This window comes from Eurosta solidaginis, chromosome 5, assembly GCF_040869045.1.
Source record: "Eurosta solidaginis isolate ZX-2024a chromosome 5, ASM4086904v1, whole genome shotgun sequence".
Lineage (NCBI taxonomy): Eukaryota > Metazoa > Arthropoda > Insecta > Diptera > Tephritidae > Eurosta > Eurosta solidaginis.
The window spans coordinates 245,242,065-245,314,153 of record NC_090323.1 but is presented as its reverse complement, the minus strand read 5'-3'; the positions used below and the strand labels follow the sequence as shown (position 1 = coordinate 245,314,153).

At 36.9% G+C, this 72,089-nt stretch overlaps 1 protein-coding gene across 1 annotated transcript; it reads left to right on the top strand.

The window, feature by feature from the left end:
• The first annotated feature begins 12,116 nt into the window (after positions 1–12,116).
• Positions 12,117–42,559, top strand: LOC137253036 (dual specificity protein phosphatase 18). Its single transcript, XM_067789298.1, has 2 exons — positions 12,117–12,670; positions 41,414–42,559. Exons 1-2 carry the CDS (start codon positions 12,417–12,419, stop codon positions 42,024–42,026), a joined length of 867 nt encoding a protein of 288 aa, XP_067645399.1. The 5' UTR covers positions 12,117–12,416; the 3' UTR covers positions 42,027–42,559.
• Positions 42,560–72,089: the final 29,530 nt, after the last annotated feature.

Below are 72,089 nucleotides of genomic sequence, written 5' to 3'. Positions count from 1 at the left end.
ACGACTGATAGGAAGTTCTCTCTTTTGAGATAACTGGTTTTTTATGCGGCCAAGGGCTGTCATTTCCAGAGATTGTCTTTTATATTTTTTTTCTGGCACATGACTTTCGCTAAATACTGTACCTTCCCTGCAGAAAATCACATCAATTCTCAACTAGCACAGAGTAATCCCATTAAGAAACGTTCCGAGCCGTCTTTAGTCGATTCGTTGCAGGGTACACATATACAGCTCAGACTTAACCGCTCATGGTGCTCATGGTGGCTGGCAGCTGTCCCGCTCTGTATGCGATTAGTACCAGTTCGGAGGTAGCCAATAAACTTGTAGTGCGTATTTGCCGCTTTGTGTGACTGTCTCGTTGCAAGGTACATATACATAAGTAAACAAAATATTAAGTCCTAAAAAATTTGTGTTCGTATGTTTTGGGCGCATTGCCAACCCAAACCAACAACAAACATTTGTATCGAAATTAATTGGCAAATTTTTGGAATTCCCATGTAAAATGGGGGAATCTGCGAGGTATCGTATATACCACCTGTAGAAATGAGTTGGAGCTACAAGAGGAGGAAAGTAGGGAAAATGCATTAAGTGCTGAAAGGTAGATTTGTATGTACGAGTGCGTGTTATTGTAATATTGTAAAACATAGACTTGATTTCATATTTATAAATTTGTATTTCCATTTGTGTCGGACGAGTGAGCGGTCGTTGAAATGGAAATGTGTATATTAGAGGGTATAAGAAAAAGGTTCGAATGCCTTTACCACATTTCTTTATTTAAATTAATATTTTTTTTGTTATAATTCAAGGAAAAAATTTTGAAACTGGAACTTTGAAAGCCAATAACAAAATAGTCTTACCAAAATTTCGAATTTTTTATTTTGAGTTTTCAGAATTTTTATTTTTTGAAGCCCAACAAATTTTAGTCATACAAAGTAAAGGTCTCATAAAATAAACATAAATTTTCGGAAAACATTTGTTTCCGAAGTATGTTTTTGATTTTTGTCCATACAATGGGCGCATAGCTTTATTTTTTATATGAAAGAAAATGTGTCAAAATCATTTTTAATTTGCTGAATGAACGTTCACTGCTTGCGGTTTGATACTGAGATAGTCAAGAGTATTTGAAGCACCACTCGCAAGTTTGGAAACTAGGGCTTGGGCTACCCGCATATTCGAATATCCGGATATCTGTTGACACGGATAAAATCCGGACGGCATGGATATCCGGTTAATGTTCGTTTGTTAAACTATCCGGATTTATGAATATCCGGTTAATAACCGTATTTTTGAATATCCAGTGAAAGCAACAAATTGATGTACCATATACATATGTTTATTTAATATTAATAACAAAAAAAAAAAAAAAATTGTTGATGTTTGTTAAATTGTAGCTTTTTAATTTTTGATGTTAATTTAATTATTTACAAACATATTTTGTGAAAAATTATTCGATGTTTGCTTCATTTAATTCTGATCTGCAGATATTCAACTTTTATATTCCAGTATCCGGATAGCCGCATTTTTTGCTTAGCTAACCGGTTATTCGGATATCCGCTTTATCCGGATAGTTGAAAAACCCGGATGCAGTTCACAGCCCTATTGGAAACACATTCTCCATACCAGATTATAAAAGTAAGTAATTCTAACGGAGTTTTAGGTTCAATTTCATTTCTGCTGTGATGTAATATTTTGCAGTCACACATTTCGATAAAAAGTTCTGTTCCATCGAAATCTGTATTATAAAATTCACCCAAATACTTACAATGTCTTTCTAGGTCGTTATTATATTTGTTTAATAAATTTCCAATGCCTAAGAGAAATCGAAATCTAAAATTAAGGTCATTTAGTCGTATAAATATTGTACGTATTTCTTGTTGGAGACGATAGAGAACACTTTTCATAACGCTAAAAATTTCACAATATGCGGAAAGACCAACATCTCTAGCCGATTCTCCGTGCATTTTGCGGCGCCTTCTTACACGTTTTACTATGCATATCAATATCCCATTTATCACAAAGAGACTTCGCTTTTTCTATTGCTTCTTCACAGAAAGTGTCTCGAATTTCGGATAGTTCAGTCGCTAATGATTTAAGATTATGATAAGCTTCACTAAAATTCATCCCAGGATATTGTAATTTGAGCTGCACGCGTTCAATCCTCCTTAAGATTTCATACCAGAAATGAACTAGTGTTATGAAACTAAAATTTAGTATATTTTGCAGCAGAACTGTAGCTTCGCTTCTGGTGTCACTTGTGGTGTTAGTGTCCTCAACTAATTGTTCTAAGAGATTTTTCCCAGAAATCAATACATTCCAGAAATCAGTTATAATAAAAATACAAATCATCCAGAAAGTTCTGTTTTGCGTATTTGGCGTCCCCTATCAGTAGCATCTGGGGCAAGATGCCCCCGGCCCCTCCTTCACTACGCCACTGCGTGGTAAACATATGCATTGCATTCACTTATGTAAATTGAAAGGCACCTACATCCGAACTAGTTTTGCAATCACGAAATTTTGAGATTTGTAATAAGAAAACCTAAGATTTTGATATTTTTGGGGATCTCCAACTTCTTTTCGGAAGTATGGCTATTACGCTTAGAATTTTTCACTACCAGTCTTCTCCTTTCCCTTTACACAAGTGAAATAACAGTATTTTATTGTTGAAATAACAGTATGAAGCGTTGAGGGTTCTGAGACCAAGCAGATCTTCGCAATAATAGGCAGCAGGCGTGTCAACCAGAAACCGCGACGTGACAAAAGAGATACAAACTCACGAGATATCGGACTATACTCATGAGATGAGCTTCTCCCCTTTTTGAGTTCTGTTATTATTTTTTTGCTATGAGGTAACAATAAAAACGGAACGAGCCCGACCATAACTAGTCGAATATTTGACAAATTCGCAACAATTTGCTTACAAAATGTAAATTACTTTACAAAATCAAATACCCGAATGAATTTTAGTTTCGAGACAGCAAATTCAGACATTTTATGCATTAGTTCATTGAAAGCACACTTTCATAGCGGAAATCATCAGTTTATGTGGTGAAAAGTTTTCGGAGTGTGTCATTCACTCAAAAATTGCAGCTATGCACATGAAAGTATTTAGCGCCAATGTTGTCATTTATAATTTTTCTTAAATGATAGTCACAGCATTAATGCATGTAAATGGAGCATATAACAGGCATTTGAAAAAAAATTGGCAGCTGCCTGTCTTGTTAGTTTTTGCTACATACATACATACATATATGAGTTGAAATACATAAGTTTGTGGAAGATAAAACTAGAAAATAGACAAATGTATTCGGCCTGCTTAGAGAGTACTTACATTATGGAGGGAACACTTCAAAATGGAGACAGCGGGCTACAGCGCAGGATTGATGAACCCGATCCAGCCACCGAGGAAATTAATGTCCCCCCACATGATTATAATGAAATCAGAATACCATCAACCAAATTAAACAATAAAAAGGCTGCAGGTGCTGATGGATTACGTGCGGAGCTATTCAAATACGGCGATGAGGAGAAGGTAGGTCGCATGCGTCAGCTTCTATGTAAAATATGCTCGGACGAGTACATGTCTGACGATTGGAAACTTAGTGTTAATTGCTAAGTTTACAAGGAGGGGGTATGTTGCAAACTTTCCCAGCTTTCGTTATTGATATTAGAGAAGAATTACAAAGTTTACAAACGGCGATGATTGATGAAAGTAGATGCTTTCTGAATATCGCATATAAGGTCCTATCAAACGTATTTTATGAAAGATGAAAGTCCACCATGAATTGGATTATCGGACCTTATCAGTGTGGCCTCATACTTGGGAAATCTTCCATTGGCCAGATTTGCACAATGCACCAATTCTTGGAAAAACCTACGAAAAAGGAATCGGCACACATCACCTCTTCGCAGATTTTAAAGCCGCTTTCGATAGCACGAAAAGGAGCTAGCTATATGCCGATATGTCTGAATTTGGTTTCCCTACCAAACTTTTACAGCTATGCAAAATGAAGTTGAGCAACACCATCAGCTCGGTAAGATTTGGGAAAGACCTCTCCGATATAATCGGCGTGAACACCCGTGCCGAAACTCCAAACTGAAAAAAGCGGAAAATATGGGTTTGATTGTGGATGAGGACAAAACGAAGTACCTGCTGTCATCAAGCAAAGAGTCAGCGCATTTGCGCCCTGGCAACCACGCCACTGTTGGCAGCCATAGTTTCGAAATAGTAAAAGACTTCGTTTATTTGGGAACCACCATTAACACAAACAACAACATCAGCTTTAAAATCCAGCGGAGAATCACTCTTGCCAATGTATGCTACTTTGGACTAGTAGGCAATTAAAAAGTGAAGCCCTCACTCGGCAAAAGAAAATCATGCTCTGTAAGTCACTTGCCGTATCCGTACTGATATATGTAGCAGAAGTATGGGCCATGACAACATCAGATGAAGCGGCTGTGAGAGTTTTCGATACAAAAATTCTTCGAAAGATTTACGGACCTCTAAGCGTTGGCGACGGCGAGTGCGAAATAGGATTTTAATGATGAGGCTGTACGAGCTTTACGCAGACATCAACATAGTCCAGCGAACCAAGGCCATGCTATGCGAATGAAATATGATGTTTAGGTTAAGATTGTATTGTTTTTTTTGGCACCCGTCTATGGAGGCAGAGGAAAAGGTCAACACCCACTCCGCTATAAGGACCAGGTGGAAAACGATTTGAACTCCCTTAATGACACCAATTGGGGCGAGTTAACTCAACAAAGAAGCGAGTGGCGCGCTTTGTTAGACGCCCACACCTCGTTTAAACGGCTTAGCGTTAATTAGGTACGTAAATAATATTTATTAAACAATAATAATCCGCCTTCATTTGAAAAAAGGAACTCTCCTCTCAACGATTTAGTTGATCATTTAAACGTATATTCACCCTGTCATAAGTGATATATCTCACAAAAATCCAATTGCCAATCGAGAAATTTGATTTGCATTTTATGATCACACTTTTTTCAATTTCCCCAAATACCGAGTGATGTGGTGTTGGCCCACTTATCACTATTGCCATTCTAAAATGCATGGCAAAATCTAAAATTACTTTGTAGTCCATTTTTAAAATGTGTTCAATTTGTTTACAGTGTGGTAGAATCTGTACTGTTCTATTTAAAATTTTTCTCTTTGTACGGATGTATTTAATCAAAGGAACGAGCATCTCGATCAAAGCAATTAGGAGACCTTCGAACACTGACAATGACATAATGAAGCACAAATAAAAATACTTGTTAATAAAAGCGTACTAGGGCGCCCCTAATCTTTTGAGGCAAATCGGGTTTTATTCTGCACCTTGGGTTATATATAAATCGGTGCACTGTCGAACAAAAAACTCAATTATTCAGTATAGTAAAATGTTCTTTATTGACAACACTACTATGGCCGTGATACTTCACAGCTTTTTTACTCACGTACTTCACTGTCATACTCTCAGTTCGTTTCGTTTACCCGATTCTCCCAAAGTCCAGACCTTTCATTAACAGCTGTCCAGAACACTAGCTTGCTCTTTTCTCGTTTCTGTATCTCATATCTAATTATTTATTTCTCGTTTCTCTCTATTATGTTTATGTGTGTGTATATGCCTGTGTCAGACCTTCTGCGCTTTTAGCTGTTGTGTAATAACGTCTAAGCTCTTATGCGATCTCACTGTTGCGTTCTATGAATATGTATGTATGTATGTAATATGTGCTCTTTACTGCTGTGTAGATCAGGCATCGGCATTTAGTGGCACAATTGTGCACACTCAATTCACACGTATTCTTATTCTCTTTAGTTTAGTAGTCACTGCGCATTTGGCGCAGCAACATCGATTGTGTGCGACCGTTTGTTAATTTTTTAGATGCGCATACGCGAAAAATGTTTAATGTTGACCAACCCTTTTGCGCAAATACAATGTATTTAATTGTGTAAACGTTTCCCTTCCCATTGTGCGCATTAAAAATATAATAAGAAACGATCTTGTCCTGTTACTTGCTATTAAGATAATGAACTAAGCAAACCGATGCATCAAGCGATGTGCGCGATTATCGCGCTCTTACTAACACATCTGCATTTCCAATTTGCCGATGACTGGTGTAGATGTAGGTAGGTGTAGCTGTTTTCTCTTGCAGCGGCATACTGACGCATTGAAACTGCTAATATTCACCACAATATGCTCTGCTCTTGCTCTGAACATGAATAGAGCGAAGAATTAGTAGAATAAGAACTTCGAACAATATGCTCTTTAGCGATAGCGAAAATTTAATTGGTTTGTGATCAGTTGGGCGTGTCCGTGGTCATTTCGTGGTCATTTATAATTCGGTGACCTGCCGTGGTAATTACGGGGTCAGTTGTAAGTCACTCCTCGAAGATTTAAGGAACTATCTGGCGTTTTACTCGAGGTCTTCGGGGATCACTAAGTGGCCTATTTGGAGTCGTTTCGACATAGCTTTAGAGACTTTCCAACCACTTCGGGTCAATATGTGGTCTCTCCGTAACGATTTGAAGACTATGATTTCGCGTTACTTTCTTACCATTTGAGAATCATTTGGAAATCATTTTGAGGTTTATTATCGCAAATTTCAGGATGACCTTGGGGTCTATTTCGGTATCCTTCACATCAATTCCGGATACTTACGAGGTTGTTCTACTAAAATTTTAGGATTGTAGCTTTCAAATTTTCAAAGATATTACGCTCTATGTAATTTTACTTCTGTATAAAGTTAATGTGGCCATCTACAGATTTTCATATTTTTTAGATCGGTCCCTCTTTAAATAGGAAAGAGTAATACGTAACCTAAACATTATAGTTTGAAATGTCCTCAAGATATCGCTACCGAAATCTCGTAAACAGCCTTTCGAATAAAAATGCTGTGACAGGCCGACTTTTAAATATTTGTATGTAGATTACTCCTACGTAGACAAAGGCAAATTCGAAGATAATAGCTTTATCTGATACTGAAATATCGAAGATTTTTGTATATATGGGAAATAATTGAAATATTCAAAGTAGTCGTGGTTACAAATCTTAATCAAATTATCCCCGCAACCCCTTCCTAAATCTATACCAAACTAACCGCGAAATGACAAGGAAAAAATCACCAAAGCCAACTGAAATTACATAAATCGACTCCGAAATGACTACGGAACAACTCCGAATAAGTCTTACTGAAAGCCCACAAATTACGCCGAAATTGCCACATTACCATTTTCAATTGTGCCTGCTTATTCTTCGGCTCGACGTCCACCGCGGCGAGGTCCTCAACGGTGTAATTAGGAATCATATATAAATGCACCTGTTTCCTTACCATGACTGCAGCTCGCACCCTTCCATCAGATTTCGCATAGTAAACGCCAAGTTCGCGCGCACTGAGCGCAGAAAGCTTTCCTCCCAATGACACCCATGGCTTCTGGATTAGTACCACGTCAAACGAACCCTCCTTGGGGGTTGGGCGGAGTTCGCTCGACGCAATTATATTGTGTTGGAGGTTTACCTGTAAGACTCGCAGCACTGTAGGGCTATTTTCCCCCTTCCAACACCTTCGCCGTGACGTCTAGGATCTCTACTTTCGCTTTAGGTTTGAGACTTTCGAAGTCATCTTCAGCCTCTGACGCTTCTTTCAAATTACCTTTGTTATCCTCGAGATATCTTATCCCGAGGCTTGGGTGCTGCATTGGGTCTTCCTCTATATGACTTGAGACTTTCGAAGTCCTCTTCAGCCTCTGACGCTTCTTTCAAATTACCTTTGTTATCCTCGAGATATCTTTTCCCGAGGCTTGGGTGCTGCATTGGGTCTTCCTCTATATGACTTGCAGCAAAATTTGGCTGTTTGTCTTCCTCTAACACCTTTGTGATGACGTCCGCTTCCTCCAGCTGGCCATTTGCTCTAAGGTTTTCGAAGTCATTTTCGCCCACTTCTAGCTTGTTAAGATTGTTATCCTTGGGACTTCTTTTCCTGAGTCGCTTATAAGTTTTTCCCGTACTCTTTCGTCTGTGTGTTTATTTGGATGATATAGAACTGACCCTCCTCCGAAGGGCGAGATGCAGTAAGTACCTTCCAATGCTGTGTCCGTCTATTCGGCTTCTGACTCTGCAGAAGTAATAGCATATCTTCCGGTTTCATCACACACGGAATCCATACTTTAACTTTTGGTATCGTACGGATCTGTGCTTTATCAACCACATCACTTCACAACCACTTCCTCCATTCACCGCAAACTCGCGATGTTGTCGCACGCTTTCATCTTCACACCATTGAACCGTTTGCGATGGTATGCTTTTTCAAAACTGAGCTCATTGACTCTCCACTACTCTCACTGCCGGAGTCCGACGCACCGCTTTATGCGTTTTTGTCTTCCTTGGCTTGCGACTCAGTCCTTCCTTCCTCATCTTCCTTATGGAAATAAAATATTGAGTCGTTCATCTTGGGCGTACGACCGCCTGCCCGACAAGGCGGGCTCAGCGGTCCAGTACTATATGTGAGTAAAGAGCCGTCCGCCACAGCAGCGCCCCTTACTGCGGTAAGGCTATCAATACTTCCTGAGGTGTTCCGTTATTGGGAAGGCTTGATTATAGTACAGCTGAATATATCCACTGGCTGCAAATCGTCCAGTAGGCCACGTTCCACATTCCTATATACCGACATCCCGCCGCCCCTTATGAGGCGAAACGCCGCCGATACCAGCCACTCAGCCTCATAGTTGGGCGCTATTGAGTGCGGCTAAGCCTCCACACCAACGACAAGGTACCTAAACAAAGCTGCAACAAATTTCGTAGAAATCATACCCAGAGCAAAATTGCGAGACCAGGGCGCAGGAAAACCCGAAGGCCCTTAAAAACGAGATATATTGTACGCCACCCTGAAGTTATGTGAAAACGGTCGCGGACTGGGACGGTTACAAACTGGTTGGATCTTAGTTTACGGACACACGGTTGCTGGGATGGTAACAATGCCTTTGACATTTTCCATCCCAAACCGCAAAAAAAAAAAATGCCTAAACGCTGACTGTCACGAGTTCCACATTACTGAATGAGTACCTATGTGTTTCAAAAACGTTTCCTAAATACCAAAGTTAAGAGTCATGCATGTTTTCATATCTATGTATGTCATAGAATTTTTAAAAAAATTTCCAAAAATGCTTTTTTAGTTTTATTCAATTATTATATTCAAACAAATTTTGATTAACTCAACTCTTTCAGTATAAAAGTATAAAATGTATGGATGCATTAAAATTTTAAAATGCAAATTTTAATAAACTTATACACGGCGGTCGCCGTTGTGTGATGGTAGCGTGCTCCGCCTACCACACCGAAGATCCTGGGTTCACACCCGGGCAAAGCGACATCAAAGTTGCATTTGCGGTTATTGGCAAGCACTCCGAGACTTCTGCCATGAAAAGCGCTCAGTGAAATCTCATCCGCCTTGCCGATCCCGTTCGGAGTCGGCATAAAACAAGTAGGTCCCGTCCCGCCAATTTGTAGGAAAAATTAAAACGAGCACGACGCAAATTGGAAAAGAAGCTCGGCCTAAAATCTCTTCGGAGGTTATCGTGCCTTACATTTATATTTATTTTATTTATCATACATTGTATGCAATAACGTAAAGATTGCAGTTTTTTGAAAAATACATAGCTAACTGAAACATTTTTGGCACTAAAAATTTCAAAAGAACAAGTCAAAAATTAGAACACACCTGAAAAAGCACTCAATAAGTATCAAATATGTGAAAATTTCTACATTTGAACATTATGAACAAAAGCATGTTAAAAAAGCAAATAAAAAACTTTGTAAATAGTGCATACATATGTACGTATGTATAAAAGAAAAGAAAACACAATGCAAATGAAACAAGTAAGACGGGACCGTCTTCGGCACAGCCTTATCATGAATGGGGCTGAACAATAATCTTATCCCATTCGTAATCTCCAAATAAACGGATGTATAAGATAAGAAATATATAGTGAACAGATGTACATATCTAAACGTTTTTTAAGATAAATATAAAATAAAAAAAGGCAAAAAACCCCCTTATCTGAAAGATCGGTTGTATGGGATATAACTATATATAGCTCCGATCAAAGTGATTTTTTCAAGATATCTTCTATGATATATTAGAATATATATCACCGAGTTTCACGTTTATACTTTCTAAATTTCTGCAGGAATAACCAAAATCGTCTTATCTGAACGGTTGTATGGGAGATATATGTTATAGTGGTCCGATCCTACCGGATCCGACAAGTGTCTAATATAATACAAAAATACATCCTTGTGCCAAATTTCATTGAGATATGTCAAAATTTGAGGGACTAGTTTGCGTTCAAACAGACAGACGGACGGACAGACGGACATGGCTATATCAACTCTGTTCGACGCCCTGATCAATTCGGTATACTTAATGGTGAGTCTATCTTCTATATTTCTCAACGTTACAAACATCGAACCTAAGTTAATATACCATTTCATGTTCATGAAAGGTATAAAAAGAAGATATCAAAACAAGTGTAAATGAAAACATATTTATGAAAGAATTTCCACCATTCGGTTATGTAGCAGACCTGCTTGTGGGTGGTTGTTGGCTGGTGCGACATATGGTGAATTTAAATTCTTAAACACACACACACGCATGCACAACCACTTGAATGCTATTGACCGAAAATAAAACGACGTAGTTTTGCCACCTTTAAATACCAATGCTGTTGATTCACGCCATAGTGAGGCGTAGTGACATGCGGTTCCTAATTAATCCGGGTGTTTATGCAGGTTAATATTGTAAACATCGCCGTGTGCAAATTTCGTTATGTTTCTTTATTAAAAAATAGTGCGTAGAAATATATGTCTGTTGAGTTAATCAAATACTTACCTTACTGGCGCTTAATCGTTTAAACGGCTATGGCCGTCCAATAAGGCGCGCCTGTCGCTTCTTAGTTGGATTAACTGGCTACGATTGCTCACACCAAGAGGATTTAAATCATTTCCCACCTATTCCTTCCGGCGAAGTAGGCGCCGTCTTCCTTAATTCTTTGAGCTTAATCAGTTTTGATATGTATAGACTCTGATGGACTATCATTGATCCCTATTTTTGGATATCATTTATTTCGAAGAAGGAAATATATAATTAATAGAATATAATTATGATTCATTAACGAAAACTGATACATTAATGGCACTTTGAAAATGGTTTGATTATAATTCAACCTTATAAATGCCTTATAAAGTGTGTAAACGTATAAATTTGTCTAGTGCGTAAACGAACTGTCAAATTTTGTATGAAAAGTCATTTACACAATTTGTATACATTTACGCGCACATTTCATGGTCTAAACGCGTTAAACTCAAAGGTATGCAACCTTGCAAACATAACAGCTGTCATTTTCATCAGAAATTCTAACATCAGCAAGCTATTTACAAGAATATCTTAGTAAAGACGTTTTAGTTTTGATTTTTCACTTTATCTGTCAGTTTCTAATTTGTATGATAATCACAAGTTTTTTTGTTTTTTTTTTGGCAATAACACAGCTGATCGACAATTAAGTTTATCGAGAATAATACTAGTTGGGTTCATATAACAGCATTGTAAATGGATATAATATTACACTTTATAAATTTATATGATCTAATGAGTCCCCCTAAAGATTGTTAAGATTTGTAAGATTTTCGGGGCCGCAAGAAAAAACTCAAAAGCCTTTGAATATATTATGTTACAATTTGTGACGTGGCGGTTTTTCGAAATGCCACAATCGCAAGAACCTGTAAATTGCAGTTAATCTCAGAAAAACTCTTTGGTTTCAAAACCCCGATTCACCGAACCCGGTTCCTTTTTTGTATGCATCACCTCTGGCCGCTGATGTTGTTGGGGATGTAAAACATTGCTAATAGAGGTGGAATACTCACATACATACTTACATTGCTGGTGTGACGATTGTGTTATGACTCGTCGTTTCGTCTATTCACCTTTGTTGCCAATATTAGCAAACCACAAGATTTCACCACAATCATTGGCCATATCGTACTATCATATATTTTGTTTGATATGTGAATGAATGCGAGTATTTGAGGTAAAAAAGTTGTTTTCGTTAAGCTTTGTGGAGTCGTCTGTTCAGTCAACTGCCAAGCATAGACAGCGAAGGAAGTGCAATTTGTTAAAAAAAATTATCAATTTTGTTTCCAAATCCAAAATATTGCGCCAAAAAGCGTAAATTACAAATTAAAAAAAAAAAAAACTCAAAAAAGCTATAAAAAATTTGTTGGTTAATGCAGGAAAAGTACAGACAGTTTCGCATGTGACAATTAATTAAAACTTTTTTAAAAAAGATTGAAAGCACCCATTTCAAACGACAAGAGCATTGTGTTACGACAATTCTTTACAGCAGTAACAAAACGAAAACTTAACTAACAATGCAAGTATTGCATGAGCAAAATTTAACGGTAACATTGCCAAAAGCGGAGCATGGAAAGTTAAAAGTCATCGAAGAAATCCAAAGCTTGCTAAAGTCAGCTAACATTGGAATCGCCGACGCATGTGACGATGGCAATAAAGAAAATGTTGATGATTCACAAAAAGGCAGTAAAAGCAGAAATACTTCGAAACTTGATGACAAGAGAAATAACGACAAGAAGTTAATTGTGGATAGCGAGGGGATAACGGGAAGGTAATTTTAAAAAATTTGTATTAACATGTTTGAAGTTCTAAGTTAAGATTTACATATTTTGACCACACCTGAAAGTTTTTTTCAAAAGCGTCCTGTAAATTAATTCAATTGAGTAACATTCTATCTCAACACATGTTCCACCAGAACCCTAACACAACATGAGCATAATGCACTCTCAGCTGAGATACGGTAGTATGAATCAAGGTTAGGTTAGGTTTAACTGGCCGGTCAACATTGACTGAATGTGTCCATAGTGTTACCAGAATATGTTTGACGACCAAACGGAACCAGGACTTATGTCATAGATAAACTCCGTCCACTTGGCAAATACTAGAAGTTTTGTAGGACCTAGCTTAATGGCTGGTAACTAGAGCATTGACATGACGAGCTTAGGACAAGAACACAGAACGTGTTCTACAATTTCTTCCTGCAGCTCGCACCCCTTGCATCTGCTTTTACTGACGAAGCCTAACATATACCTCAATCGGATTAGGGGAATAAGAATATACCCGCGGCAGTTTTGCTTGCTGTAAAAGGCGACTAAAATACCCAAATAATTCAAGGGGTTGTGAAGCGCAACCCCTTCAAAGGATTGCCAGAGCAATTTTTAGATTCTCCAAACCAATTGTCAACCTCACATACCCGTGCCAAATCCTGTTTTTTCTTTATCAGCCGAGGCTCTGTCGACCCCAAGAATATCCAAGAAGTTTCAATTTGGTTATATTAAATCGTTCGCGAGATGGTCGGGCTTGCACTTTATTGGTGCTTGTTACCGGAACGTACCGAATCTACCATCAGCACCGATAAAACTCCCCAAAATTTTCGGTGTATGTTTTTATAACTTATAAGCATTGGACACCAAAAAGTTGTGTCCAATTAATATATCCCTCTTAGTCTTAGTCTTCCCTCTTAGGAGTCTTCCCTCTTTGGAGTTATAAGCAACTTTATGAATCTAACTTCATAGGACTAGCACATGATCTTAGAAACTTAGAGATGACGCAGAAAGTTAGATGGGCTCCTTCTACCTAGACTTAAGATCTTACCATTAATTAGCCTTTCGAATATAAATACTTTAGAGTAATTCAAGCAGAAACATTCAAAAGCACTTATCGCGAGACCTATCTTACGGAACAACGCCTCTCTGATTAGACCAATTATCAGGGATGCAGTTTGGTGAAACCAAGTCTCAATCAATAGCGTAAGAAATCGGCATTCCAAATTTCAAACAAAGATCACTGTGCACGGGAGAGTTTTCTCTAAATTGTTTGGTAACCCTTTGGGTAAAATCCTGTATGTTACGTTCCTTTCGGTTGTTATACTTGAAGAGACATTTAAGGCAATCTTCAGAACAAAAAGGAACGGTCGGTGGATGGAAACGAAGAACCTAGATGGATATTGCTGGGGGCTGCGATATAGACATCCGAGCCTGGCTTCTGGAATCTTTATTGATGGCTCAAAAAAAGGGTGAAATACTTTACTATTCTTCAGGAGGATGTGTTTCAGATTTCCAGGCAGAGGCATTCAAAATCTTCAAGGCCATGGAGTGTATGTGAAAGAATAAATAAGGAAGCAGGAGTATATTTTTCTATAATGATGAGCTGTATGAGGGATATGAAGATATTTCATCGATTATAGGCCGAGAGGCTTCGCTTTTTAGGTCATGTTATACAAATGAATGAAAACACTCCGTCCAAGAAAGTATTCCACTCGATACCACAGCAGCAGAGAAATGGGTAGACATTCATTGAGCTTGGAAAGGCAGGTGGATGAAAATTGACCTTCTTTGGGGCTCCTAATTGGCGTCAGTTATAGCGAAACATATATTGCCGGCACTACTTCTTACGAAACGGCCAAAATCGCCTAGGCGGCTAATCATGATGATGATGATAGCCAACATACAATAAATTTGTTGGTAAGTTCCCGAACTACTCGAAATTGGTTTGACACTGAAAGTTGCTGGATAATCTAGAAAAATACGCTTACTTCACTCTGGCTGCCGGTAGTGCCTTGGATTGAAAAGGCTGACCATTTGTACAGGATGCGCTCTGAGCAAGTACTCTGTACATACAACCAGCTATAGCACTCTCACCTTCGGCCATCTGGGCCACGGTTGGGAATATTTTGGAAAGTCGAGACTGGTAAGCATCGAAAGGCAAAACTAAAGCTACCATCTCTCTGATAAGGTCTGGCATTGTGCCCATACTCAATGAATATAGGGGATTGCAAAAAGCTTGTGGAGTTGCTTAGACAAAAAAATATGACAACCCAACTACCCTTCCTGCTTTAAGAAGAATGAAGCGGCTGACCATTATTTCTGTTGGTGGCCCTTTCCCGTATATAGATCCGATACGTCCCCTTAACAATTACCATTAAGGTACCTCGGTGACGATTTGATATGGCTACATTGAATCTCCCAGGAAATCTTTACGAACATCCGACATGAATTTGCCGACAGGGTATTATCTTGTATATTGTTGTAGCTTGTCAGCTTGAGGGTTCTCACACCTACATGCTGACAAACTGCGGAACTGCCCCAATATGAGAAAGACTTTGTAGTTAAGCTCCGGCAAATTCGCAGTTAAGGTAAAATGGCGCCATTTATTAAAGGCGCGACAGTTGAAACAAACAAAAAAGCGGTAGTCATTTACTGATCGATATCACGCAAGCTAAATGTATTACATTTAGATGTATTCGGCGTGTGTGTAAAAAGGTTTAAGTCGAAAATTCAAAAATAACAGTTACTAATCTTGTGCTATCAAAGCCGGTAGGTATATAAAAGTTTAATCTATAAATTAACTAGTGAATGCACTAACAATTAGTCTTGTTCAATGCTGATTTTAAATAAATTAAACTTTCAGTTATTTTAAATTTAAAAGTATGAAATCTGAAGGCATGACTTTAGTCAATTGAAAAAATCTCTTAGATGTGTGCAACCAAGCACGATACTAATTAAGCGCCATGTGATTTTAATTATTGCAATTAAGAGCTCATAGTTGATTTGTACATTGAGATGTTTGTATATCAAGCCAAATTTACGTATATTTCTGTGTGAGAAAATTGATGAAGATAATAAAGTGAAATACAGCAGAAAATTTAGATATGTATGTATGCCAGTTTTGTACACTTGTGCGTACGTTTGTGATTGGAGGCATCTAATCCAAATTAAAAACACAAAAAAATCATTACACTAGCCGCACCCGTGCGCATTTTGCGCAATAAAATACAAGTCTCGTATCAAAAATCAACAGGAATCAGCTATTCTATCAATCAATCATCTATCATCACTCTTCCATCCGCCTTTTTCGCTTCATCTGTCTCCATCTTCGTCTCATTCTATCTCTTTCTCAATCTCTTTCTCATTCTCTTTTTCTCTTCTCTCAATTTCTTCTCATTTTTCTGCATCCCCTATTGCCTGTCCCAGGGGGTGGTATGTATTTTATTTCAGTCCCATTCCCAGTCCCACTCCTAGTCTCAGTCCCAGTCCTAGTCCTAATCCCAGTCCCAGTCCCTCTCTGGATAATATATTACTCTGTACTAAAGCACTCATCAACAGCTTTCATTTGATATCCATATTGTATAAGCACTGTCTAGGCATTCACTGACCCACGTTTTGGCCTATATCTCGAGACCCTAGTCACACAGGTGTATGAAAATTACCCTATACTAAAGCACTCATCAACAGCTTTGTTATCCATATTCAAAAAAATACATTATAGGGGTACTCGGGTCCACGTTTCGGCCTATATTTCGAGACCCTGTACGTCGATCGCAACCAAACCAAATGTAGTAACCACCGCGTGAGGTTTACACAACTTGTGTGAAAGTTTGAAGAAAATCGACCGACGCATCTCTTCAAACACCGGCGACCAACTAACATACATTTAGCCTTTCTTTCTATATATATAGATTTTTATTTTTCACACTTCACTATAATATTAAAACGAAATGCAGATTTTCGTTGCTTGTGAAATTCGGCTTAAAAATTGCACATGGAACAACTAAAGACTCTCCTGAATTAAAAAAAAATGTCATAGTACCTCTAAATCGCGGGCCCCCTCAGAAACCCCGGGCCCGGGGCTAATCCTCTCCCCCACTTTCTCGGCGGGCCTGGTGATGTGCTATACTTGATATCATTCGCTATAATATTCTTTATTGATAAGCACGTTGTTTAATTAAACACCAACAATTTCTCGGAAGTACATATATCCACACCATCTCAAAATGTGAGTGCCGGTGCGTATACGCAACATTTTATTATTACGTATAAACAAATAAAAAAATTGCAATAAATTAATATTGCGACTATAAACTGAGATAACCTATCCTATATATAAAGTTAGATCGAACTACATACGAGGTGCAAAACAAATTCAAAATCGGTTCAGTAGTTTAGGAGTCCATCGCGGTTAAACATAGCGACACGTGATTTTTATATATTAAGATTATCATCAAAAAATTATATAATTTTATTTCAGTAAAATTTGGTTTCAGTCGCGAAAATATCTTCAGCGCCTCAACTTACAAAATATCAATTCAAGCAAAAAAAAAAAAAAAACAACATTGAGCCGATGAAAACTAGTCCCGCGATTGTAAATCATGGTGCACATGTTAAAATAGTTAAGTTAAAATGTAAGGTTGAACTACCTTTAAGTTTACAGAAATAGCTACTAAGAGATTCCGAAAACTACATATCTGGAAATGATCGCAAAATAAATACCGAAATCATTCCAACAGTACTTATATGGTCCCGAAAACAATCCCGAAGCAGTTTTGAAATGGTTCTAAAATGATTTTGAATAAAATCTTGACACAGTCCAGAAATAACCTAATAAAAATCACGAAATTATCCTGGAAAGGCTTCAATAGAAATTGTTTTAAAAATTATCCTAAAAAATCTCGAAATTATCACAGAATACATATACTCCTATAAGGATACCGCAACTTTCCCGGAATCATCACGAAAATAAGCCAAAATAAGTCCGAAACGGTCATGAAGATTCCGAAATAGTTCCAACAAAACTACACCGAAATAATCCGGAAATGATTAGAACCCCCCACGCCGTTCCATAAAGAATACCCAAATTGTTTGGGAATGACACAGTAAAAGTCTCTTATCTGACTGCAATCGGGATCATATTTTATTTGACTGTTAATTTCTATGTTGAAGGCTTGAGATTGAACGTTCAATACATTGTTGTAAATTAGGACCTTACCCTAATCTTTAAAATTATAAAATCGTCCAGGACTGGAAAGTTTTAAGTAATAATAAGTTAGAAATTATTACGGTTTTAAAAAATGCATTCGTCCAATTCTCATATGCGTTAAACGATAGGCACGTCATTTCTCGATTAATATAGAGGTGGAAATTCATGAATTGAAAACCAGGCGTGAGTACAAAGTACTCGTGAAATTAACTAGATCTAGCCCAGGTGTTGATAAAAAATTGATGACTCTTCGATAACTTATCTACAACCTCTCGACAAATTTTCGATAACGCACTAATAACAAATCGGTAACAACCCGTTAGCATATCGATGACTTTTCCACAAAAAGTGATAACTGCTTGATAACATATCGATAATCGCCGGTTCGAATCGAGCTCAAGGCCTTACAATAATTATTTTGTCATTATTAATATTATGAAAAATTTTTCTTTAAATGAATTTTTTTTTATTAATTAATTAATTTTTTTTTATTAGATAAGATAATAATATTATTAGATAAGAAGAAAGAAAAAATTTAGACAACTGCCCTAGCTCATTGTATAGATCCATTTCATGAACTGCTAAATTTCTTCATTGGCAACGTTTAGGTGTCGCTGTTATAACGATTCAGATATCACTCTGGCTGTTTTTTGTCTTCAATATTTCTACTTCCATCCTATTTCTTGCCAATTGATGTGAACGATGTGAACATTGTACTTGTTTGTTCGACTCGAACTTGCTATCTTACAAATCAGTAGGCCGATAGGTATAAACACAAACATTGTGAATATCGATAATATTTCGATAACTGTTAAAAAATTGATAATTTATCGATAGGAAATCTATTATTTTTAGTTAGCAAACTTTCAACATCTCGGTAAATTTCGATAACAAATCGATACATTTTCAATAAAAATTCAATAACACGCCGAAAACAAATCAGTAGCACTGCAACATCTGCTGCAGAAACAATAATAATGATAAAATAACTATTTTTAGGCCTTGAGCTCGATTCGAGCCCGCAATCTTACAAATCAGTAGGCCGATAGAAACAAAAAAATTTTTCATGCCGATAGTATTTCGATAACTGTAAAAAAAATCGATAACTTTTCGATAAAATATATATTTTTAGTTAGAAAACTTATAACAACTTGGTAAATTTCGATAACAAATCTATAAATTACGTTAACAAATCGATATATTTTCGATAAAAATTCAACAACACGCCGAAAAAAATCAGTAACATCAGCTTCTAGATTAGAAAAAAAAACGATAACTTCTGGACAAATTACAGATAACATTTCCATAAAAGATAGGTATTTCCTCGATAGCAAACAAATAACTCGTAGAAAAAAATCGTAATTCATTAATAACTTTTGTTATCGATAGCAAATGCATAGCACTTCGATTGATAACTCTTCAATACCTCGTCGATTACACGCCTATAACAAATATTTCCTCTCCTATCCGCACTTTCCCTTCACTTTCCTTTTCTTTTGTTCCTTTCCTTTCCCTACTTTCATTCCTTTAATTTCCTTTCCTTTTCTATCTTTTCTTTTCCCCTACATTCCATTCATATCCCTTTATTGTATTTCCTTTAATTTCCACTCCAAAGGCACTCCTTGCCTTGCCTTGCCATAATTTGCTGTCTGATTTCTCTCATATCCACTCCATTAAGTACAATGATTCCAAATTATGCTAGAATGTATTGACTGCACCTAAGCTACATTCTGTTTTCCCCTATGTTACACCAATTCCAAAAACTACGCTTGCTCCTACACTTTCCTAACGTTTACATTTTGGATTCCTCCACACCGTGAGAAAAGATGTTTATACATACATCAAAGACTGAGATTTTAGATTTGTTTCTCTATAACATAGTATCTGAGTATATTTCAATGCTATAGAAATATGTGGTATACTTCGCAGACCCAGAAATAAACAAATCTTTTAAGCTGCCAAATCACCATAGCGTTTTTCAGGCAGAAGCAGTCGAAACAATAGAGGAAAATAGCTTAAACTGCAGCAGCTTCAAGCAACAATTAAAGTTATAGCCCAACATCTAAAAGTGTGTTAGAGTGTAAGCAATCCTTGGAAAGAATAGATATAGAGAAAAATATATATCAACTTGTCATCGACCTAGCAAGACTAAGACCAAAGCTATTGGAAGTGTCATATGTAGCTATCAGATCTAGAACCAGCAAGTATCATAGGTCCTAAAAAGCGTCTAGTATTTGCCTGGAGGACAGAGATATTTTCTAACATAGGACCCGATATTTGAATATACACAAAATTTATTTACACGGCCTTCTGCTGCATTTGTATGCACTTTCAATTTTTACTTGCACCAGTTTTACGAATAGCGCAAATTACTAAATCTATTTTTAGTATTTTAATTTGTTGTTGTTTTTATCTAAATAAACGCATTCCTCACGGCTCACTGAGTTGTTGATGCAGCTGTACACTTTATGACTCTTAGGATTTGAGCTGAAAAATCACCACCGACATTTATGACAACATCAATTACCTACTACGAGTAAATGTATGTATGTATGGCTTTGTAGTGATGGAAAAAGTGTGTCGTTAAATGTGAACAGCACTTTAAGAACGTCTAAATTTTTTAAAATTTTCCTGCAAAAAATCGTGCGATTTATCCCCAAAGAGATTGGTCCCCGAGAGAGAGGGAAAGACTCACTCTTTTGTCTACATTTAGGCATAATTTATCACATTTAGTCCTTTCGGGTACAGTTGGGATTAGTCAGTTTGAAATCAATGTAGCCCATTTTAGGAAATATTTAAGAAAAAAACGGCAATGCAAAAATAAAATAAAAAAGACTACAGATGAGGCGAATTATTTAAGAAAAATGCGGAGCACTATACCGAACGTAAATTATGTACTAGGACTTAACGATTAAGCCGGAGTTAGGGTTAAATTTTCGGAGAATATCTTTTATTCCTTTTTGAAAAGCGGGCAAACAACTTACATCAAATAGATTTGGTGGTTTGGCAAACCTTTCGATTGTGTTAATAAATAAAAAAAGGTTATGCTACGCTTCACATTGTGTGATGACTAGTGCCTGGGACCTACCTAATTATTTTCTATTTTTCAGTATTATTATTACTTCATGTAAGTATTGTTCTCAATAAAACCGTTTGACCTAAACATTTTTCTTTAATTATTTTATTTTCAAGTTTGTAGTCTTTGTTTAGTTGCCTATTATTTCTCATTCTATTTAGTTCATTTATTTACTTCTTATTAGAAGGACTCTTTCCTGAAAATTTGTTACAAGCTAAGTCCTCAATACATAATCCTTCCAAAGACTTTACTCGACTCTGCGCCACGTATGCTTGTCCCTCCTCCAACTCCAAAATATTTTGATGTCACTTCTACCGGACTGTTTGTAATATTTGTTCCAAATATGAGCCAAATCGGAGATCATAGGTCGCTTTCTATTCATGTGTGTATTATGTGTTCCAAATATGAACCAAATCGGACCACAGATACGATTTTTTAAATATCTCGATCCTTGCGCCACCTAGCGGCGATTTTTTCACAGGCTATTTTCTATTCATGTATATATTATGTGTTCCAAATATGAGCCAAATTGGACCACAAATACGGTTATTTGTGAATATCTCGATCCGTGCGCCACCTAGCGGCGCTTTTTCGTAGGTCGCCTTCTATTCATCTATGTATTACGTGTTCCAAATGTGAGCCAAATCGGACATTATAGGCCGATTTCTATTAATGTATGTATTATGTGTTCCAAATATGGACCAATTCGGACCACAAATACGACTTTATTTGAATATCTCAACCCTTTGGCCACCTATCGGCGGTTCTTTTAACAGACCGATCTCTATACATGTATGCATTATATGTTCCAAATATGAGCCAAATCGCACATCATAGGTCGCTTTCTATTCATGTCTGTATTATGTGTTCCAACTATGAACCAAATCGGACATCATAGGTTGCTTTCTATTCATGTATGTATTATGTGTTCCAAATATGGACCAAATCGGACCACAAGTACGATTTTTGTGAATATCTCGATCCTTGCGCCACCTAGCGGCGATTTTTTTTACAGGTCGATTTCCATTCTTGCATGTATTATGTGTTCCAAATATGAGCCAAATCGGACCCCAAATGCAAATTTTGCCAATATCTCGATCCATGCGCCACCTAGCGGCGATTTTTTTTACAGGTCGATTTCTATTCTTGAATGTATTATGTGTTGCAAATATGAGCCAAATCGGACCACAAATGCGAATTTTGCGAATATCTCGATCCTTGCGCCACCTAGCGGCGATTTTTTTACAGAACGTTTTCTATTCATGTATGTATTATGTGTTCCAAATATGAGCCAAATCGGACCACAAATACGATTTTTTTGAATATCTCGATCCATGCGCTACTTATCGGAATTTTTTCCTTATTATTATTGCATTGTCATTGGGTTCTGAACTATATTCCAAGTTTCACGCTTGTAGCTTATCGGTAAGTTACTTAAATTTTAATTACAAAATTCGTTTACAACGGCCATGCGGCAGGCTGGCCGGCCTGTCACGTCAAGCTAAATAAAACCGTTTAATAAATGTAAGGCGCGATAGCCTCCGAAGAGAATTTAGGCCGAGCTTCTTTTCCAATTTGCTTCGTACTCCTTTTAATTTTTCCTTCAAATTGGCGGGACGGTACCTACTTGTTTTGTGCCGACTCCGAACGGAATTTGCAAGGCAGATGAGTTTTCACTGAGAGCTTTTCCTGGCAGGAATACACCCGAAGTGCTTGCCAAACACTGTCTTACCTGTTTCTAAAATTTTTATGTTTCTTTGTCCGGGGCGTGAACTCAGGATCTTCGGTGTTGTAGGCGGAGCACGCTACCATCATACCACCGGCGGCCGCCGATTGTGTTTCTACCATGAAAGATGCGACTGGTCCCTATTTGAGGCCTTATTGTACCGATAAGGGACTAGTCTTCATATGTCCACATATTGGTATAAAGGGTTGGTCCTATCGATCCCTTTCGGGTATAAATGGGTACAATTAGTCTCTTCGTAGGGAAAAGTTCAAATCATACAAAAAGATCAGAACTGGCATTGGTCGCATACTCATTTTGCGACTCATCCCGGATTCATCCTAGACTAATCGCATTTTTGCAGGGTTTTATATGCGCATATTTCTCATACAAATATATGTCTGTATTTATATATTTAAAAAAGTTTTCCTAGTTGCTACCCCAATCATACTTTGGACTTTTTTATTATGGTTTAATGATGACGCTCTATAAGAAGATGACTATGCCATTCACTTAAAAAATAAAGGCGAGTCGATCATATCTCTGGTCACTCTGTTCGATGGTCATTCGATAGCATGAGCTACCGACTGTTGGTCATTAAAAAATCTTGAGGGTAATGTGCGATAACACCCTTACGCCAAGGTACATGCTTTCGAAATTGTATCTAAACCACAAAGCTGCAACAAAATCCTCAAGTTGCTTGCTAGCAGCTCTTGGGAGAAAAGATAAAGAAACGCTGCTAGCAACTAACAAAGCAGTTGGCCGGACGCTCATATGCTACGAGTCTTCACTTGAGTTGTGTGACGTGAAAAACATACACTGGAAAATGTGACAGGCCTGGAAAAATACTGCACTCAGAACTGCTAGGGTATGTCTTCCTATGACCCTGAGCATCATGCACATAGTGAGTGAAAAGAGCTCAACATAAAGGAGCATAATGAAATACTGAACAGACATTTTTTGCTGAATTGCCACATACCCGGACATCCGAGCGCAAACAACTGTTTGATCTAGCCCCGTCCCCAAAAGGGATAAATAAACATAGTACCGACTGTGATTAGGTTTGGCATCTGCCAACGCCAGATAAGTAAAAAAAGGCCCTAGCCCTAATCCACACAGAATTTGTTAATAATTTCCTGGGTTCCATCTTTTCAATTGTAATGTCCAACTTACACCTTTAACAGCAGCACCCCTTTGTAAGTTTGCGTGTTGCAGTCATATAATATTTTCCCTTGAATAAGGAAAGGGATACCATTACCTACAAACTCAGCCTTTTTGCATAGCGTCATCTCGCCTAGGTAAAAAGTTAGAATTTAAGAGTGCAGCATGATGGTAACACTTTTTCGAGAAAAGAATATGCCATAAGTAAATTTCCCTTTTCACCTTGAGCACTTTAGTATACCTTGAGCACGTTACGTGTTACCGTTATTCGAACAAAATTACATAGTAACTCTTGGTCTGCAGAGTTTACAAACCAACGACTACAAAATGCCCGAGTAGTTTTGGAAAAATAATCAATTGGGCTACTTACGTAGGCTTGTTTATCAGGTTGTCTGGTTATATATGTACGTATGTGCTTACACTTTCAACCCTATTACAAAAACAAAATATATTAGACAGAAATAATCTATTAACAGATATCTTGAAAATCATGGTGATGTTCATTCATTTGCTACTCGTATCGTTGAAAAACAAATAAATTGAATAAAAGAATTTACAACAAGTAAGGAAGGCTAAGTTTGGGTGTAACCGAACATTACATACTCAGCTGAGAGCTTTGGAGACAAAATAAGGGAAAATCACCATTTAGCAAAATTAACCTAGGGTAACTCTGGAATGTGTTTGTATGACATCGGTTTCAAATGGAAGGTATTAAAGAGTATTTTAAAAGGGAGTGGGCCATAGTTTTATAGGTGGACGCCATTTCAGGATATCGCCATAAAGGTGGACCAGGGGTGACTCTAGAATGTGTTTGTACGATATGGGTATGAAACTAAAGGTATTAGTGAAGGTTTTGAAAGGGAGTGGCCCTTAGTTGTATATGTTAAGGCGTCAATAAACCAATCCAATCAACATGTTTCATCCCTTTTTTTCGTATTTGGCATAGAATTATGAATTTTTTTTCATTTTTCGAAATTTCGATATCGAAAAATTGGGCGTGGTCATAGTCGGATTTCGCCCACTTTCAAGACCAAGATAAAGTGAGTTCAGATAAGTACGGGAACTAAATTTAGTAAAGATATATCGATTTTTGCTCAAATTATCGTGTTAACGGCCGAGCGCAAGGTCAGACTGAAGACTGTGTATAAAAACTGGGCGTGGCTTCAAAAGATTTCGCCCATTTTCACAGAAAACTGTTATCGCCACAGAAGCTTTACCCTTACCAAATTTCATAAGGATTGGTAAATTTTTGTTCGACTTATGGCATTAAAAGTATTCTAGACAAATTAAATGAAAAAGGGCGGAGACACGCCCATTTTGAAATTTTCTTTTATTTTTGTATTTTGTTGCACTATATCATTACTGGAGTTGAATGTTGATATAATTTACTTATATACTGTAAAGATTTTGAATTTTTTCTTACAATTTGACTTTAAATTTTTTTTTTTTAAAGTGGGCGTGTTCTTCATCAGATTGTGGTAATTTTTATAGCACACATATAGTGATAGGAGTAATGTTCATGCCAAATTTCGTCATGATATCTTCAACGACTGCTAAATTACAGCTTGCAAAACTTTGAAATTACCTTCTTTTAAAAGTGGGCGGTGCCACGCCATTTGTCCAAAATTTTACTAATTTTCGATTCTGCGTCATAAGTTCAACCCATCTACCAAGTTTCATCGGTTTATCCCACTTTGGTAATGAAGTATCGCACTTTTTCGATTTTTCGAAATTTTCGATATCGAAAAAGTGGGCGTGGGTATAGTCTGATATCTCAAAATTTTCTCAAGTTATCGTGTTAACGGACAGACGGACGGACATGGCTCAATCAAATTTTTTTCGATACTGATGATTTTGATATATGGAAGTCTATATCTATCTCGATTCCTTTATACCTGTACAACCAACCGTTATCCAATCAATGTTAATATACTCTGTGCGCTCTGCTCAACTGAGTATAAAAATACCAACAATGACACTCAATTCCATTATATATGTACGTATGCAAGTTTGTATTTGGTATGTACATCGCTGTACGAGGGAAAACCAAGTTTTCTTAAAATTAAAATAATTAAAAAAAATTTTTTCAGTTAAACGGTTTTATTGAAAACAATACTCACATGAAATAATAATAATACGAAAAGCTAGAAAATAATTAGGTAGGTCCTAGGTACTAGTCATCACACTCCTTATCAATCTAGGGCGTTGATCAGACAATTAAATAAAAGCGTTGGGCGCGTGAAATTTCTAAAATGTGAGGCATAGCATAACCTGATTAAGGTTCAATTGGTTTTACTTATGACTATCAATAGAAATATGACGCGTCCAACGCTTTTATTTAATTGTCTGATCAACACCCTAGATTGATAAGGAGTGTGATGACTAGTACCTAGGACCTACTTAATTATTTTCTAGCTTTTCGTATTATTATTATTTCATGTAAGTATTGTTTTCAATAAAACCGTTTAACTTAAACATTTTTTTTTAATTATATTATTTTCAAGTTTTTAGTCTTTATTTAATTGCCTATTATTTCTCATTCTATTTAGTTCATTTAGTTACTCCTTATTAGAAGGACTCTTTCCTGACAATTTGTTACAAGCTAAGTCCTCAACACATAATCCTTCCAAAGACTTTACTCGACTCTGCGCCACGTATGCTGTCCCTCCTCCAACTCCAAAATATTTTGATGTCATTTCTACTGGACTGTGTGCAATATTTGTTCCAAATATGAGCCAAATCGGGCATCATAGGTCGCTTTCTATTCATGTATGTATTATGTGTTCCAAATATGGACCAAATCAAATCAGACCACAAATACGATTTTTGTGAATATCTCCATCCTTGCGCCACCTAGCGGCGATTTTTTTTCACAGGTCGATTTCTATTCTTGCATGTATTATGTGTTCCAAATATGAGCCAAATCGGACCCCAAATGCGAATTTTGCGAATATATCGATCCATGCGCCACCTAGCGGCGATTTGGTTTTTACAGGTCGATTTCTATTCTTGCATGTATTATGTGTTCCAAATATAAGCCAAATCAGACCACAAATGCGAATTTTGCGAATATCTCGATCCTTGCGCCACCTAGCGGCGATTTTTTTCTTATTATTGCATTGTCATCGGGTTCTGAACTATATTCCAAGTTTCAAGCTTGTAGCTTATCGGGAAGTTACTTAAATTTCAATTACAAGATTCGTTCACAACGGCCTGCCTGTCAACTCCAGCTAAATAAAACCGTTTAACAAAAGAAAAATGTGCACATTTTAAAAGCCCTTCAATGAGACAGTGGTCTCGTGTGGCAATCAGTCATACGCACCGGTGGCCGGTGGTCGGTGCACAGTGATTGACTTGGTTTGAAATTTGTAGCTTGTGGCAGTTTTTGCAAAATTCTGTTTAACGTTGTCTTAACTGCATAACATCGGTGAATTTTTCTGTGGTGGGAATAAATATGTTTTTGTAGTGGTGAGCTTAGTGTAACGACCCTGCAAAAAATGCGATTAGTCTAGGATGAATTCGGGAAGAGTCGCAAAGGAGTATGCGACCAATGCTAGTTTTGATCCCTTTGTATGGGTTGAACTGTTCCCTTTTCTTTGAACATGTCCTACGGAGAGACTAATTGTACCCATTTTTAACCAAACCCCTTTGTACCCATATGGGGACATATGAAGGCTAGTCCCTTTTCATTTGAATAAGGAATCAAATAGGGTCCAGCCGCATTTTTCATGGCAGAAACATAATCGAAGGGTATGCCAAACCACCAAATCTATTTGATGTAAGTTGTTTGCCCCCTTTTCAAAAAGAAATAGCAAATATTCTCCGAAAATTTAACTCTAAGGCACAGTCGTTAAGTCCTAGTAATTTAGTTTCGGTGTAAGGCTCCGCATTTTTCTTAAAGTATTCCAATCAATCATCTGTAACCTTTTTATACCTTTCATGAACATGAAATGGTATATTAACTTTGGTCCGATGTTTGTAACGTTGAGAAATATAGAAGATAGACTCACCATTAAGTATACCGAATTGATCAGGGCGACGAACTGATGGCTATATCCACGTCCGCTCGTCTGTCTGTTTGAACGCAAACTAGTCCCTCATATTTTGAGATATCTCAATGTAATTTGGCACAAGGATGTATTTTTTTATTATAATAGATCCGAATCTGGTAGGAGCGGACCACTATAACATACATTTCCCATACAACCGATCGTTAAGATAAGACGATTTTGGTCATTCCTGCCGCATTTTAGAAAGTATAAACGTGAAACTCGGTTATATATATTTTAATATATCATAGAAGATTTTCAGAAAAAATCACTTGGATCGGAGCTATATATAGTATATATCCCATACAACCGATCGTTCAGATAGAAAGATTTTTGGCAATTTCCCCTTATTTTCCAATATAAAAACGTTAAACATGGTGAAATTTATTCTAATATATCATAGAAGATTTCATGAAAAAATCATTTCGATCGGCGCTATATATAATATATATCTCATACAACCGATCGTTCAGATAGCAAGATTTTTAGCCATTTCTCCCTTAATTTACAATATAAAAACGTTAAACTTGGCGATATTTATTCTAATATATAATAGAAGATTTCCTGAAAAAATCACTTTGATCGGAGCTATATGTATATAGTATATTCCTATCCCATACAACCGATCGTTCAGATAGAAAGATTTTAGGCCATACGTCCCTTAGTTTCCAATATAAAAACGTGAAGCTTGGTGATATATATTCTAATACATCATACAAGATTTCCTTTAAAAATCACTTCGATCGGAGCTATATATAATATATATCCCATACACCCGATCGTTCAGATAAGGGAGTTTTTGCCATTTTTTATTTTATATTTATCTTAAAAATCGTTTAGGTATGTACATTTGTTCACTATATTTTTCTTATCTTATACATCTGATTATTTGGAGATTACGAACGGGATAAGATTATTGTTCAGCCCCATTCATGAAAAGTAAGTCCCGTCCTTACTTGTTTATTTTACTCTTTTCATTGCCGTTTTTTTTAAATATTTCTTAAAATGGGCTACATAGATTTAAAAATGACTAATACCAGCTGTATGCGAAAGGGACTAAAGGGGATCAATTGTGCCTGAATGGACGCAAAAGAGATCAATGGGAGTCCAGTCTCTCTACGGAATAATCGCACAATTTTTTGTAGGGGAAATTTATAAATGTATGTTGTGTACACTTAACGAATGATCAAACATTTGAGGAGAGTATACAAAGAACACGAGAACAAGAATTCGAGCAAGAAGCTCCGCTGAAACTCATCATAGAAGTCAACAATTTTAAGAGCTCTTTTCGTTGTTTAGTTTTTTTTTTGTCCATTAGATGTACCAAATTGTACACTGTGCATTTTCATATGACGCATACATATTTACATGCATAACTACGCATAGTTCTAATATTTTTCTATATTCTATTGAAGCTACAAATATTGATTTTAGATTTATTTAGTATTGAGTGATTAAGTGAAATAGCATTTGGAATAATAGTTTTAAAACACACGAAAAGAAGGCGTTTCTTTTGACAACCTTGACTATGACAGAGTAAACGTAGATATACATATATCAAGAGAAAAACAAAATTTACAATGTCAGCACCAAAAGGCTATTGAGTGTTCAGAAATTTTTAAAATTTTAATTGTTAGGCTGATGCTCAAAATATTTCCGTTAATATACATACAACTTTTAATGAGATGTTGTGACCTTGTCATGAGCATTAATTTTAAAAATTTCTTAATTAATGTTATCAAACATGGCATAAGAAACATTCTTTTACAAGTGAAGTTAAATACGAATACCCTCTATTACATTTCCTTTATATTAGGTCGGTTGAATGTTTGTCCGCATTTTCAATACAAATCTTGCAATCGATTTTTAGTAATTTCTCTTTGAGCTACAAAAGTTAAACTTCACAGATAGGGTAAGACACCGGGACAATGCAACAAAAGGGAAAAATAAATCCGATAGGTGGAGCACGGATCGAAATAATTAGACACAAATTTAAAAATTTGGAATTTTGAAATCGATTTTTAAGTAAATTTTCATTCAGCTACAAACGTGAAATTTCACAAATAGATTAAGAGGCCGTGACAAAGGAACAGAAGGGAACAAATTCTCTGTGTGTGTGTTTATATAAAGACATATTCTTCCTGAACTTTTATTTTAAAATTTTTACATAGAAATTGTAAAAATATTTATGAGAAATAAAAATATAAAGGCGCAATTAATTGACTATATATCGATAAGTCAACTCCTTTTATTTTCTTTTTATTTTTCTGTACAATCTCAAAAGCTCATATAAAAATAGTATTGTATTCGGATATGAATAACCCGTGCCGACTTGACTTGACTTTATATTTAAGTTTTTTTATATTTTAACTAATTCTGGGGATTTCTGATATTTATGCACCATATACTAACATTCGAATCGCTACTACGACTGTTGAATAAATCACTCCAATATTCAGACTTTATTTAGATTACTTTGGGAGTAGTACTTCACAACCAATAGCGTTTTTAAATCAAAACTGATTAGTCATTCCTCAGATTGCACTGCTTTTATACTCTTTGTTACCTTGTACGCATATTTCTCCAAAGGTCTAGACGTTTCCAGCTATATGCGTGTGTATGTGTGAGTTACTACTTCGGCTAATGACTACATCTGTGTGTGTGAGAGATCTCTTCGCCGAGCTGCTTGATATGTGTGTGCATGTACATCTCGTCGACTTCCATATATGTGTGTAAATGATGATTAAGTTGATGTGTTCGCGTAAACAATAGTGGCGCTTGCTTTGCTGTTGTTGTGTCTTTATTTACTAACAACATAGTTATGCTAAAATTCGCTACAATATTATTCTTTGAATATTTTTTTTCCAAGTTTTCTTTTTACTGTCGGGGGTAAATCTTACGATGCTTCTGTACAGCACGTAATAAATATTGTTTCTGTTCCTTCTTTCATGTTCATGAAAATTTATAAAGAAAACCTTTATCAATCTTAAAACGTTCGAAAAAAGGACATGCTTTGATCGAAATAAAATAAGATATGAATTTTTCTGGAACAAACAAAAAAGCAAAGACTTATAGATTTGCTCATCAAACTCACCGTGTAAGGAACCACAAAGTTCTTCTTGCGATGAAATATAAAATTTGCTATAGGGGGATGTACTTTCACTGTTTAAATTTGCAGCCATTTTTGCTTTAGCCTTCAGGTCCACATTATCGCCAATCAGGCCGCTATCGCCATCCATCGTGCGTTGTGCATGGCATCTCGAAGTCGAATTTTAAATTTTCGCCCTGAATCTCCGCCTAAACATATTTCACTGAAAGCTCTCTCAACTCGCTATCTCTGGTTGCTACTTTGGTCAGTTCAGTTATATAAAAGTGTACAAAGTCAAAAATTTCGGCAAAAGTGGGACACGAATGAAGTTTTTTTATAGCTCTGTATTTTATCAGGGTCGACAATTTTCAGTTATCTCCCACCTTTTTGAAATATGGACTTTCGGGACTTGTGCTCGCGTGACAGAATTTCGCTTCGATTACATTTTTTTTATCCAATTTATAGACATGATAGCGACAAGCACAAAATAAAAGCTCTGCATTAAGTTTTTGTTCAAGAAGCAAACTAGCACTATTGATAAGTCCAGTATTTGAATCTGTGGTATCACAGCAAAATACTTGCGTTTTGTCTTCGAGGTGCTGGTCCATAATCACGCCCAAAACAGCTTGTGCATGTTCACTTCGCGAATAGTTTTCTCACTTTTGGCCGGCAATGAACTGCGCTTTATTTCCATAAGAAATTACTGAAGGAAGAAGTCCTTTTTTCGAACGTTGAGCATTTAGAAGGCAACAGTTTTCACTTGCACTAATACACTTACATTTTAAATTTTGCCTACCACTGATATAGATAACTTTTGCAACCATACAAAAAAATTAAGAAAAAAACAGATATTGTTATTTTTGGGACACTTTAATTTACGTGTATAGATCCATTAAAATTTTTACATTTACACATTGTTACAAAAGTTGTTCGTTGAAATAGTTTACGAGCTATGAAAGCATTTTCAGGTGTGAAATGTGGAAAAGTGCCACATTCGTTACGGCGTACAAATTGTAATTATAGTAAATATAAGACATATATTCTTAGACGAATCTATGAATGTTAGCTTATGCATATTTTTGTACAATAGGAAAAAGTAAGTCAAGGAGTAAAATATAAATATCGCCGCATTCCTGATGTCGTCGCCTTTGGGCTAAATGTTTCGATGTTATACATCATGGGCTTATAGAGTAAACCGGTCCTGTATCATTCTAATGAAAAGTTACTTAAAAATCGGTCGCAAGCACAGCACGTGGACAACCGCACCCGTACCCTACATCTACTGTTACTAACTGGGGCTATTTTATGAGCATGTGATGCCAGAAGGTAGTGTCCAGTTAGTATGCCCGTAGTGGGCCTTAAGTCTTCGTGTACGTATATCCTACTTGATGAATCATGTGCAACTCAGATCTCCTTTGGATTTCGCCCAAACGAATCGGTCTAGATGTACGGTTCGGCCTAAATGAATTCTCTCAAATGTTTCTTTGTATTTCTGGATCCTTCTTGAATGTCTCCGATATCTTAATATATAAAAATCACTATGTTTGGCGCAATTGGACTCCTAAACTACTGAACCGATTTTGAATTTGTTTTACACCCCGTGTGTAATTTGATCTAACTTGAAACATAGGATAGGTTATATCTCAGTTTATAGTCGCAATATTATTTTATTGCAATTTTTTTATATGTTATACGTAATAATAAAATCTTACGTATACGCACCGGCACTCACATTTTCAGAGGTGCGGATATACTTCCGTGTAATTGGTTGGTGTTTAACTAAACGACGTGCTTATCAAAAAAAAATATTATTATTTATTTAGTTTTAATATTATAGTGAAGTGTGAAAAATAAAAATTTATATATATAAAAAGAAAGGCTAAATGTGTGTTAGTTAGTCGCGGTGTTTGTAGAGATGCGTCGGTCGATTTTGTTCAAACTTTCACACAAGTTGCGATCGACGTACAGGGTTTCGAGATTTAGGCCGAAACGTGGACCCGAGTACCCCTAGAGTGTGTTTATAGAATATGGATATCAAATGAAAGCTGTTGATGAGTGCTTTAGTACAGAGTAATATATTATCCAGAGACGGACTGGGACTGAGATTATGACTAGGAATGGGACTGAGACTCGGAGTGGGACTGGGACTGGAACTGGAATAAAATACATACCACCCTCTGGGATAGGCAATAAGGGATGCAGAAGAATGAGAAGAAATTGAGAGAAAGAGAAGGAGATTGGGAAAGAGATAGAATGTGACGAAGATGGAGATAGATGAAGTGAAAAAGACGGAGGGAGGAGTGAATAAAAGGATTAGGAAAAAGTGAAGTGCGGGGAGGGCAGAGTCAGACGGAAGAAGCTTAGCAGCTAGGCCAAATTTAGGGCAGGACAACGTCTGCCGGGTCTTCTAGTTGTGTATTAAAAATTACGAACAAGCACGGACCCAATATAAAAGAAAGTAAAAACAATCACTTCCACCGTTCTCCGATTTTCTTCTAGAGTGTCTTTTCGAAAAAAGTGTAAAATTTTTTTAAATAATAAACAATGTAGCTAATTTAAATACGTCATTGTTTTTATCTTTATTTTGGTAGCATTTATTAGCTCGAAATTCCTTAGGCTTGCAGCCAAATTTAATCATCATCAACACTTTCACTAGACGACAGCTAATGATGGCAGGCGCAAAAACAACAGCAAATATGTATTTGAGAAAAATATAAAAGTATGTATGTACGTACAACGTTTTGATGGATACTTTTGTGTACTTTTGTTGTTTATACTTTGATATGATATTTAATTTTTTATTGTCTATGCAAGTTAGCCGCCGCATACCACACGAAGATCTTGGGTTTGCTTCCCGGGCAAAGCAACATAAAAATTTTATAAACAAAGTTTTTCAATTAGCAGACAATTTTTCTAAGCGGCATCGTCCCTCGGCAGTGTTTGGCAAGCACTCCGAGTGTATTTCTGCCATGAAAAACTCTCAGTGAAAACTCATTTGCCTTGCAGATGCCGTTCGGAGTCGGCATAAACAAAGTAGGTCCCATCCCGCAAATTTGTATGAAAAATTAAAAAGGAGAAAGACGCAAATTTTAAGAGAAGCTCGGCCTAAAATCTCTTCGGAGGTTATCGCGCCTTACTTTTATTTTTTTTTTATGCAAGATAGCACGTGATTGTGCACTGAGGGAAATCTTTGGCCAAATCATTCAAAAAACAGAGATCACAAATATCCGTTTCCGAAACCGATATTTTCAATTCAATCAGTTATTTGATGACCACCACTGCTAAATGCTGTTACCGCTTTCAGATTTTCATAGAGAACGACCGTCTTGCAAGCAAATTAAATAAAAAGGTCAGTGAGCGATTCACGTTCTGTTAAGACGTACATATATATCAGCTTACAGAGTTGTTGTAACTTTGCGATAAGAAATCGGTATTTTTTCCATAAAGAATTAATAACTTTTCGATAACAAATCGATATTTTTTCGACGGAAAATCGATATTTTTCAATAACAAATTCTCAAGTGTTCGATACTTTTTCGATAAAATATCGATATTTTTCAATAACAAATTCTCAAGTGTTCGATACTTTTTCGATAACATATCGATATTTTTTATAACATATCGATAACGTTTTGGTAGCAAGCAGATAACACCAGAACATTCCAGCAATGATTTAAAATGGGTGCTAGGAACAGTATCCCCATGACCCAAAAAATATACGATTAGAACGATATATTGAATTTTCTAGTGTAGACTTTGAGGAATAACAAAATAATATTCTAACAGAGCGGAAGAGAGACTAACCATTCCCGAAACCTATTTCGGTCGCATAATAACAGTTTTAAAAAAATTTTACTGTCATCTCTGAAAATAAAAATAAATAAGGACGGGACTGTCTTCGGAAGAAAACTTTATACCTTTCATGAATGGAGCTGATCAATAAAAAAATGTGTAACACATATATAATGAAGAGATGTACATACTTAAGCGAAACATTCGATAAATACGAAATAAAAAATATATCGGTACTTTGAGTGAGGATACAAAGTTTCACGTTACTTGTGGTCTTGTGAGAGAGCCATGAATCACTTAACTAAACAATATATGACGTATACGACCGCCGTGGTGTGGTAGTAGCGTGCTCCCCATACTGCACCGAAGATCCTGGGTTCGATTCCCGAGCAAACCAACATCAAAAAAAATTTAGAAACACGTTTTTTCAGCGATTTTTTAGACAACAACATGGGCATTATACGGAAACATTTGGTGAAATTTGGAGTTTCTTACTGATAACTTGAGGAAGATATTACAAAAATACCTATTTCCTGAAAAAGGGTTGCATGTGGGATATATGTTACAGTGGTCCGATCCGGTCGGTTCTGACAAATGTCTAATTCGATACCAAAATATAGCCGCTGACAAAACTTCATCAATATATCTCAAAAATTGAGGGACAATTTTGCGTTCAAACAGACAGACGGACATGGCTTAATCAAACCAGATTGTTAGGTTGATCAATTCGGTATACTATCTATTATACAGTATTTATCCAATTAATCACTGAGATATACCGAAACGTTCAAAAATAAACATATCTAACTGGGAAAGCCCTTTTTGTTCTTGGATATCAGTTCTAATGCGTGGTAAGCCGAATTTCTTTTTACGGTTAACAGTTAAATGCAATTTCCTCCAAAAACAATGGATACTGCATTAAAAAAATTTTGTTTTCCCAATAGTACATATTTAATTGTTGCAAATTTAAGCAGTTTCGGTACGTCACTATGCTGCTAGTAATAAATGCTGGACACAACAACATAAAGGCAAGCAGATGAACAGACATATACACACAGATACATAGAAGGCAACAGTGAATAGAATATGCAGAGGTAAGAGAGAAGTAAATAAACAATTAAAGGAGAAGGCTGTTAGCACAATTCTAGATCTTGGGAGAAATAGGCGAACGAAGCAACTGAGAGTATAAAAGCAGCACAAGCTAAGGAATAGTGAATTAGTTTGATTTTAACACAGAATACATTAAATCGTGAAGGTCTACTCCCATAGTAGTGCTGCTAATAAAGAGCATTTAACGCATAGAACATTGGCGTTCATTTATACCATAGTTCAATGATTTGAACGATAACAGAAGGGAAGAATTGTTGAGAATTTTAAAAATTTGTCAGCAAAATGCTATCCGTGTCCTTATAGTCGACTCTGGTGCTTTGGCTTGTAAGCCTAGCGCTCTGTCACTCGGCTGAAGCTTATTATAAAATATTTGGAAAAAACTAAACCTTGATTTAATACGACAAAAATAAATATGAAATACACAATACGAAGGATGAAAATCATTAAATGTGCAGGTTGGATGCTCTTGAAGTAAATGCCATAATTTATTTTCGCAATTTCTTGAAAGTAAGTTAAAAATTTTATTTAATTTCATTAACATATGCAGTTATTTTCTTTTAAAAAGAAATTCATTTGACATTCCTAGAGATTTCACAGTGCTTGTTTAAGAGACAATTTTTTATACGTCTAATTTTTTTATTTCAAATTTAAAAAGCCTAAAAATATTTACAAATGTATTGCTTTTTTGAATAACAAATAAATTATACAAAAATCATACCCACGCAAATATTTATGCATATATTCTACCTGATATACAAAAAAACAAAATATTAACAAGTCATATGTTTTGTGATGTGACTGCCTTAATGTGTGAACTGGTGAGCGGACACGCAGTTGGTTTTGGAAAACCATTGACGGCGCCTCGGATAAACAAAACATCTTAATGATGTCAGTCGGAAATGAAAATCACAATCTATAAATATAAAGAAAAAATGATGATTAATTTCTCAAAAAATATGTTTATATGTACAACATTGTTTTCATTCAAAAGTTTTGGCAAAACAATTATTTTAATTCTGTAGCAGAAGAAGCAAAAATGTAGAGTGCAGAAAAATTTGTATAGAAAACAAAATTTAAATTTTTTTTAAATTATAAATAATTGGCAAATAGTAGACGAAATTGATGATTAAGCTTAATAAAGAATAATTTCCAAATATTTATTTTTTGGCAAAATTTCATTAATAACTTTAAATTGTTTACCTGGGTCTTTTTAATGGGAATTTTTCACATACCAGAAGTTGTTCACTTTGGTCTCGTTAAAATGACTAAAAATAATATTGTTATATTTAGATGAAATGGATGATGGCTATATGAGTGTGCTATTTCCAACAACGTAATTTTTTTAGGATTTTATATTTTTCATTTTTATACATACATATATATGAATACAAACAGCGATCAACTCCAAAAATCGCAATGTTGAGGGAACGCGAAAAACTGACTACTTCGCTCAAAATGTAAAGCCTTTTTCTTTGATTTGTAAATGCATTAGTGAATGGGGCGTACAGTTCGGTGTGTATTGAATTTATAAACCCTATGGTGCTTATAACTTCAAAATTTCAGATTTTTGAGTTAGCTCCGTTTTGATCTAAGTATGCGATTCATTTTTTTGGAAATATCCCAGTAGGGAGTTCGGCTAGCCACAAGACGTGAATATCTAGCAGCCAGAACTGTTTTAAAAGTAGACTTTACATGGCTATATTAACACTCTGCTGTCTGTTGTAATTAGACGTATAAAATATTCGTAAACAAGCACTGTAACATCTCTAGGAATGTCAAATTAATTTCTTTTAAATAAATATAAATAAAATTTTGAACTCGCTTTCAAGAAGTTGTGAAAACAATTTATGGCATTTACTTCAAGAGCATCCAACCTGCACATTTAATGGTTTTCATCCTTCGTATTGTGTATTTATGTTTATTTTTGTCGTATTAAATCAAGGTTTAGTTTTTTCCAAACCTTTTATAATAAGCTTCAGCCTAGTGACAGAGCGCTAGACTTACCACCAGATTCGACTATAAGGATATGGACAGCATTTTGTTGACAATTTTTAGAATTCTCAACAATTCTTCATTTCTGTTATCGTTCAAATCACTAAACTGTTGATTAAATGAACGCAAATGTTCTGTAATGCTCTTTATTACAATAGCACTACTATGGGAGTTGATCTTCACGATGTATTCGCGTACTTCGCTTATTATGTGTTAAAATCAAATTAATTCACTATTCCTTAGCTTGTGCTACTTTTATACTCCCAGTTGCCTCGTTCGCCTATTTCTCCCAGGGTCTAGAATTGTCGCTAACAGTGTTCTCGATAACTTATTTATTTACTTCTCTCTTACCTCTGCATATGGAGTATCCATTTTTTTTTTTTTTTTGGCAGATATTCGATTTAACTGTTAACCCTAAAAAGAAATTCGGCATAACATGGATTAGAAATGATATAAAACAAGTAAGGAAAGCTAAGTTCGGGTGTAACCGAATATTACATACTCAGCTGAGAGCTTTGGAGACAAAATAAGGGAAAACACCATTTAGCAAAACGAACCTAGGGTAACCCTGGAATGTGTTTGTATGGCATGTGTATCAAATGATAGGTGTTAATGATTATTTAAAACGTAGTGGGCCTTAGTTCTATAGGTGGACGCCTTTTCGAGATATCGCCATAAGGGTGGTCCAGGGGTGACTCTAGAATGTATTTGTACGATATGGTTATCAAATTAAAAGTATTAATGAGGGTTTTAAAAGGGAGTTGTATATGTGAAGGCGTTTTTGAGATATCGACCAAAATGTGGACCAGGGTGACTCAGAAAATCATCTGTTTGGGTACCGCTAATTTATTTATATATGTCATACCACGAACAGTATTCCTGCCAAGATTCCAAGTGCTTTTGATTTCGCCCTGCAAAACCTATTCATTTTCTTCTACTTAATATGATAGGTGTCATACCCATTTTACAAAGTTTTTTCTAAAGTTATATTTTGCGTCAAAAAACCAATCCAATTACCATGTTTCATCTCTTTTTTCATATTTGGTACAGAATTATGGCATTTTTTTTTCATTTTTCGCAATTTTTGATATCGGAAAAGTGGGCGTGGTCATAGTCGGATTTCGGCCTTATTTTATACCAATATAAAGTGACTTCAGATAAGTACGTGAACTAAGTTTTGTTAAGATATATCGTTTCTTGCGCAAGTTATCGTGTTAACGGCCCAGCGGAAGGACAGACGGCCGACTGTGTATAAAAACTGGGCGTGGCTTCAACCGATTTCTCAGAAAACAGTTATCGTCATAGAATCTATGTCCCTACCAAATTTCACAAGCATTGGTAAATTTTGGTTCGACTTATGGGATTAAAAGTATTCTAGACGAATTAAATGAAAAAGGGCGGAGTTACGCCCATTTTGAAATTTTCTTTTATCTTTGTATTTGGTTGCACCATATCATTACTGGAGTCGAATGTTAACATAATTTACTTTTATACTATAAAGATATTAAATTTTTTGTTAAAATTTGACTTAAAAACAAAAACCAAATTTTTAAAAGTGGGCGTGTTCGTCATCAGATTTCGCTAATTTTTATTTAGTACACATATAGTAATAGGAGTAAGGTGCCTACCAAATTTCATTATGATATCTTCAACGACTGCCAAATTACAGCTTGCAAAACTTTTAAATTACCTTCTTTTAAAAGTGGGCGGTGCCACGCCCGTTGTCCAAAATTTTTCTAATTTTCTATTTTGCGTCATAAGGTCAACGCACCTACCAAGTTTCATCGCTTTATCCGTCTTTGGTACTGAATTATCTCACTTTATCGGTTTTTCGAAATATTCGATATCGAAAAAGTGGGCGTGGTTGTAGTCCGATTTCGTTCATTTTAAATAGCTATCTGGGACGAGTGCCCAGGAACCTACATACCAAATTTCATCAAGATACCTCGAAATTTGCTCAAGTTATCGTGTTTACAGATAGACGGACAGACGGACGGACATAGCTAAATGAATTTATTTTTTCACCCAGATCGTTTTGATATACAGAAGTCTATATCTATCTCGATTAGTTTATGCCGTTACGGATTACCGTTATGCGAACAAAGTTAATATACTCTGTGAGCTCTGCTCAGCTGAGTATAAAAATTAAGGAAATCTGCAAAAGGGTGAGGTTGAACGACAGCGTTGGGAAGTGCTCCTGGTTTTCTAAAGTTTTTTACTGGGTATGTTTAAACAAAGCGCTAGAAGTGCTTGGAAGTAGCAAAATAAAATAGTTAGAAGAATTTGATATTAAGGACACTCTAATCTATAATATACACTGATACATATGCAGAGCCAAAAATATTTGTGACATTTTATTCATAACTTTTGGCATTTAACAAAATAAATTAAGCTGTCGAAAGAAAGCCAATAAATTGGCGGGATAAAATTGTAAACAAATTTATTTATGTACCTAAAAATCCACTTATAAACAAATTTTTTTTGGTATAGGATATATGGGCATTTCCTACGATAAGGACATTTGGTCGTAAACCACCCAATTGCCTATAAAGTTGTTGTATTTTTTTTTTTTTTGGTACGTACATGAAAATTATTGCTAAGTGCCTCCAAATGGAAGTCAGATTTGAGGGAATTCAAAATATTGACAAAATTCGATAATTCACGTCAACTTTCCCTACTCCGCGATAACGTATGCCAATTGGGTACACCTAGGGAGATCAAGTCATAATAAACTTGTCTCTCCCAACTCCTTTCTCTATTTCAAACGGGTTACGGTAGAAATAGTTTCTTGGCGAAGGGGCCTTCGTCCACTCTCATAACATGACGTAGCCAGCAAAGCCTTTGGGTTCTTATTAGTTGCAAATTTTTCATGATTGCATAAAAGTCATACAGCTCTTCCGGAGAACTTGTTTCTTAAATACTTCAATGGGCATCGCATCGTATCTCGACACGGTTCATCATTCCAAGCCTACATCAGGAAAGGTATGGTGGGCGACTTGTAGAGCGTGATTTTTGTTTGCCTTGGATTTTACTTTTCAACTTACTACTCAGTCCAAAGTAGCACATTTTGGCAAGAGTTATTCTCCGATTTATTTCTAAATTGGCATGGTTTTTGATATATTAATTCCTTCCAAGTCTCGAATTGAAGTATAACAGTTAAGAGACACCCAGGGACAAATGTGCCGACTCTTATTCGGATATCAGTTTGTTTTCTACTGCTCTGTTTTTGTTTCTTGCTTCTTTAACCAATCCAGAGAAGAAAGACCCTACGTCAAGTTTGTTAAGGCGAAATGATATCAATATCATTATCATACGACAGCAACTGTTCACTCCTATAACTTAAAGATTGTTTTGAGCTATTGATGGGATTACTTTCACCAGCATAAGGCTAAAAAATTGTACGTTAGGGAGTCGCTTTGTTTGAAGCCTAGCCTGCATATTAGTGTTAAACTGTAAATTGTAATATTAATTTATTTACTTGAAGTGCTCATCACTATTAATATTCATTTTTCTTTAATAATTTCTTTCCTTTTCTTATATTCTTTTAGCTCTTTGCACGTTCCCATCCAAATGCGCAATCCATTCCCAGGGATCTCGCAATTGTTGCCCAACCTCTATCTTTGTGGCGCAGCTGTTGCCATACCAATGTTTCTTGATCAACTGGAGGTGCGTTTTATCATTAATGTTGCTCCAGAATTGCCTGACACCCCGCTGTCAAGTGTAACTAAGCCCCTGTATTTACAAATCGCAGTCTTCGATCGCACAGATGCTGATCTTTCATTGTACTTCGACGAGGTGGCAGATATGATTGAAGAAGTGCGACAATTTGGTGGCAAATCATTGGTACACTGCGTAGCGGGAGTAAGTCGTTCAACAACACTTTGTTTGGCTTATCTTATGAAATATGGCGGTATGTCGCTTCGTGAAGCGTATCAACATGTCAAAACAATTCGTCCACAAATACGTCCGAATACGGGATTTTTCCAACAACTGCGTTGCTATGAAGAACAGCTAAGAGGCACATGCTCTGTGCAGATGGTGTATTACGAATCTCTGAACAAAGAAATTCCAGACGTTTATGAGCCAGAATATCGGGCAACGGAAGAGTTTTATCAGCGTCAGCGCAAAGCATTGAAGCTGAAATATGAAAAGAGAAAGTAAGATTAAGAGTGGTAAAATTTCAAAGGATAGGTAGAGTAGATTGGTCGAAATGTTTCGTGATTATTACGAAGTACAGTAGGGATGTAGATATAAAATTGATTGCATGTGATAGTAAAATGGTACGAATGTAGCATATAAGTAGATAGTATTAATAGACTTTATACTAGATCTAGATTAGCAAATAGGGAACATATCAATAGTGAACATTTATGTATGAATAGCGCAATAGTAGTTATTTTAAACATTTTCGGTCTCTGTTAAGGCCCAAACACATTCGAATTTTGCGTTGTTTTGGCGTTGGAGTAACTTTGACATATCGCATGTTCAAAGTGGGTGTGTGGCTCACAGTCTGCTGTTGAAACGTAAGCTACAAACCGACGCAAAAGTCAAATGTGTTTGGGCCTTTAGTTTAATATATTTTTATGTGTGATAGATTGTTCCCAATTTCTAACATACGATGTCTGTAGTATAAGTAGAGAACTAAATATCAGTTGCTGAAATAAAATAAATATATGAATACAATTAAAAACATAGATATTTACTTGCTTCTATGAATGAGAGTTTATTTGATTATTTAAATAAGTTGCCGTTCCTTTAACCTAATGCTGGAGAAGATAACACAGTGTTACAAAAAAGAAAATACCTAGGAAGGGATATAAATTTTCTGGTAGAACTTGAAGGTCTAAGAATGCCTGCAAACAAGATTTTCTCCGCGCACCTTAAAAATTGTGAGTTACGAGAAAAACCCCGGTTTTCGTACCGATTTTCAGTTTCTAGGGGTCATTTAAGAACTGGCTGCGACCTTTCGGTAAATATATCGAGTAGGTAAACATAACACAACTGTGAACATTTTTCCAGAGTCAGCATTTTTGCGCCTTCGCAACCACATGACTGTTGGCAGCCATAATTTCGAAATAGTAAAAGACTTCGTTTACATGGGAACCAGCATCAACACTAGCCACAGCACCAGCTTTGAAATCAAGCAAAGAATCGCTTTTGCCAATAAATGTTATTTTGGACTGAGTAGGCAATTGAAAAGTAAAGTCCTCTCTCGGCAAACGAAAATTATTACGATCATGATAATGATAACATCAGACGAGGCGGCTCTAGAAGTGTTCTAGAGAAAATATCGTTGGCGACGGCGCGTACCGCAGAATATTTTATAATGAGCTGTACGAGCTTTACGCAGGCATCAACATAGTTCAGCCAATTAAAACTAAGCGGCTATGCTGGCTAGGCCATGTTATGCGAATGAAAGATGACGCTCCGGCCAAGAAAGTATTTTTATCGGAACCCGCCTATAGTAGGAGAAGAAGACGGCGGCGCCCACTCCCTTCGTAAAGACCAGGTGGAAAACCATTTAAATTTCCTTGGTGTGACCAATTGACGCCAGTTAACTTAACGATGAAGCGACTGGCACGCCTTCTTGGACGGCCATAATATTTAAAACGATTAAGTGGCAATTAAGTAAGTATTATTATTATTACTGGAAGCACTGCGACCTTTGTGCAGATCTATTGTGCATAATTAAGTAAGTAGGTAATATTTAAAAAAGCACAAGGACAATTTGTGTATTAATTTCATACTCTTTTGTCCATTACCAAAATATTTCGCAACTTTTTTTATGAATACTTTTAATTACATTTAAACAGAAAAATTAATTATTTACTATTTATAGAAGGATTTATCTGTTACCCTCGTATGAAAAACCACATTTTACTCGTACTGTACATACATTTTGTACACATTTAAGTACGTGCACTATAGCATACTTTCAGGCACCTAACAATTGCTTAACAGAATTCTTGTGTTTTGGCAGAGGAAAATAACAAAGTTCTTGTTTTTGGCTGAGGAAAATAATCATCAATCTAGTTTCTTGTGTTCCAAGAGGCAGTGAGAGGAGCGAGGGGTATATTACATATGGCATATGGCGGCACAATATTACAATATCCAATCTCAGCCAAAATGCTTTTCAAGATGTTTTCCAGTTTTCGTTACCTGAAATCTGAAATGAAGGATTTTAACTGAAATCGAAATAACTGATTGGGATAAAACTGAAATAACGCGACATCTGGGCGGATAGGTCGACAATTGCTACGTTCTGCCTTGTCAATCTCTTCAAAGCCATTTCTCCCGGGAAAACCAGCAATCCTGTGCGGCAGGGTTGAGTGATTTTTATTTGAATGAATCAAGAATCCAAAAATAAAATACATTTTTTATTTGATAATTTTCTTAAATCAAAAATATTTTTATACTCAGTTAAGCAGAGCTCACAGAGTATATTAACTTTTTTCGCATAACGGTAATCCGTAACGGCATAAACTTATCGAGATAGATATAGACTTCTATATATCAAAATGATCTGGACGAAAAAAGAAATTCATTTAGCCAAGTCCGTCCGTCCGCCCGTAAACACGATAACTTGAGTACATTTTGAGTTATCTTGATGAAATTTGGCATGTAGGTTCCTGGGTACTCATCTCACATCGCTATTTAAAATGAACAAAATCGGACTACAACCACGCCCACTTTTTCGATATCGAAAATTTCGAAAAACCGAAAAAGTGCGATAATTCATTACCAAAGACGGATAAAGCGATGAAACTTGGTAGGTGCGTTGACCTTATGACGCAAAATAGAAAATTAGTAAAATTTTGGACAATTGGACTGGCACCGCCCACTTTTAAAAGAAGGTAATTTGAAAGTTTTGCAAGCTGTGATTTGGCAGTCGTTGAAGATATGATGATGAAATTTGCAGGCACGTTACTCCTATTACTATATCTACGACTAATAAAAATTTGCAAAATCGGATGACAAACACGCTCACTTAAAAAAAAACCAAAATTTTTTAAAGTCAAATTTTAACAAAAAATTTAATATCTTTGCAGTATATAAGTAAACAATGTCAACATTCAACTCCAGTAATGATATGGTGCAATAAAATACAAAAATTAAAGAAAATTTCAAAATGGGCGTGGCTCCGCCCTTTTTCATTTAATTCGTCTAGAATATGTTTAATGCCATAAGTCGAACAAAAATTTACCAATCCTTGTGAAATTTGGTAGGGACATAGATTCCATGACGGTAACTGGTTTCTGTGAAAATGGGCGAAATCAATTGAAGCCACGCCCAGTTTTTATACACAGTCGACCTTCTGTCCTTCCGCTCAGCCCTTAACACGATAAGTTGAGCAAAAATCGATATATCTTTACTAAACTTAGTTCACGTACTTATCTGAACTCATATCTTGGCATAAAAAATAGCCAAAATCCTAATATGACCACGCCCACGTTTACGATATCGAAAATTACGAAAAATGAAAAAAATCCCATAATTCTATACCAAATATGAAAAAAGAGATGGAAGATGGTAATTGGATTGGTTTATTGACGCAAAATATAACTTTAGCAAAAAACTTTGTAAAATGGGTGTGACACCTACCAAGTAAGTAGAATAAAATGAAAAATTTATGCAGGGCGAAATCAAAAGCCCTTGGAATCTTGGCCGGAATACTGTTCGTGGTATTACATATATAAATAAATTAGCGGTATCCGACAGCTGATGTTCTGGGTCACCCATGTCGTACAAACACATTCTAGAGTCACCCCTGGTCCACCTTTATGGCGATATCACGAAATGGCGTCCACCTATAGAATTATGGCCCACTCCCTTTTAAAACACTCTTTAATACCTTCCATTTGAAACCCATGTCATACAAACACATTCCAGGTTTACCCTAGATTCATTTGCTAAATGGTGATTTTCCCTTATTTTGTCTCCAAAGCTCTCAGCTGAGTATGTAATGTTCGGTTACACCCGAACTTATCATTCCTTAATTGTTTATCTTTTATTTGATTCGGCATCTAAATAAATTTTTTTTTATTTGTTATTTGATTCTTCAGCCGAATCAAAGATACTTATTATTTTGGGTGTGTTTGATGGAGATGTCTAGCCTTACACGTAGGCTGTATCCCAAATCGTCGACTGTTGTTGTTGTAGGTGCTTGCACCCTACCTCCATGCTCGGTAACACCTGTTGACGTTTCTGAAGCGATTTCTAGCTGCGACCTTTTCCTCCCTCCTGTAACCTGATATCCCTTCTGGTCTCAACTTCCATCGGTAACCCTTTTCTCTTTCATTCACGCCCAAGTTTCTCATGGAGAAGGAGCTATTTTGAAGCCCAAGAGCTTAAATGCGTGCCTCAGCCTTAGACGTATTTCATTTAAAGTAAGGCCATCCATCGACTTACCTTTGGTGTAAGCGTCGATTAATCTCTCAAGTGTTAAGAGTGGAAAAGATGTTAAACTTATTCTTCTCGCCTCCAGTACGAAGACAACTTGAACCGTTCTCAAAGAGTGTGAAACATGGTTAAGGTTAATGTTACCCTCAAAGATTGTTCGGTGCCATTATTAAAAAAATCCATAATATACATTTTTCTATGTATTTCTCTTAAGGTCGCGGTACAATGACATTTTTAAAATATAAGCATTTAACACAAGCTTATGCATTCCAATATCATCGCCACAATCAACCAAGATGTTGCGTTTGTAAATATGAAGGAACTTCAGACTTGGTAATTGAAGTTTATTACGCCTTGCCCATTCACATAGAAAATTTCGCGAATCACTGTTGTAACCATTCTCCCTATACAACAGAAATACTTGCTAACATATTTTGTGTCGTATTCGATTGTTATATTGCAGTTTTCAATTGCGAAAAATGTTAGAAATTTTACCAACCATTGGGAAAAATAATTTCACTTGCAAAGTGTGCGAACACCCTTAAGGGCCCATTACTGATACTTAGCATAGAGTTGACTTGACTTGGCGTAAACTTGGCAACTTAGCCACGATTATACTCCACTTAGCGCATACAATCTGGCATCATAATCAGCTGTTTTCCAGTTGTCAGTTTATTGTGAAATATTTGTGAAAATTAATTTTGAGCACTACAATTAATTTATGAGTGTAAAAATTAATAAATAAAATAAAAGTAAATATCAATTTGTATAACAAAATGTCAAAATGAAATGGAAACAAGCAAATGGCATCTCAAAATGTAAACGTCACTTAGACCTTACACAGAAAATCAAAATTCAACAGACTTCTAAGTCAAGTTAAGTGTTGCTAACTTTTGAGTAATCAGTAACATGCAATTTTCATTTAACAGAACTGTAAGTGCCAGTTCTGAAGTCAAGTCAAATATGAGTAATGGCCTTTAATCAAAGTAAATGTCAAATTCTTCTTCTTATGATATCCTTGGAACAAAATTTGGGAGACGGCTACTTTTCAATATCAGATGGCGCCAGTGTCGCTCATTTTACCGTTATCCATAAAAATACGTGCAATCTACTCATAATGCATAAGACATGCTTATACGCGTGTATAAATAAAAACACGGCTAATAATAACTGTTTTTTTACACGCGTATACGTTTCGTTTGCTCGTGAAAAAAACCGCCTATCCTCGCTTAGATAATGCTTAGGAGACCCATCTAGCGGCAGTGGTTAAATAACTATTTACAGCCACAGGGTGTACCGAAAATGGGAGACACAACCCTCTGATGGCCATAGGGTATAACATATAGCTAAATCAGTTGCGATGAATTGTGGACACACATAGAATACATAGAATTAGTGTAGAGGGTGAAACAAAAACACATGTTTCAGTTACATCTGAGTATAATGCGTATTGAAATTTAGTAGTACACATTTTATCCGCAGCAATTTCAGAGGTGTATTTGAAGTTTGACGCTTAGCAGTCCATATAAAGTTTAAGCATATAGACGTTTACATGTAAAAAACAAGTAAGGAAGGCTAAGTTCGGGTGTAACCGAACATTACATACTCAGTTGAGAGCTATGGAGACAAAATAAGGGAAAATCACCATGAAGTAAAATGAACCCATTCGAGATATCGCCTTAAAGGTGGACCAGGGGTGACTCTAGGATTTGTTTGTATGATATGGGTATCAAATGATGAAAGGTGTTAATGAGTATTTTAAAAGGGAGGAAGCCTTAGTTCTATAGGTGGATGCCTTTTCGAGATATCGCCATAAAGGTGGACCAGGGGTAACTCTAGAATTTGTTTTTACTATATGGGTATCAAAGGAAAGGTGTTAATGAGTATTTTAAAAAGGAGTGGGCCTTAGTTCTATAGGTGGACGCCTTTTCGGGATATCGTTATAAAGGTGGACCAGGATTGACTCTAGAATGCGTTTGTACATTATGGGTATCAAACGAAAGGTGTTGATAGTATTTTAAAAGGGAGTGGGTATTAGTTCTATGGGTGGACGCCTTTTCGGGATATCGCCATAAACGTGGACCTGGGGTGACTCTAGAATTTGTTTGTACGATATGGGTATCAAATGAAAGGTGTTAATGAGTATTTTGAAAGGGCGTGGGTCTTAGTTCTATAGGTGGACGCCTTTTCGAGATATCGCCATAAAGGTGGACCAGGGGTGACTCTAGAATTTGTTTGTATGATATGGGTATCAAATGATGAAAGGTGTTAATGAGTATTTTAAAAGGGAGTGGGCCTTAGTTCTATAGGTGGGCGCCTTTTCGAGATATCGTCGTAAAGGTGGACCAGGGGTGACTCTAGAATTTTTTTGTACGATATGGGTATCAAATGAAAGGTGCTAATGAGTATTTAAAAGGGAGTGGGCCTTAGTTCTATAAGTGGACGCCTTTTCGAGGTATCTACATAAACGTGGACCAGGGGGACTCTAGAATGTATTTGTACGATATGGGTATCAAATTAAAGGTATTAATGAGGGTTTTAAAAGAGAGTGGTGGTGCTTTTGATTTCGCCCTGCAGAACTTTTTCATTTTCTTCTACTTAATATGGTAGGTGTCACACCCATTTTACAAAGTTTTATTCTAAAGTTATATTTTGCGTCAATAGACCAATCCAATTACCATGTTTCATCCCTTTTTTCATATTTGGTATATAGTTATAGCATTTTTTTCATTTTTCGTAATTTTCGATATCGAAAAAGTGGGCGTGGTCATAGTCGGATTTCGGCCATTTTCTACACCAAACAAAGTGAGTTCAGATAAGTACGTGAACTGAGTTTAGTAAAGATATATCGAGTTTTGCTTAAGTTATCGTCTTAAAGGCCGAGCGGAAGGACAAACGGTCGACTGTGTATAAAAACTGGGCGTGGCTTCAACCGATTTTGCCCTTTTTCACAGAAAACAGTTACTGTCCTAGAATCTAAGCCCCAACCAAATTTCACAAGGATTGGTAAATTTTTGTTCGACTTATGGCATTAAAAGTATCCTAGACAAACTAAATTAAAAAGGGCGGAGCCACGCCCATTTTAAAATTTTCTTTTATTTTTGTATTTTATTGCACCATATCATTACTGGGGTTGAATGTTGACATAATTTACTATATACTGTAAAGATATTAATTTTCTTTTAAAATTTGACTTTAAAAAAAATTTTTTTTAAAAGTGGGCGTGGTCGTTATCCGATTTTGCTAATTTTTATTAAGCATACATACAGTAATAGGAGTAACCTTGCTGCCAAATTTCATCATGATATCTTCAACGACTGCCAAATTACAGCTTGCAAAACTTCTAAATTACATTCTTTTAAAAGTGGGCGGTGTCAAGCCCATTGTCCAAAATTTTACTAGTTTTCTATTCTGCGTCATAAGTTCAACTCACCTTCCAAGTTTCATCGCTTAATCCGTATTTGGTAATGACATATCGCACTTTTTCAATTTTTCGGAATTTTCGATATCGAAAAAGTGGGGGTGGTTATTGTCCGATATCGTTCATTTTAAATAGCGATCTGAGACGAGTGTCCAGGAACCTACATACCAAATTTCATCAAGATACCTCACAATTTTCTCAAGTTATCGTGTTAACGGGCGGACGGACGGACGGACATGGCTCAATCGAATTTTTTTTCGATACTGATGATTTTGATATATGGAAGTCTATATCTATCTCGATTCCTTTATACCTGTACAACCAACCGTTATCCAACCAAAGTTAATATACTCTGTGAGCTCTGCTCAACTGAGTATAAAAATACGGCATTTGAGAAACTCTTCTTTTTATTGATGCAATCTGAATACTTAAAACAGTTCATAACAAGTTTGAGAATTACCAGTGCATACGTGAATGGAACTGAATGAAAAATAAGAGTTAAAAAAATTTAATATAAAAAATTGTTTTAAAAAACTTCAGAGTTTTACGGTGATCGAACTCGTGCCACACGATCGCAACCGCAACATCATAGCCACTGGGCCACTACAACTGCTTGATACCTTGTGCCAAATGTTGTATTTAACATTGTAGTGCACGCGAATTGTACCGTTGCTTTTCTCTTGAGCTTAATTTAAGAACATTGTTCTTAATTTAAGAACATCGTTCTCATTAATAGAACATTTGTTCATATGTTAAGACCAAGAAAATCGTTGTCAGTTCAAAAACAAGGTTGTTGTTTTGAGAACAGGTCGTTCGTTTTTCAAGAACAAAAAGGTAAGAACATAAAAAGGTTGAAATGAGTCCGGTGGTGCTGGATTTTGGAACGGAGTTTTTCCCCAGCCATATCATTTAAACAAAAAGAACCGTGAAATTTTGTATGAGAATTAAACACTAATCATTTCTTTTTTTTTTTTTTATATACATATATCGAAAATTTCGCTTGTCTAAATCTTTTCTTTATATATTACATATCTTAAGCCTCCGATATGGCTTCGAAGGTCTTTTCATTACCACTTGAGGAGCGATAATTCTCGCTGGTCGCTAAGTATCCTTTTCAAGAGACTCTCATCCTGCCGTGGTTTTCACGCTTATGTATTTTTTACATATCCCTGTACTTTCCCAACAACTTTTAACAGCTTAAAAAATCTATTTGATGTAACATCTAAGAAGACTCAGCTCAGCTTATCATACCAACGCGGATTTGCTTTCTGCTGAATTTTCTTTTAGACGCGTCATTTACTTTATTTTTACATAAGCAATTTGGTCCCTCGATAAGGGTATGGTGAAGCCAGGACTGTTTTTTGTAATGACATTTTAACAAAAGTTAACAGTAACCAATAGGACCTGACTAAGTTCAATATCTGAAAGGTTCAGTTTAAGAATGTCCGAAAATAATTTCAGATGCTTAACGATGCGTGTTGGGTTTTAGTTATTTCAGTAAAAAAATCTCGGCATTCTAGCGAACAATGACTTACGCAGCGGCATGAATAGCTGAGCTCATCAAGTGAACGAAAGGCTTATGAACTCACATTAAAAGTAAAATTTAATTGAGTAATGGGACGTTATGTTTTCAAATCTCCCCCCGTCTTGCCCCATTTGTGAATTATAGGCAAATGTGAAAACATTCCTTTATTCACGCTTTTTTAAACAATTCTACTCCCGTTTTCTTTTCACCTCTATAGATTTCGGTTTAATGTCCGTTGGTTGAATAACCTACGCACGAATTAGCGTAATGGAAATTTATTTGTTTAACACTTTTTTTTTATATTTTAGTTGTACATATAAATTTAGAAGTTTTAAAGATACACAATTCTACCTATGTTTGCATGTATCACATATACACACATACACAAATACTTAGATGTTGTTCGATACCCTGCAAAAAATACGATTAGTCTAGGATAAATCCGGGATGATCGCAACCCTGCAAAAAGTGCGACTAGTCTAGGATAAGGCCGGTATGAGTCGAAAATGAGTATACGACTATAGCCAGTTCTGGTTTCTTTATATGGGTTGAGTGGTCACTTTTGTTTGAGCATGTCCTATGGAGTGACCAATTGTACCTGTTTATGCCTGAACGTGTAGTGCCGCACTGGTCCTATATATGCACCTACGGGTACTGTCGGACAGATCCTTTTTGCAATGTTCAACACTTCCTCTTTGTACCCCTATGGGAAGTGTCCGACAGGCCATTTTTGTATCCATACGAGCAGTGTCGGACATATTCTCTTCGTACCCCTACAGCCAGACTCAGACAAGTCTATTTGGTTCACCTATGTGTACTGTCGCACAAGTCCTCTTTCTACCCGCACGGAATTTCTTAGGGATTTTCTAATTTTTTAAACTCACAATATAATACAATACTCTTAATTTTTTTTTCGTATTGGTGTTGTAGAATAAAAAGGAATGTGCGACTATAGCCAGTTCTGATCTCTTTATATGGGTTGGAGTAATCCCTTTTGCTTGAGCATGTCCTATTGAACAGGTAGTGTCGGACTGGTCCTCTTTCCACTCTCCGTTATTCCCTTACGGGTACTGTTCGTTGCGTCCTCTATGTACCCCTGCGGGTACAGTCGGACATATACTCTTTGTTTTTACGGATTTTAAAATTGTTTAAACTCTAATACAAAACAAGCTTTTAGTAACCGGGCCCAAGTTGACACCGTGTATACTGAAAGTGTTTGATAAAGTTAATCATCGTATCTTATTATCGAAGTTACAGTGTTTTGGCTTCCACTCAAGTTTTTTTAAGCTGGATCAAATCGTATCTCTCAAATCGATTTTGTTCAGTTGTAGTTGACGGGGTGTCGTTGTACTCTTTCACTGCTTCTTTAGGCGTTCCTTCGGGAAGCATTTTAGGTCCAATTTTTTTTGTGATTTTCACCAACGATATTACTAGTTGTTTTAAATTTTCAAAATTTCTCTTCTATGCTGACGACATGAGGATTTTTAGCAATATTACGTGTTCCGCTGACCTGTTGAAACTTCAGAGTGATCTGGATAATGTTATAGCTTGGTGCCAGAAAAATATGCTTCCCTTAAATATTAAAAAATGCTCCCATGTCACCTATTCCAAATCCCGCTCTCCTATCCCTACTTCATATTATATTGCAGGCTCACAACTAAGCATTGTTTCCAAAATCACTGATCTTGGGGTAGTCTTTGACTCGAAGTTCTCGTTTCAAAGTCATCTTAATTATATTATAGCTAAGTCTTACTCTATGCTGGCGTTTATCAGACGTTTCAGCTCAGATGTCTCGGATCCGTATACCTTAAAAACTCTTTTTACCTCACTTGCGCGCTCGAGATTTGAATATGCTGTTATTATTTGGCGTCCGTATTATTCCTGCCGTATAAGTCGTTTGGAGAGATTTCAGAAAGTCTTTATAAAGTACGCTCTGCGCCCCCTTCATTTTGATCTTCCTGTTGCGGCTTATGAATCTAGATGTATGCTTATTGATTTCAAGACATTAAATTGTAGGAGAACCTTCCTATATCTTTATATATATTCATTTTTAATTTAATATCTTGGGTGGTTGACTGCCCCTTTTTGCTTGAACGTATATTCTTTCTTATTCCTAATATTTGTTTAAGGAATCATGCCATATTTTACGTTGGGCTGGCGAGGACCAATTATGCGGCCAACGCTCCTTTTTTTAGAGCTCTTAAAGAGTTTAACTTGCTCTTCAGTTTTGGACTTCTTATGCTGTGAAAAAAGATTTAAAATGCTACTAAATGACATGTTAAATTAGTCTACTTTTACCTGCTACTAGTCTGTAAGAAATGTAATAATTTCAAGACTAAATAAATATTATTATTACTATTATTATATTCATGATTTTTGTCGTATTAGGGTTGTAGAATAATAAAAACAAAACAAATATTACGATAATGGAACATATGGTCCTAGTATTTTAGGTTCGGTATATAGCTCCGCATTTTTCTTAAATAATTGTATTCAATCACATTTAATATTTTTATTTTAATAATTTCCTTCCTGCTCTTTTCAATTGGCTACATAATTTTCAAACTTACTAATGCCAAATATACCCAAAAGGGACTAGAATGGATCAATTATACTCCAATGTGGACGAAAAAGATCAATCGCAGACCGCTCCCCTAATGGATTAGTCGCACTATATTTTGCAGGGTAGCTTTATTATAGTCCAATTTGTGGTAGTGAGAGTAATTTTGCATGCGCTTTTTCCTCATCTTTCTTTAAAACATGCGAAAGTTTCTATTTATTGGTATTTGCTATGACCTTCAACTTGGATTTCGCTGTGACAGCGGTTATTGGATGTTTAAAATTGCGTAGCCGATGATTAATAGTTTATTTGGCTTTTTTTTATAAAGACTTGGAGAATTCAATTAAAATAATATAAGTTTTGGTAAATGTGCGAAATTGGCATTTAATTTAATTCATTATTTTTTTGAACATTTCGGGATGACTTCGGGAAATATCTGACTTACTTAATTGGCGTTTTATCGTTTAAAAGTTTATGGCCGTCCAACAAGGCGCGCCAGTCGCTCCTTCTCTCTGCCAACTGGCGCCAAGTGGTGACACCAAGGGAATTCAAATAGTTTTTCACCTGGCCCTTACAACGCATTGGAGGCCGCCCTCTTCCTCTTCGTCCATAGGCGGGTTCTGTTAAAAATACTTTCTTATCCGGAGCGTCGTCTTTCACTCGCATAACATGGCATAGCCAGCGTAGCCACTGCGTTTTAATTCGCTGGGCTATGTTGCAGTGTTCGGGAACAAATTAATATTATTTCAGCTATCATTTACGGGCAATTACTGGATCATTTTGAAATTATTTCTTAAACCGTGCGGGGTGGGTTACAGAATAATTCCAGAACTATTTTTTGAATAACTCAGAGAAGATAGCGGAACCACGACGAATATGGTCTTGTTTACGAAGGGCTAGAAGGTCTAGGCCTTGCTTGAAGGGGTGAACCTGCAGGAAAAACCTTGTACTAAATATCTAGGAATCATTCTAGTAAGTGAGTTGTTCTTGAAGCCTCGACTAAAGTTTATGCATATACAATTATTGTTGGGTGCCCTAAGTGTCATTCTGCACATTCCAACTGCAGATTTGGTGGCGAAGAATATAGCGTAAAAACTGCCTCGGGCAGCTTGAGCACAGAGTATCCGGTCATTATAGTGCAGCGGCATCACATGCTGAAAAAACATACTACTTTATTGCATAGCTGAGCTCAGAAAGGCTCTTAAAGTCAAAATTCAGATCCTGCAAGCTACTAAAACATTCTTGTGTGAACCCAAGCATGGGGCTGTAAAGTGTCGAAGATAATGTGCAGGTCTTTCAAACTTAGAGTAAGTAAATTATACTTATCACTAAAAAGAGGAGACTGTAGGCCATGAGTAGGGTATTCCGAATGGACACTACTTTTTGGCGTCGACTGCTTTGAAATAAGGCTTATTTAGTGATAGCAGATGTAGGAAGGACATGTTGGAGGATAAACTGATCGAATACGTGCGCTAGCTAGGGCAAGACTCCAGTTATAAGATGTGATACACCTATCAGATCTTGTAAGAACGAGTGGAATAAAGAAATCCTCCAGTACATGCGTCCTCGAAGCTATTTTAAAAAATGTGTCCTAATTTTTGAAAGGGGTTTTTCAGTTTGGTCGTTAAACCGAGATCCTCTCGGTCCGGCCAGCACATCTTTTTAGTTTTCATAATTACGTTGGACAATATGTATAGAATCGTGAAGAGATTTGGCTTTAGTGCGCGAAAATATGTTTGGCCTTACGAATAAAATTTATAAATATTTCGAGTTGGCACCTTTTTGTTCATCAAAAACAGTACATCAAAAAGTTTCTAAAAGTTGATGCAACATGTTGCTAGGGATTTACTCAGCATTTTGACTTTTCTGATAAACAAAAAACTACAAAAGATGGCGAGCCGAACTGATGAATGAAATATAAGCTTTTTGTAATGAGCAATTTCTCCAAAAATATCGGAGCTTTAATTATTCCAGTTATATTTAAGTCCAAATAAGTTACATATTGCAAGAAAAGTTTGAACTTTGTTGTACAATGCTACATATATGTGACGTTTATTTGGCAACTAGCCTTACCCGTGCGCATCTTGCGCAACAAAGTATAAACATACATGCGATTGCGCTGCCATCTGGCGAATTTTAGAAACTGCCGGTAATGCAGTGTTAGTTCTAATCACATATTCACAATAATGCCATAGCACAAATAGATTTCTTCGTGTGCTCACAATCACTTATTTTTAACAAATTATTTTAATAAAATATAGCTAAACAAAAGCACTACTATCAATAATGCCCAAAGCTCGCTAATAGCACGAATCTCCATCTTTACAACCCAAACTTTATTTATAGATTTGGATTCCAAATAAGAGCGAAAAAGAATCGTGTACATAAAAACAGCAATTAAAAATAATATATAAGATAATAATTACTTTTTTTGGTGGCCTTTTGAAATTTGAATCTATTCCCAATCTATAAGCACAACGATGTATGGACTACATGTTACGGAATCAACTGGTTCTTATTCAGGTTCTTTTTGGGAACTGGAAGTAGATCCCACGTACCAACATGATTGACATACCAAAAGGACCATTTATTCCTGATACTGGTAGAAAAAATAGTTAAGAATGTTTAAAATTAAAGGAAGGTTAAATCAATATATTTTCAATATATGATAAGGCCTGCAATATATGGTTACTTAGTGCAAAATGTATTAAGTTTTTTTGGAATACACTGTAGTTGTTCACATATTTTAGCAAATTTACTTTTGTGCCGGTGCTAAGGTCTACATATCTACTTTTATAGCTGTGCGATATGTTTGTAGGTATTAGTGCTGGTATTTGACTATATTTATACTCAGCTGAGCAGAGCTCACAGAGTATATTAACTTTGTTCGCATAACGGTAATCCGTAACGGCATAAACTAGTCGAGATAAATATAGACTTCTAAATATCAAAATGATCTGGGCGAAAAAAGAAATTCATTGAGCCATGTCCGTCCGTCCGTCCGTCCCTAAACACGATAACTTGAGTAAATTTTGAGGCATCTTGATGAAATTTGGTATGTAGGTTCCTGGGTGCTATTTAAAATGAACGAAATCGGACTACAACCACGCCCACTTTTTCGATATCGAAAATTTCGAAAAACCGAAAAAGTGCGTTAATTCATTACCAAAGACGGATAAAGCAATGAAATTTGGTAGGTGAGTTGAACTTATGACGCAGAACAGAAAATTAATAAAATTTTGGACAATGGGCGTAGCACCGCCCACTTTTAAAAGAAGGCAATTTATAATTTTTGCAAGCTGTAATTTGGCAGTCGTTGAAGATATCATGATGAAATTTGGCAGGAACATTACTCCTATTACTGTATGTATGTTTAATAAAAATTAGCAAAATCGGATAACGACCACGCCCACTTTTAAAAAAAAAATTTTTTTAAAGTCACATTTTAACAAAAAAATTAATATCTTTACAGTATATAAGTAGATTATGTCAACATTCAACTCCAGTAATGATATGGTGCAACAAAATACAAAATTTTTCATTTAATTCGTCTAGAATACTTTTAATGCTATAAGCCCAACAAAAATTTACCAACCCTTGTGAAATTGGGTAGGGGATAGATTCTATGACGATAACTGTTTTCTGTAAAAATGGGCGAAATCGGTTGAAGCCACGCCCAGTTTTAATACACAGTCGACCGTCTGTCCTTCCGCTCGGCCCTTAACATGATAACTTGCGCAAAAAACGATATATCTTAACTAAACTTAGTTCACGTACTTATATGAAGTCACTTTATATTGGTATTGGTAAATGGCCGACATCCGACTATGACACGCCCACTTTTTCGATATCGAAATTACGAAAAATGAAAAAAATGCCATAATTCTATACCAAATATGAAAAAAGAGATGAAACATGGTAATTGGCTTGGTTTATTGACGCAAAATTTAACTTTAGAAAAAACTTTGTAAAATTAGTGTGACACCTACCATATTAAGCAGAAGAAAATGAAAAAGTTCTGCAGGCCGAAATCAAAAGCACTTGGAATCTTGGCAGGAATACTGTTCATGGTATTACATTTATAAATAAATTAGCGGTATTCGACAGATGACGTTCTGGGTCACCTTGGTCCACATTTTGGTCGATATCTCGAAAACGCTTTCGCATATACAACTAAGAGCCACTCACTTTTAAAACCCTCATTTATACCTTTAATTTCATACCCATATCGTTCAAACACATTCTAGAGTCACCCCTGGTCCACCCTTATGGCTATATCTCGAAAAGGCGTCCACCTATAGAACTATGGCCCACTACCTTTTAAAATACTCATTACCACCTTTCCTTCGATACCCATATCGTACAAACACATTCCAGGGTTACCCTAGGTTAATTTTGCTAAATGGTTATTTTCCCTTATTTTGTCTCCAAAGCTCTCAGCTGAGTATGTAAAGTTCGGTTACACCCGAACTTAGCCTTCCCTACTTGTGTTGTTCTTTTTTTATGCCGATAGCTCCACGCCTCGTTGACTCGCCTGGCTACCACAATTAACGCCGCTGTCTATCAAACCAGGCCATATAATGACCGAAAACTTCTAAAAAACATGCGTAGTTGAACGTCCGCTGACTCTAATGCCAGTGTTTGTACTTTTTTTTGGGAATTTTAGAGCTTTATATGCGCACATGGATATGTGTGTGACAGTACATGAATCTATGTTCCCTGTAGGAAAATAAATTTACTTTAAGTTCACTATGAACTAAGCTATAATAAGTTAGAAAGCCAATGTTATTGTTAATTTTTCTGAACCCATTTCGAATTTATTGTACGGTAATGGCCCAAAAGAGTAGCAAAGGGGTCCATCAGCAACGTCTTCAAATACAGCGCCCACGAAGCTGTTAAAGCTTAGAGCTGGTGGAAACTTCACCAAGTATAGCTTCCAGCCAACTATAAAGAAGAAGATGAAAACAACAAATTTTGGAAACTCACATATTTGTTGTTGTTGCCATTGTTGTTGTAACGATAAGCACACGCGGCGAAAGTTTTGGGGAGTGTTATCGACTGTGATGGTGCTTTGCCGGATACGGATCCGGTACTTACCGATTAGGTACCAGTCCGACCATCTCGGGAATCATTAAGTATGACCATATGAAACCTTCTGGGCCATCCCACTCTCTAAAAGGGTTGTCCTATACAGCCCCTTGAAAAAATTTGTTATCTTATTCGCCTCTCACGACAGGGTATACCTGCCGCCGTTATATTCTAAGCGCCCTAACCCGCGGGGGGATTTGGTATTGCGTTGAATGATGCCACAACAAGATGAAGACATGCGGAAGATCTGTCGGTACAAAGGTCTAAGTCATAAGGTATGACGTGTGATAATACCATGACCAAAAGTCGCACAAAAGTAAATCGGAATTCTCTATATTTGTAGAACGACGAAATAGCGAATAAAGCGCACAAAATGGCACAAAGCACGACAAAGACCACAGAATAGTCCAAAGGGCATCGCTTAAAAATTATCAACCCTCCATCCTCATTAAAGTATGGATTCGGTAGGAAAGATTATCCAACCTATTATTAGCGATCGTCTGCAGCAGACTGCAGGTGGCTTATCAAGCTCTAACTACAGGTCAAAATAAAAGTATGCTCTGTGCACTTATTGCTTTTACACATCTACGAACCTTCGCGTACCTGCTTACCTGCACAGAATAGTTGGTAGCTAATTTATCAACAGAGTACTTTTCTTTGATATGGATGAGGGACCAAGGAAGCACAACATCATGAGCGGTGTCCTTCAGAGATCTGTTAAAGGACCAACGTCATAGAATGCTATGCATGACTGTGTGCTACGAACCGAACTTTCCGTAGACATGAAAATTGTCGGCTATGCAGATCATATTGTCGTAGCAGCAGTGGCCAAGAAACTGGATATGCTCCAATCATTATGTTATGACATCGTAGGAAAAACGAAATCAATGGCTGACGACGATGGGACTGGAGATGCCTGGCAATAAGATAGAAGTGGTTTTGGTGAGCTCAAAGCAGGCTGTGGATGAGTTAGTCCTAACGATAGGACATTGTCAAATAGAATCAAAGCCTTACTTGAAATATTAAGTAAACATTGCCTCAAAACTAACCTATAAGGAATGTAGGGCGGTGGGAAAAAATTTTCTAAAGTTAGTGGAGCTCTTACGCGAATAATGTTCAACATTGATGGTCCAGGTAAAGCTAGCCGTAAGCTAAAGCCCAAAGTAACCAGCTCAATAATAATATGCGCTACACCAGTGTGTAATGGATCTAAAATTACCCACCATAAAGATATAGTAGCAGCCTACCAAGAAAAGCGCAAGGTAACAAGCAACAGCTAGGGTGCCAGAACGCTGGGAAAAATCGTAGAAGGGGCGCTGGACCACCACCAATATAGATAAGTTCTATAAGTAGAAGTACAGTGAACTAAACTACCACCTCACGCAAATATCGAGTGATCACCGCGACTTCAGGGAGTATTTACAAAAGCGTAGGATAGAGAAGGATCCTTTCTGCCCACACTGTCACAACGAATTGGAAAACGCAGAACACGTAATATTTCATTGTCTTCGTTTTCACGGCGAAAGACGATCTGTACACAAAGTTTTTAGAGAGAAACCTTCCATAAGGAATTTTGTTAACCTAATATGCAGGCACACATATTGTTGGGCTGCTGTGAGCGAAATGGCCTTTCTAGTCAAGAAGCGACTGATGCATGCTGAAAGGGAGGGGAGAGAAATACGTAGCGGCGACTAGATTGCTCTTCCTCTCGTGCCGTTGCGCCAAATGGCGGTCTAACGGACATGGTGACAGGATGAACAGGGTTAGCCTTTCATTGAGCCAATTAAGGGCCCCAACGTCCAAGGAAACTGCAAGGCTTTACAAAAGCGTATAGGTAAGTTAGGAGAGAGTTTGGTTGTTTATAGGTATTTATAATTTTTTTCTCTAGGGATGGTTTTCATAATACATTCTCACTACAAATGCGTTTATTGAACTTTCCAGCCAAAAAAATAAAGGCTAACATAAACCTGCATATCTACATACACATTCGTACTTAAATAGACATTAGCGAATAGTGCAAATAAAAGAAAAAGTGTTTTAATGCGTTGTTATGAAATTATCTCACCTTTCCTTTTAAGACTTTTTCGCTTTCTGTGTTGTCTTGCTCTCAGGTTTTATAATGCGCAAAACAATTAACATAGAACAATATCTAGAACTTATAGAATAGCTTTACAAGACTGCTAACTTCAAGAAATAATTAGAAAGTTAAAAAAAAAAAAAATGTAAGGCGCGATAACCTCCGAAGGGATCTAAGGCCGAGCTTCCCTTCCAATTTGCGTCGTGCTCCTCTTGATTTTCCCTACAAATTGGCCGGACTGAAACTACATGTGTTATGCCGACTTCGAACGGCATCTGCAAGGCAGATGAGTTTTCACTGAGAGCTTTTCATGGCAGAAATACACCAGGAGTGCTTGCCAAATACTGCCGAGTGGCGACCTAGCTTAGAAAAATTTTCTTTTAATTGGAAAACTTTATTTCTAAAATTGAACCCAGGGCATACGGTGTGGTAGGCCGAGCACGTTACCATCACACCACGGTGGCCGCCACGAGAAAGTTTAGACTCCGATAAAAAGCAATGCGCATTATTTAAGTTTTGTTATGTAAACAGCGATTTATTAGTTATAACTATGCCGATTGGATTTTGAAGCCATTTAAACTCATTTGAACTCGCCGAAGACTGCATGCAATAGAGCTTGGCTTTACGAAGAATCAAGGGAAAAGCAAAGTCGCCAGGGTGGAACAAGAAATTTAGTCTTCTCAGAGGGCAAGTAAAGGACATTTTTAAGCTGGCAAAAGTATTGGAAAGCGAGGAGTGCTTGGAAGTATAAAGAAATCTGTTGATGATATATAAACGTAAAATCAGCAAGTCAAGAAGGGTTCCATGAAAAAATTCTGTGCGAATATAGTGGCTCCAGCGAATCGGCTAAGACTAATTAAAGTGCTATTTAAGGGAAATACACAGCAGGGACTGATAAAAAAAGACGACGTGGACTCATCACATAGTAATGCAGAGTTTCTCGCGGCGATATTTAGCACACATCTCCCATCAGAAGATGATGCGGAAGAATTGTGTAGCAACGTCCGCATTTCATATACGAAGCCAGCAGTACTAAAACTGGCGAAAGATACCAAAATTTAATGTGCGATAAAAACTTTTAAAAATAAAATAAAAAAAAAATGCTATAGACACTGATCATAAACCAATTGCTTAAGCAGTTCGACAGAGAACCATTCAACTAATTTGTTGACAGGAACCAAAAATATAATTCTGCTAACAGAAATAAGGCTTAAGACCCCGGGGCAGTATGTCCCCATTAAAAATTGGGGAACAGACTACATGATCCCGTGCCTGCACTTTGAAAGAGATCTTAGGACCACAATAAAGCTGCAAGGCTGATACAAGGCCGCAGAAACCGCAGAGCATTTTGTACATATTGTGTACACGATGGCTCCAAATTAACGGAAAGAAATGGTTTGCTGTTCAAGTAGATCCCGCAGGCTTCACGTTCACTGCCATGTCTTCCAGGCGAAAATTGTAGCCGTGAAGAAAGCAGCAGAAGTTCCTGAAGAAGTGTGCTTAAGCTGCCATTGCGTCAATATATATACATATATATTCATAGTGAGGCAGCGATCAAGGCAACCATCTCGCACAGTACTTCATCAAGAAGTGTCCTAGAATACAAGACTCCAGCTACAGTAAGCGGCAGAGTTGTCAGATCTTGAGTCAGCTATTAAGCTTATTTCTAGGTTCTAGAGAACTCTTAGTATGCGCCAAGGGGGCGAAGTAATTTTCCTGGTACCTTGTTGGAGTTGTCCATTCGGTCGTCTAACAAATTCTGGTATTAATATGGACATGTTCAATCTATATGAGATCTTTATTCACTGGCAAGTTCAACCTTACCTTACTAAGTCTATTCTCACGATACTTCAACTTCAAAATACTGGTATGATCGTTTTCAATAAAAGAATCTTCTAATGTTGCAGTCACAGGTGAAGTATATGGGGTATTCCATCCCATTTCGACCAAGTTTGAACCCGACCCCTTTAGAATGGGCTGAAAGTTTTTCTTCTTTTTCTAGCTTACGAAAGACGTTTTTCAGAAGTTTTTCAAATTTTTTCATCCAACTCAAAAAAAGTTATGAACTTTTAAAAAAACACCGTTTTTGTTTTCAAAATGCTATAACTTTTTCAAAAATTGACCGTTTGGGACCTTTTTTTTAAATTTTTTTTAAATGTACTTTTCGGAAAAAATTGAAAAAAATTGTTAAAGTTTTTTTTTGTGATTTTTCAGTTTTTCGAGATTTTTCGAATTTCGCCCTTTTTTTCTCATAAAAAACTTAAATCAATTCTACAATCATCACCACTAATCCTGGAGTGGGCCGAGAATTTTTTTTATTTAATTAAAAAAAAAAAACTTTAAAATTTTTTTTGTATTTTTTCCGAAAAGTATATTTAAAAACATATTTAAAAAAAAAAGGATCCCAAACGGTAAATTTTTGAAAAAGTTATAGCAATTTGAAAAAAAAAAAACACCGTTTTCCAACTCAAAATAAGTTTTACATATTTTGAAAAAAATGGTGTTTTTTTTCAAAATGCTATAGCTTTTTCAAAAATTGATCGTTTGGGATCATTTTTTTTTTAAATATGTTTTTAAATGTACTTTTCGGAAAAAATACAAAAACAATTTTAAAGTTTTTTTTTTCAATCAAATAAAAAAAAAAAAAAATGTTCGGCTCACTCCGGGATTAGTGGGGATGATTGCAGAATTGATTGAAGTTTTTTATGAGAAAAAAAAAACTTCGAAAAATCTCTTTAATCTCTAAAAACTTTAAAATTTTTTTTAATTTTTTTCCGAAAAGTACATTTAAAAACAAATTAAAAAAAAAAGATCCCAAATGGTAAATTTTTGAAAAAGATATAGTATTTTGAAAACAAAAACGGTGTTTTTCTTTTAAATTTATAACTTTTTTTGAGTTGGATGAAAAAATTTGAAAAACTTCTGAAAAACGTCTTTCTAAGCTAGAAAAAGAAGAAAAACTTTCAGCCAATTCTAAAGGGGTCGGGTTCAAAATTGGTCGAAATGGGATGGAATACCCCATATAGAAAACACAGTATTCAAGAGTCAATAACCTCAACATCGAAGCATATTTTTACGTATATATACATATATCTAAATATATAACAATTTTACCATCTGTTCATCTCCAAAAAACTTATATTTAACTATGAATACAAACTCGCAATGAAACTATCTACATACATGCATACATATGCATGTGCATAACTTGTTAATTAAGTAAGAAAAAGAATAAAGACTATTACAAAATTGGGCTTCAAAATCGAGTTTAAAAAAAGCTCTACCAAAACCTCTTTCAAGCAAGAGTTCATTGACTTTGTACGTTGTTGCTGTGTCCATGGCATTACGAAAATAATACGAAACATTAAGAATCAACAGAAAATGAAATGCGTCTATAACCACAAACCTTTCTCTCTTGTTACTTACATAAATAAGCCATGGTATAGGTATTCAGTTCAAACTTAAAAATACCAATCAAAAGTCAAAAATACTTTACACACATACACACAACAGCTTTCTGATAATAAATGATCACATATGTGTGCCTTTAATTATGAATACAAATGTGCGTTTGTATGGCTGTGTTTGGACTTCCAGTTAAATGACTCTCTTTGGTGTGCTGTCTGCAGCGAATTTGACTTTGACTGCGCTGTCGACACATTTCACTTTTACCGGCCGGCTTTGAAGGCCAAAAAGATAACAAACACAAGTGGCAAACAACCACTGAAGTTCACCACAAGCACATACGAATAATATTTATATATGCACATGTGTATGTGTAAATACCTTGCAGTCCCATCAACTAGTCATATACCGCATCAAAACTAGTTGGCATACGAACCTCAATTTGTTTGGCAAGCCGCCTTCTTTTTTTTTTTTGCGGGAGGGCTGAAAATGCCTAATGCACCATAATTGCTGCCATCGCAGCAACCGTGTGTCCGTAGACTAAAATACAGCCCCAGTTTTGGAACCGTCGCCCACCACGGTACCACGTTCGCATTACTTCAGGGTGGCGTTCCATATATCTAATTTTTTTAAGAGCCTGCTCTTGTCCCTGTGTCCAGGTTCCCGCTATTTGCTCTGAGTGTCGATTTATTCACCACCACGCTTCGGCTGCATCTCTGCTCTCTGTCAGCATCCATCAGGCGTGGCATGACTATAAATGTCATTTTGCTCACTGCAGTCCAGCATTCCTCCCTGTTGCACATTTGTGATACTAAATTTCTCGTGGTAGGTACCTCCCAAAAACTCTATGCAAGGTGAGTTTTTCCTCGCGAAAACGGGGGCAGTGGAACATGACGTGTTCTGCGTTTTCTAACTCTGTGATACACCTGGGCAAAGATGATCTTCCTCTCTCCTACGCTTCCATAAATACTATTTGAAACCGCCATGTCCACTCAGTAGCTGCGTGAAGGTCCAACGCCCATTATTCGAGGCCTCCCATCGTTCTTACCACTTAGCTATTGTTAGTGTCCTTGCCCTTTTCTTGGCGTCTTCAGATGGTCGCCCTATATTAGTATTTTACAGATCGGTTATTTCGCTAGCGAGTAAGTCCACTGGGATTTTCCGGATAAGGACCAGGGTCGCATCGTCCGACACCATCCGAAGAGCACTTGCTATATAGCTGCAAGTCGGTATGCTGCTAACCTGTCTTTTTGATGGGTCCGTTTAGATCCGTACCACACTGGTGCTGCGTATAGTATTATCGAGCTGGTTATTATGGCTAATAGCTGACGAGTAGCTTCGCTCGGACCACCAATGTTAGGCATTATTCGCATAATTGATCCATTAACTTTGGTAATTTTCTCTCCCACCGCTCTGAAGTGCTAAGTATTTTAGAGAATCCTTTGAAGTGATTTGATGATCACCAACAGTTAAGACTAACTCTTTCGCCGACCGTTTGGAACTTACTAGTACCATTTCTGTCTTTCGGCTAGCCAGCTCCAGTCCCGTATTGGTCAGCTATTCCTTTATTCTTCTTACGGCGTCATTACATAATGATAGAAGCAGGTCCAGTTTCTTGGCCACTACTACCACTACAATATAATCAGCATATCCCACAATCTACGTGTTTACTGAATCTTTAGCATCCCGTCAAGCCGTCTGTTCTCTTTACAAATCTAGCAAAGGATCAGCCATAAGAAGTAAATTAGCAAATTTTGGTCGAAATTAAGATTAAGCTAATAATTAAATAATAAAATCCAAATGAAGGAATGTGATAGTCAATATGATATACATGTGAGTCGGTTTTTATTGTTGCTTTTGTAGGGCGATCACTCACAAATTGTTACCGATATCCTATATCCTATAACAGATGCTGTTTCAGATTATTGGACCAAAGAGATAAGGGTGTAAGGGGTGTTGGTTCCACATTGCAATTGAAAGAATGTTGAGTGTCATGTGGGTACACTTTTCAAGCAGTACATGCATTTGGTATGTCTGGATTGATTCTGGATAAATAAGAGGGTAGCATGTTACAGTATAGAGATCAAAGCTGAGCTAGAGTGGTGTGCGTTTGTCTGGGGAAAACGGCACCTGAACTGCAATTTCAAGGTTTTTGGCTATGAGAATGGGTTTCAGTGACTGCTCAAGTGTCGGATCTCTTCGTAGTGCTTGAAGAGGTGTCTATTTATATTGCTCTAAGCTGGGCTTCATCACTCAGTTGGCTATCAGTATATTTGAGAAGTATTACCGCCTCACTGGAGACCATGTTCTAGCGACTTATGAAGGCATACTTAGGCAGCTCTAAGTGCGGCTTTTTTGACAGGCCAGCAGTTTTTTCCAGTATGTTTATTTCACGCTCGGCGACAATATTGGGAATGCGGTCGGCTAATTGATATATTAGTGGTTATGTCTGTGCCCCAAGGGCTGCCGGCAAGAGGCTTGAGGATTTTGTTATGGCTTTGGATTTGACATACAATTCACACACAATATTTTTGGATGCAGGCCAGTTGGTAGCATAATGGTCAACATTTACTTTGTGTATTTTGTAAATACGGTCGTAAAGGATTTGGTCGTCACTTCAGTACTCGATAAAGACATGTTAATAATAGCTGATATAAATAGGGTATTCTTAAACACAGAAATTCAAATTTGATAACAGACTAAGGCCCGCTTTTTCATTACAAGTTCAACGCAGTTAAACTACGCTCAAACTTATTCTGCAGTTTTTGTTCTACTTTAACTGAAGTTTAAGCTGAGCTTAAGAGGCCAATCTAGCAGGGTTTAACTCTAGTTAACCTATCAATTATTTGTGTTCTTTCGAATTGGAGTCGAATATCCAACAAGCTTTTAGGCTTGAGTACCATTAGAGGTCATGTTGGTAACTAAGCATTCTTCTAAAATTTCAGGAGTTGTTACCAATCTTAAGAATCATAGTGTACTCAACAAAAGAGGGAATTTTTATAAAGCAGTTAAGTTGTGATAGACGGACGGCATGCCTCCAGTGTTTTAGATGTGCGAACGATCCGAGGACCTAACATCGATTCGGACCATTATCTCGTTGCAGCCAAAATACGCACCCGCCTCAACGCGGCTAAAAACAAGGAACAAAAAACACAAGGAAAGCTAGACGTCGAAAAGCTTCAATCACAACAGACTGCCAATGATTTCGCAACTCGACTCTCACACCTGCTCTCTGAGGGCACAACTCATCCTGAAGGAATACAGGAGCAGTGGGAGCATATCTCCAAAGCACTTCATACTGCCTCCGAGGAAAAAATTGGTTACCGGCGGCCACGAAAAAACAACTGGTATGATGAAGAATGCCGCGTTGCAACCGAAAGAAAGGACGCTGCCTACAGGGCTACGTTAAAAGCGAGCGCGACAAGAGGAGTGTTTGAACGCTATCGTGAGTTGAAAAGGGAAGCGAGACGCCTTTTCAGGAAGAAAAAAGCAGAAGCAGAAAGGCGTGAGTGCGAGGAGCTTGAGCTGCTAGCCACCAGGAATAACGCCCGAAAATTCTACCAAAAAATACGGCGACAGACGGAAGGTTTTAAGACCGGGGCAAACTCCTGTAGGAATGAAAACGGCGACCTTGTAACTGATGTCCAGAGAGTGCTTAGATTATGGAGGGAACACTTCTCTGCTCTCCTAAATGGAGGCAGCAATTCATCGCGCAGAGATGAAGAACCCGATCCCGCAATCGATGATGATGGAATATATGTCCCCCCGCCCGATTATGACGAAGTTAGAATAGCAATAACCAGATTGAAAAACAACAAGGCCGTGGGCGCTGATGGATTTCCTGCGGAGCTATTCAAGTTCGGCGGCGAGGAGTTGGTAAGGCGCATGCAGCAGCTTCTTAGCAAAATATGGGCGGACGAAAGCATGCCCGATGGTTGGAATCTAAGTGTTCTTTGCCCAGTCCACAAGAAGGGGGATACTGCAAAATGCACCAACTATCGTGGAATCAGCCTTCTTAATATCGCATATAAGGACCTTTCAAGTGTATTGTGCGAAAGATTGAAGCCCACCGTGAACCGGCTGATTGGACCTTATCAGTGCGGCTTCAGACCTGGTAAATCTACCATCGACCAGATTTTCACAATGCGCCAAATCTTGGAAAAAACCCGTGAAAAGAGAATCGACACACACCACCTCTTCGTCGACTTTAAAGCCGCCTTCGACAGCACGAAAAGGAGCTGCCTATATGCCGCTATGTCTGAATTTGGTTTCCCCGCAAAACTTATACGGCTGTGCAAAATGACGTTGAGCAACACCATCAGTTCAGTCAGAATTGGGAAGGACCTCTCCGAGCCGTTCGAAACTAAACGAGGTTTCAGACAGGGTGACCCCCTATCGTGCGATTTCTTTAATTTGATGCTGGAGAAAATTATACTAGCTGCAGAACTTAACCGCACTGGAACAATATACTATAAAAGCGTGCAATTACTGGCATATGCTGATGACATTGATATCATCGGCCTAAACACCCGCGCTGTTAGTTCTGCTTACTCCAAGCTGGAAAAAGAAGCGGTAAAGATGGGTTTGATGGTGAATGAGGACAAAACGAAGTACCTGCTGTCATCGAGCAAAGAGTCAGCGCATATGCGCCTTGGCAACCACGCTACTGTTGGCAGCCATAATTTCGAAATAGTAAAAGACTTCGTTTATTTGGGAACCAGCATCAACATTAGCAACAACATCAGCACTGAAATCCAGCGAAGAATCAATCTTGCCAATAAATGCTACTTTGGACTAGGTAGGCAATTGAAAAGTAAAGTCCTCTCTCGGCGAACGAAAATCATACTCTACAAGTCACTTATCGTACCCGTCCTGCTATATGGGGCAGAAGCATGGACCATGACAACAGCAGATGAAGCGGCTTTGGGAGTGTTCGAGAGAAAAGTTCTTCGAAAGATTTATGGACCTCTACGCGTTGGCGATGGCGAGTACCGAAGAAGATTTAATGATGAGCTGTACGAGCTATACGCAGACATCAACATAGTCCAGCGAATTAAAACGCAGCGGCTGCGCTGGCTAGGCCATGTTATGCGAATGAAAGATGATGCTCCGGCCAAGAAAGTGTTTCTATCGGAACCCGCCTATGGAAGCAGAGGTAGAGGGCGGCCCCCACTCCGTTGGAAGGACCAGGTGGAAAACGATTTAAACTCCCTTGGTGTGACCAATTGGCGCCGGTTGGCGGAGAGAAGGAGCGACTGGCGCGCCTTGTTGGACGGCCATAACCGTTTAGACGGTTAAGCGCCATTTAAGTAAGTAAGGAAGTAAGTAAGTTAAGTTGAAAAAATGATCGATCCCAACTTGTGGTTCTTTGACAGGACTCCAGAGTAAAATTCCAATACTACACTATTTTAACGAAAATAAAATAAATATGTTTTGAGCTGGCTTGAGATCCGTGGATGATAAATTAAAACGCAGTTTTTATTTATTTTCATCACTCAGTGATAAACTCCACGTCAAGCAGTGAAGACGTGTTAACTATTTCCTCTGAAGATGATTACCGTGTGTAATCGAAATATATTGGGAATAAAATAAATAAAACTTCCGTTTTAATTTATCATCCACGGACCTCAAGCCAGCTTAAAATATATTTACAAAGTATAAGGTCGCCAAATAACCACTTTTATAAAATAAAATATATATAATTTATTTTTGATTAATTACGCTTCATTACAGCTATCAATCAGGTATTTATTTCTCACAATAAACAGCTGTTCGTTTTGGTGGTACCCCCTTGGAGACTTTTTTTCAACTTAACTTCAACTCGATATCCAATGTAGGATATCAACTGGAGAAATGTGTTGAATATTTATATGAGAATTCTCAAAATCTCTCAAAGGTTGGATAGTGATTGGAGAATGAAGTTGAATATTAACTTGAGAACTATCTGGTTTGTGAATAACTAGATAATGATGTTGGATATCGCCTCCGGAACTAGATATACATATATCATTTAAATGTTTGTTGGGTAAGCAAAATCCAGTTGTTGTCGTATTTTCAAATTATCTAGACAATAAAATACCGATGTTGCCGTACAAAAAAGCCCACCCCAAAGGCGGCCTTAAACTGTGACTGAAAATCTGCTCAGTAATTTAACTGGAGTTTAGATTTGACAAGAGTTTAAGCAAACTTAGTTTAAGCTTAGCTGAATTAACTACTGAAAAACCGGGCCTAAGAATTAGAAGTATATTCCAATTTGTGATGTTTTGCTTTTTCCTCTGTAATACAAACTGGCCAACCTCTAAAAGTTATACCGACTCCGAAGGGCACCTGCACGGCATATAAGCTTTTTCTGGGTAAGATGTCCCGTGACTTGAATTGTGGAATTTACTTAGGTAGGTTAGGCCCACATATTACCTCTTTATACGGCGGCTGCCAAATTTTCAAGTCAAAGCCAAAACTAAGTCTCCGAGTTCCTGCAATGAGTTTAGAACGATAAGTCTGCTGCCTGCGAAGGTATATGAAAGTTATTGGCAACACAGATAATTTACCATATAAATACGAATAATTTGCTATCGGACGTCCAATCGGAATTCAGAAGAGGGCACAGCTGTACGTCATCCGTGTTAAAGATGCTTGAAGGTATATATCCAGCCTATGACAACAATGAACTCACTGTGTTAGTACTACTGGATTTCTCCAAAGATTTTGATACGGTTGATCTCAAAATACTGCTCGAATATAGCTATAACTTCAGCCCTTTTGCAATCAAGTTAATGCGAAGTTATTTCTCCGACCAATTTCAACAAGTTCAATCAATAACCAAGTCTCTAGTTTAAAATCAATCACATCTGGTGTTCCACAGGGATCGATCCTAGGCCCAATATTGTTTACACTCTTCAACAATGACATAGTTACTTGTAGCCACAATGCCACCATACATTTATATGCAGACGATACCCAAATATACATGTCTCGACTTATTCGTCTTTCCGAAGACTCATTTGCTAGGCTTAATGAAGATTTAAGACGTATAGCAAACTGGCCTAACCTAAATAAACTATCTCTCCATGCATCTAAATCGAAGGCGATTGCGTTAGCAAATACATCAAATGACGTAAACAATCTTCCTGATATTATTCTCAATGGAGATAAAACAATTTTTCATGACTAATTTAGGCGGCCACCATGGTGCGATGGTAGCGTGCTCCGCCTACCACACCGTATGCCCCGGGTTCGCACCCCGGGCAAAGCAACATCAAAATTATAGAAATAAAGTTTTTAAATTAGAAGAAAATTTTCTAAGCGGGGTCGCCCCTCAGCAGTGTTTGGCAAGCGCTCCGGTTGTATTTCTGTCATGAAAAGCTCTCAGTGAAAACTCATCTGCCTTGCAGATGCCGTTCGGAGTCGGCATAAAACATGTAGGTCCCGTCTGGCCAATTTGTAGGGAAAATCAAGAGGAGCACGACGCAAATTGGAAGAGAAGCTCGGCCTTAGATCTCTTCGGAGGTTATCGCGCCTTACATTTATTTTTTTTTTAATTTAGGTTATAAAATCAAGACTAAACTGACTTGTGTTGACCATATTAGTCCCGAATTTTAAGTACACTACGCCATCTAGAATGTTCTTTGTTAAGGAAAGCAGAATGTTTTAAGCAAGCAGTATTATCATTTCCCAACCCTTAAATTACCTTTTAATTATATATCTTTATCCTTGTCACAAAAATTTTAACTGAGGATGTTTAATTGTTA

What these genes read in the sequence shown, in the direction of transcription:
- LOC137253036 (XM_067789298.1), top strand. Translation starts at nt 12,417, where the DNA reads ATGCAAGTATTGCATGAGCAAAATTTAACGGTAACATTGCCAAAAGCG. An exon ending in AGCGAGGGGATAACGGGAAG is followed by an intron (nt 12,671 to 41,413) that starts GTAATTTTAAAA and finishes ATATTCTTTTAG; the next exon opens with CTCTTTGCACGTTCCCATCC.